The sequence below is a fragment of the Sapajus apella genome, unplaced genomic scaffold (genome assembly GCF_009761245.1).
Source record: "Sapajus apella isolate SASKATOON/1434 unplaced genomic scaffold, GSC_monkey_1.0 scaffold15, whole genome shotgun sequence".
Classification (NCBI taxonomy): Eukaryota; Metazoa; Chordata; class Mammalia; order Primates; family Cebidae; genus Sapajus; species Sapajus apella.
Window position 1 is genome coordinate 5,047,222 of NW_022436955.1, and position 72,089 is coordinate 5,119,310.

Consider the following 72,089-nt stretch of genomic DNA (forward strand, 5'->3'; position numbering starts at 1 on the left):
TGTATCTGAACTTCCTACAGTTATGGCAAAATCAGGTACCCTATCTTCTGAATAGTTCTCCATAGTGCTTGATGAGAAGTATTCTAACCCAATCCTTGCACCCTAGGAGATGTGATGATTCATTCTGTAACCACTTTCCTGATGGGTATATGCTCATGAATATCACAATAATTTCCATTGTCCCACTATCTCATAGCCCTCATGTTTATTTAACAACATGTCCAACAACATTGGATGAAACTGAGTTGCTTTACTTTCCTTTGAACCCAAAGTGGACTTTGCTTTTTGCCAATCATAAGAACTCAGAACTGGGGAGGGAGGTACATGAAAAAAAATCAGAAAAATTAAATACTGTTTAGGCCAAAAGGATAGATGTTTGCTAAAGCTGAGTTATGAAGGTTTAACACAATGTAAAAGGATTTTCCTGAAAAAGAGTGGCACATGTACAAATTCTGAGTTGTAAAAGAGCAATAAATACAAACTACAAATAGCTCAGCTGGTAGGAACAAAAAGCACATATTTGGGAACATCAGAGAAGAAGGTTATGGAGGACTAACAGGTCTCATGTCCCATAGGAAGACCGTCTTTTGTGACCTTTTCCTCTTGAAGAATATGCACTAATGGTTTCAAGTAATATGCACTAGTTACCTATTGATGCATAGTAAGTTACTTGAAACTCAGTGACTTAAAATAGCAAAAATGTATTAGAATATTCGTGGTTCATGTGTCTGAACATTGCCCAACTGTTATAGGAGTTCTCTATAAAAGCTCTCCCAAGGCTGTAATCGAAATGTCAACCAAGCTTCATTTTTTTGAATTCAAAGTCCTCTTTGAAGCTCAATTGGTTGTTGGTAGTGTTCTGTCTCTTTCATCACATTTGCAGAACCGAAGTCACCATTCTCTTACTGTCGGTTGGATTACTCTCATTTCGTAGAAACTTTTGCAGTTCCCTGCCACCTGGCCTTGCCACATACCTCTTAAAACATATTTGCTGACGTAGGAAACCATCTCTTAAGGCTTTTACTTAAGTCAGGCCCACCTAGAATTACCTAGCATTTGATTAACCCAAAATAAACTGACTTTCAGCCTTAATTACACTTGCAAAATCCCTCCACCTTTGCTATATTCTATTGGTTTGAAGCAAGTCTGTTCCAGCCACACTCAAGGGGAGAAGATAACACAAGTGTGTGACTCACTGGTGTCATCTCAATTCTAGTGTCCACTACACAGCGCAATATGACATTGCAATGTGGTGCTTTCCAACCAGTAATCCATTGATTGACACTTCCTATTAAGTATTTCTTTTCCTTTAAAAAAAAGAAAAAGAGAAAGAAAATAGCAGGTTTTTATGAACGTTAATGCTCTTTTTAGCCATCATCTCTCTTCCGAGACAGTCTCATTAATTTCAAAACCTGCCAAAATAGATATATATTATGTAATCTCATTCCACCTGAAAGTGAGCTAAAAGAGTCATTTAAAACTAGGTCCCCAACTGAAAATAGATACTCCTTTTCAGAAAATTATTGCCACACTCTCTGACCTCTCTCAAAATATCCCATTTTAAATAATTTTGTTTTGTTTTTTAAAAATGATATTTCTTCTGATTCAATAAAAATTGTTTTGTAAAAAATGCAGATATTTTGCTCAAGCAATCTCAATCAGCAGGTGATTTGCTGAATATTTTATCATAAATTATAGTAATCACTATCTCAAACAACCAAGTGAAATTTGTGGTAATTGTTACATCCCAAAGGATTACAATTTAGAGAACTTGACATATTCCCCACTTTTCGTTCTACACTTGCACTAACTCAATGCAATTAAGGGTATGGGTCAAACGAATGAAAACTACTAATGAGGCAAAAGAGGAAAGTCTTGTCCTATTTTGTGGGCTGTGTTGATTGTACTCCCTAGATAATTGCAGTTTCTTAAAGCTTCCCTTAAATGTTCTTATTAAAATCTTCATAGAAGTCTATTATTATCTCTGTCTCCTGTAGTTTTTCTTTCTTTTTCTTTTTCAAACTGAAGTTCTGGGTTACTAGGAGATTTTGAATGTGAAAATCATGGGTCCTCAATTTATTTTAAAAAGCTAAAGATATTTCAAAGATATGGTAAGGTATCAAAATTATGGATTTTGTACTACAAAAAGCCTTATGTTTAATTCTCAAGTCTGCCTTTGGTACTTTCATGATCTTGGTAAAGTAACAAAATCTCTTCAAAGCAAACTTCTTCCTGCCACTCAGCCTCAAAATCTTTTCTCAAGCAATACTTCTTGAGGGCACATGCAGACGGATGTGAAGTGGGAGTGTTTGGCAACAACTCTCCAGTAAATTCCAAAGGAGATTTTCTAGAGCGGATTTATGTCACTGCTGCAAGTGTATTGCGTATCACCAAATCTCAATTCAGTGAAAGGCATTCAGCAGAGGGTATACAGTTTCTGGTGAACTAGTGTATGTAAAATTAAAGACATATCAGCTAGCACCCATGTTCTCAAACTTCAGGGCATATCAGAGTTACCCAAAGTGCTTCTTGCACTGATAGATCCCCAGGCCAAAGTCGTAGTGATTTGATTCAGTATTTTGGGGGTATGACCTAGAAATCTGCAGCTTGAATAACAACCTGAGTGATTCTGATGCAGGTGGTCCAAGTAATAATCACTGCTTTAAGAATGTGTGTGTGTGCATGTGTGTGTGTGTGTGTGTGTGTTTTCTACATAAAATACTAGACATATTAGATAATCTGGACCCCCAAAAAATCAAACTTCAATTTGAAATCCCTATGAAATAGTTCATTATCCCGAAAGGATGCATTAAACTGCAGTATATTAAAGGACCTAACGTGTTCTTCACTAAAGAAATAATTTATCTCTATTTAACTTAATGTTGCATAGACGTATTTGCCTACAAAGCCAGTTAGCAAACAACTATGAATGCCTGTTGCAGACACAGCTGGTACCCTCCCTGGCTGTCTGTGGGGCAGGTGTTTCCAACCCCTAGCTTCTCAGTGTATTGACTACAAAGATTCACACTTGTAGAAGGCTCCTCTCAGAAATGTCTAGGAGATTACAGACAGTAGTGGGTTGGATTCAGCTCACACCAGCTCAGGACAGCCAAAAGTGCTCTTCCCAACCCGGCATCCACTGATGTCAAATTCTGATGACTTGACATTAATCACACAGGAGTATTTGTACCACGGAAATTGGCAAACTCTGCAAGTCAGGATTGTTTGTTGTTGTTAGCTGATTGATAATTATTTGCCAATGACTGACTGGTACAGGGGGTGTAAAAGCCCAACTTTCTAATGTAAATTTGGGGACACTTTGTGGTGCCCTTCACACTCCAGTGATTCCTTTGAGATCAGTCTGAGAGCCTAGATGTCAGCAAAAACCAAGTCTTTCCTTTGCTTTGCCACCTGGCCTCTACTGTTTCCCAGAATTGTTCTGAGATCATTATCCCAGGAAATCACTTGCTTGAAAATCCCAAACTCAGAATATTCTTGTAGGGAGCCTGACAAGATACAATCTCCTATTGGACTCAGTACTCCACAAAGCACACTTAAGGAAAGCTAAAACAGAAGAATCGAATTTCTATATCGATGACACCCAATCCTCCATGAATATTACTTATTTCAATTGCACCTTTGCTGATCTGAATAAGAGTTGAGTAGCATATGTGTCTCATTTACCTGTGGATATCTTCAGTTTAGAAACTTGGCCTCATTCACTCTTTTTATATCATTTAAGGCCCTCATGAGCATTGTGAATGACTAAAATGTTTTCTCAAACTGTTTTGCCAATGTTTGGCGTGGGCACACACACAGGCAGCATAGTGTATTGTTACAGAGCACAGGTTCTCGCCATAAAGCCTGGGCTCAGATTTTGTTTTACCATTTAATTGATGAAGGGCAAATAAGTTAGCCTATTTGCAAAATAGATATAACACGCTTATATCAAATGCCTGTTTTGAGGATTATTTTTTCTTTTCAAACTGGAGTAAATATTTTCAGCTCAAATATTTGTTATGAGTCCTTAGTGTGATAAATGGTATTTAGCTTGATAACTGGTGCCAGTTTCCCTAATATTTACACGGCATTACTATCTACTATTACAACGTGCTTGGCGTGTTATAGGCACTTAATAATGTTTCTTTAATACAAATATTCTTACATATTTAAATAATAAACTAATTTTTATATATTTTAGAGAGATAATAACTTACCTGGAGTTAAATTATTTCCCTCTTCTAAATAATCTGAAAGCTACCTCAAATTGTCTGTGGAAAAATGCAAAACACTTAATAACAATAAACTGACATCCACAGGTAATTAATATTTTTGGTGATTTGGATGGCCTAAGACATAGTAGAAAGGGATACGAGAAAATCCAAACACAGAAACCGATACCAAAGGACAATGTTGTCATTTCCATGAGAAAGTATAAGGGAAAAACGATGATGTTCTTCCAGTGCTTACTATATCTAAAAGGGAATAGAGAAACTTTTGCATTTTTGGTTTGTGCCAAGATATACCTTGGGAAATGTTGTGTGGGCAGTAAGAAATTGACACACACACACACACACACACACACACACACCCCTTTCTTATGTTCACAGATGGCGTGAAATGCTTGAAAGCAGGTTGATACATCAAGTCAGGTAGAGAGAGTGTATTTTTAAGATTGAGAGGAACAGCAATTTACCTGTCGGATAAAACAATGTCATCCTGAGAGATATTTAGCAAAACTACTTGAAAAGGAGGCAGAAGCTGCTTTCTGTTGCATTTAAACAGAGTTTTTACAGGTAATTGATGAGTGAGATGGAGAGAGAGAGAGAGAGAGAGAATATTACCCTGCTCAATGCTTTCAAGTTTCAAGTATATTGCCAATGAAAAGCGCCACAGTCTTGGTTCCTGGTGGCTGGTTTGTATATGAGTACAAATTGAACGACACTAAAAGGAAACCAGACCTCCCTCCTGTCTTCCACTACTCCAACATTCCTCCCATTCTTGGAACAAAAAATTATCCACTGTCTTTAACTGTCTCCTGTTCTAAGGAACTCTCTGTAAATGCAAGCACCCACTTTACTCTGTATGTCTGTGCTTTGCAGATCCAAGCTAGTGGCTGTGTAGTCATGGCTACAGGGCTTTTATACTGTAGTTAAGAGGAGACACTGTCATCTCCAGCTTCCTCTTGCAGCTGGACTTAGAAGATGCCTTGAGTTATGCATATATTTTTTCTCCTTTGCATAAGCAGTGCATTCAAAATCTAGCCAGCCCACTGAGAGTGTGCTAGGTGCAGATTTCCTGGGTCTTCACAGCACTTTCATGAAGGGACTTGTTCCACATCAGTTATTTGGATTGCCTCTCTTTCTCTCTCCCTCATTTCTCCCTCTTAACAAAGATTCTTTCTGCAGTAACTACTTCGTTGCATTACCATAGTGTAGGTAGTTTTCCCTTTGGCCTCTGAAGGTTTGCCGAAAATCACTGACAAAAGACAGATGAATGGGAGGAAAAAGCAGACAAATTTAATTGGTCGTAGTTTGACATGACTTGGGAGTCTTCAGAATGATGATCCAAGGATACAGGGAAAACTGTTGTTTTTTATGCTTGGTTCAACATAGTATGGACAATCATGTAGAAATACGATTGGACAAAAGGGCATGATCTAATGCTAATAGACTGAGTGGGAAAACCCAGAAAAGCCTGTCTGTTTTGATTCATATTGGCATCTCTGTGAAGCCTTCCTTCCTTCCTTCTGGGTATGGGGCAAGGCCCTCTCTGGATGGGGAGGTCTTATGATTTATACTCAAATAAAGTAGGTCAGAAAATTTCTTTATGGCCAGTTTTTATACAGAAAAGTGTAGGGGTGATTAGAGCAATACTTTTAGGTTTTATGACTTGCTTTGGGTAAAAGCGGTTGTAGTTTTTATGACCCGCTATGAGGAAGAGGGACTCTAGTTTATATGGCTGCCTTCTGGGGAGAACAAGGATCCACAGACAGGTGGACAGAAGAAGCACAGAGAGAAACTTTTGCTTCTGAGGCCTTTATTTTGGGGTATCATTTTCTGATCCCCAACAATAGTCAAATTAACTAAGACCCAAATTGTCTATGTCTTATTTAATCAGAAATAGGATAGAAATAGCAACCTTCTTTGAAAGGGAAAATGCCATTACAGGAATGTGAAAAATATATATCCATTAATGGTTTCTATTTTTGGTTTTCTTCAGCCTGCTCCCTCCACTAAGTCCCACACATTAATGAGGCACACAATTTGGGTGGAGAATGAGGTGAGGATTGAATCCCAGTATCTGGAGTGCCTACTTGGAGATTAAACTTGATCAGACTCGCTATTTGAACACTTACATAGTCAAAGAGCTTTCCGTATGTATTCATATTTAAGCATCAGTAGGGCATGTCATGTCTTAGACATGTCAAAACTGAGGCAAGGATTTAAGTAAACTATGTCATTTTGCTTCTAAAAATTAAACCTTGAGTTCCAACTCAGGATCTGTCTTTCCGTGTGAATGCCAGATATGCATTATTTTCTCAAACCCATGATTGCCAAGCTACCTAGTGAGTCTCCAAAGCCATCATTAGAAATGAATTCACATAAAGATGTTTACTGTCATTGAAGGACATCAGCACTTACTTCAACCAGGTAAGATCCATTGTTTGTTATAGTCAGCCCATGGACTTCAGGGGCTTTTTGTTTTTTTTTCCTCCAAAAGCAGTGTGCTTTTTTTGGTTGCCATCTTGTCAATTTATAACTTTCGTAGAGAAAAGAGTGGAAAGTAATGGAAAGGTAGCCAAATCAATTATGTCACCTAACCTGTGTATGGCTTTTTTCCCCAATTTATTTCTTAGAAAGTGATTTAGCACTCACTTCTTATTTTAAAATATGGAATGTTTAAGTAACTTGATTAAGATAATACAAATAAGCAGAAGGCGAGGGGCTTGATTCACGACCTCCTCCTAATTCTTTCTGAGGATATTTGCATTATTGAATGTTGCTCTCAATTATTCCGCAGTATTTTTGGGGGAAATATAGTACTAAGTGATCATGTCACCCTGATGGATTATATAGGTAGAGTTTATGCACACTTTGTAAGCCTAATATGGTAAAAAGTACTCTCTGTTGAAAAAGTAATTATTGAGTTACTAATTTAAAATTTTATGATCTGGTGCTAGAGCTATAATAACACTGAAATTTTCAGGCTAAAGAAAAATCATGTGGGAAATAATTGTGTCATTTTCAAGATAGTAAGATATTTCAAAAGCCTCAAGCCACATGTACTTTACTTTGATCACATAAATGTTGAAAAGTTTTATCCTGTTATGCACCAGCACGACCATTCTCTCTCAAACCTTATCTCTACCCCTCTTTTTATTTTAGAAACTGATTTTTAGGTCACATTTAACATTTCCATAAACAGGGCTCTTTGTCTTTGCTTCATGTGCCCTTCTGCCTAGGATGCTACCACTCAGCTCCTCCTTCATTCATTAAGCAGATGTGTTGGTTTTAACTAGTTTATTAACTTTATTAGATGAAGTGCAACTATAGCTCCACTCTAAAAGTATTTAACAACAATGGGATTTTTTTAATAAATAATAAGTCTGGAGGTAATCAAGATCCAGAGTTAATTAGAATAGGTTGATCCAATGTATATTCTCAAGGACTCAGATTTCTACCCCTTTCCACTATTCCTACAGATAATATACTAAAAATAGAAAAATATTTTCAGGGCCCCAAAATGGCAATCCTAGTTGCTACTGCCATGTGCCACAAAGAAGAAATTATTACTCTGTGGTTGTGACACTAAAGGAGTTAAAAAAAAAAAAACCTTTTACAAAAGTCCCTTAATAACTTATCAGTTGTATCTTGTTATCCAGAGTCATGTTACGTATCCAGACCTAAATCTATCATTGATAAAGGAAATGGCGGGACCCTGATTGGCTTAGGTAAAATCTAATTCACCACCTGGATCTGGGACTACAGCTAGATCTTGAACCAATCGTACTTCAAACAAGAAAGAAGGTGAGTTAGAATGGGGATTGTGGACAGTTATTTGGATAGGTAACCAAACTTCTTTGGCACTGAATTTTCCAAATTTAAATGAAGATGTTAAATTTTCTGTGAAGTCTTCTCTGGTCAGGCCAGAGAAGGTTGATAATTTCCCTTTCTGCACTATATCTGAATCTTGTACATACTTTACTATTTTAATTTTCCTATTGTACAAAATAAAATTAAATGAGAATCTCCCCTAGCACTATCAAACTCCTTATGCAAAAGAGAAGTGTTTTATTCATTTTCATAGCCATAGCGTCTAACAATGATTGGCTCATAATTGGTTCTCAATGAGTATTTATTAAGTATAATTGGAAAGTAAATTATATTCATAAATGTAATCATTTCCCAATTCATCATTTATGATAATATTTAAAAAGAATATTTTACTTTGCTTACAAGAAAGAGTCAGTGCTAGGCAAACATAAATGATAGTTAGGAAATTGTAGCCACATGGATAAACTACAAATTGAAAAGAGAAAAATAATTATAAATCAGAACCTAGAGTAGATATATGCATAGATATGCTAATACAAGTATAACAAAATATTAATAGAATTCAGGTGGTAGGTTCAAGTGTGTTCACTTTAAGTTTTCTTTGACATTTTTTCATAATAAAATCTTAGAAAATGAAATTACTGAAACTGTTTCTTGGTTATAATTATCTATTTCGGGAAAATGTAAAAATAAAACAATATAAAAAAATAAATGAAGTCAGCATGAGGAAATAATAGGATTTTATTCTTTCTTTTCCTTTGGATGATTATTACAATCTGCTTTGGACAAGGCAATTTTATATTGCAAAAATAGAGGCCACATTAAAGTGGTGTTGAAATAGAATCTGGAAATAATGTATATATAGATATATGTGTATATATATATATATATATGTATGTGTGTGTGTGTGTGTATACATATAAAACTAATATCTACTTTTATGTAGATACCAGTTTTAACATATAGATATAGATATAGATATATATTGGTTATATAGATACCAGTTTTAACATACATATATATGTTAAAACTGGTATCTACATAAAAGTCTCCATTTTAGAATGTATATTTGGCAACACATAATGATGTAATGCATTAATCATATAGAGAAACATTAAATTGCATTCATAAACCAAGACATAACATCTGAGTGTAATCATTTTATAATAAAATAAAAAGTCATGTGTATAAGAAAATATAGGAACAAAATGAGTATGGAATATGCTCATCATTTCCAATGTATTTTTTATTCCTAATTCAGGTTTTATTATATAAAACATTCAAAATATATTTATTTCATAATTATCATGTATTCCAGTCACTATGCCCTTCAAACTTTGAATTGTATCTAAAATTCTCCATCTGCTGGTAACCAAGGAAAGAATGAAATTATTCAATAAGGCTGAGCACTGTAAAGTCTCCTCTGTCTATTGTTATTATTTTTATATTTTCTAATATGAGACTGACACCCAGCTAGCATCAACTCTATTTAATTCTCTCCGGTCTATTTATTCACTGATGGCACGTATAACTTTGCACCTTAGAGCCAAGTATAGAATTTACTGACACCTGGAAAGCAGATGTGTCCAGCTAATGGAGTCTCCCTTCTGCTGACCGTGACCTCTCCCTTATGAAGGACACATTTCTGCAGCTGAGACTCACCTCAAAGGTGAAAGGAAGCCCCTTCTGTGAAGGAAATAAGATTAATAATGAGAAAGTGATCCCACCATAAAATTAGTGCCCCAATTAACAGACTAATCACAGTGTTGTAGGATTTGGCTTACTGGGAAAACTTAGTACAAGACTAAATTCACTCTGAATCAAAATTATCCCTAATACCAGAGAAAACACTTTTCATTTTGCTTCATAATTTAACTGTCTCTCATTTATTTGGATATGTATGTCTTACCATTAGTATGCTTGTAATCATAAATATGCACTTGTAACAACACACACACACGTTTCTATGAGGGGAGAGTGAGAAAGAGAGAATTTCTTACTGCTGTTAATAATGAGGATGATTACATTATTTTCCTGTTGCTGATGTGAAAATTACCACAAATTTTGAGTTCTAAAACAATGCACACGTAGTATTTTACAGTTCTGGAATTCAGAAGTATAAAATGGGCCTTGGGCTAAAATCAAGGCTATCCTTGATGTTAGCAGGGCACTGTCCCTTCTGGAGGCTCTGCGAAAAAAATCCTTTTACTTGTCTTTCTCATTTTTCAGAGGCTTCCCTCAACCCTTGGCTCATAGCCTCCTTCTATCTTCAAAGTCAACAGTGGTGCAGAGAGTTTGTCAACATTGTATCACTCAGACACTTACTTTTCTGCCTCTGAATTCCACATTTTAAAAAACATTTAAAGACCCAATTGTGATTACATTGGGCCTAACCCAGATGATCCAGGATAGGCTTTCTAATTTAAGGTCAGATGTTTAGTGTATTAGTCTGTTTTGCATTGCTATAAAGGAATATTGAGAGTAGGTAATTTATAAAGTAAACAGGTTTTCTTTTGGCTCACAATACTGCAGGCTATACAAGAAGCATAGTGCTGGCTAGCATCTGCTTCTAGTGAGGGCCTCCAGAAGCTTAAAATCATGGTGGAAGGTAAAGGGGGAATGGTCATGTCATATGGCGAAAGAGGGAGCAAAGAAAAGTGAGGATAATGTGCCAGGTTCCTTTAAGCAACCAGCTCTTTCATGAACTAATAGAATGAGAACTCGCTCATTACCATGTGGAGGTCACCAAGCCATTCATGTGGGAGCTGATCTGCCTCTATGAGCCAAACACTACCTCTAGGCCCTACATGCAACATTGTGGACCACATTTCATCATGAAATTTGCCAAGGACAAACATCTAACAAATATCAATTAGGAAACTCAATTTCCCTTTTCTATATAACATGACATATTCACAGGTTCCAGAGGTTAAGATGTGGACAAGAGAGAAAAGGAGGCCATTATTCTCCCTACTCCAATGATTGACATAGATTATTAGTCTCTATCTTATTCTTCTTTCTTTCTCTCCAAGGAATGTGATTTGCTAATTATTAACTATGTGACTATGTGTCAGGTAATTTACTGAATGCTGGACCTATAGTTACTTCTTTACCATATTTTCTTTCATAAGTAATTTACCCCTTCAACAAATAAGAAAACTGAGATCCAGAGGGCTAGAGTATTTCCAATGACAGAATGATGATTTTTATTTAAATCTCTTTAACTATAAAACCATCCCGTATGCTGGAATCATGACATCCTACCCCTACAAGGCTAAAGAAAAAAAAATGATTTCTCAAATCGTTTGAACTCTGAGATTTGAAAAGAATAAGAAAAACAATGCAAACACTTATGGACATCTTCAGCAATCATAGAGAAAATAAAATTTCTGGAAGATATTTGTATGAAAAAGCCTCTGGTTAGTAGACAGCCAAGTTGAAAATGCCTTTTGTCTCCTCTAATGCTGCTGTCAGGAATTTCAGCTATTGAACTAGAATCCCAATTATTAATTTATTCAATAGTATTTAGGAAGCTTAACTGTACATCAAACACAGCTCCAGTGTGTAGGAACAAAATGGTGGGCCAAAACTTTTCTGGTCTCTGCCTTTGTGGAGCCAATGATTAAACTGGGAAAACAAAAAGTTATTTAGATAGCTTCATATGTAGACATTAAGTTGCAACCCTGATAAATGACATCAAAGGGCTAGATATTAAAGTACAATAAATAGGGGATTGATCAAATTGTATGGGGGATGTCCACAGTATGAAGTGTAAGGCTAGGCAGGAGGTAATTGGGCTAGGACAGAAAGGTAGAGCTTTACACATGAGAGAACAGAGCAGACAGAAGGTCCTGGTTGTGAAAGGAATTTGATATTATCAATTTAGGAAACCAGTGTGGATGGAGGACATAAAAAAGTGGCAGGGAACAGGGGAACAAACACTATGTGAGATCATCTGGGAAAGGTAAACATGAGGTATGTCAGGCAGGCTACACCACTGTTCCCTCCTTAGAAAATACAATTTAGTACCAGGTAGGCAGGTTGGCACAAAGGTGTTTAAGGGTAGGAGGAGGGTCATGAGCATTTCACTGCAAGGTGATTTTAATTCCAGGACAGAGTGTTTGAGGAAAATCTATGCTGCTGTCTGTGCTAGGTGAGACCCAGACTTTCATTGGTAACCATCTGTTATACCAGATTCAGAGCAAGGCTCTTATCATTTTAGATCATTCGATTAAATGAAACCTGATAAACATGTGCTCCATCCCATGATGCTGAGCTCTGTGTTTGACGTGGTTGCCCTGCAGGGAGAGTGGGCCATCAGAAGAGGCCGTATTAATCACTTAGGTAATTTACAGCTGTTGTAACATAATGGAACCCCAGAGCCTTACAGAGTTAGCTTTCACCACATTTAAGGAGGGAAATGATGGTAATTAAAAATGGCATTTCTAATTAGGAAGAGGTTAATTAGTGAGAGGCTGGAAGAACTGAGGAGCCAAAGTCTCCCATTTCCCAATTCGTGGCTCCCTTGCAGCTGACTTTAGTGCTCACTACTTCTCTCTTTCCTACAGGGTAGCGATGGACTTGGAGGTACACATGCTTCTTCAATGTCTAGAGCTGCAATATAACATTCGATAAGGAGAGCATCTGACACCTCAAAATCTGTCACAGTACTTGATATAAAAAAGCATAAGAATATGAATGAACTCTTCGGTCAACTCTGGCTAAACAGATTTACAAGACCCAGGAAAGTAAGAAAAATAGGCTTTTGAGGATCCAAAATTGCTGATGCACTTTACTCCACTTCTCAGCCTCTCTCACAGACCATGCTCATTTTCTAGACAATCAAAACTGTTGTGATTGAGTAGCAGCATAAAAGTGACACCAGCTTAGCAAGGGAGATAAATGACTATCAGATACTCTGACAGTAGGGAGAAATGGGAGCGATAGACAAAAATAATTAAGAATAAACCCACAAAAATAAAAATAGAAACTAAAATTGAAAATTAAAACCAGAAAAGTAAAAATTAAAGTACAATGAAAACTAATTTCATGCCAATAAGGCAGGCAGTAGTTATGCATATACCTTTTGGCACGAATAATCTATGCCTAACTTTGTCTTTTCAGGACGATTCAAGATTATCATTACATTTATTTTCATCTACTTGATTATAGCTACTCGGCTTTCTTCCTCCTCTTCTCCCTCTTGTCCTCCTCCTTCTTCTTCTTCTTCCTCTTCCTCTTCCTCTTCCTCCTCCTCCTCCATCTCCCTCTCTTCTTTTTCTTTTAATTGAGATAGAGTCTTGCTGTCACCCAAGTTGGGGGGCAGTTGCACAATCTTGGTTTAGTGCAACCTCTGGCTCCCAGGTTCAAGAGATTTTCCTGCCTCAGCCACCCTGCTATTACAGGTGTGAGCCCTCACATACAGCTAATTTTTTGTATTTTTAGTAGAGATGGGGTTTCACCATGTTGGCCAGGGTGGTCTCAAACTCCTGACCTCAAATGGTCTGCCCACGTTGGCCTCCTGAAGTGCTGGAATTACAGGCATGAGCCACTGATCCCAGCCTCTTGGCTATCTTCTTAATCTTTGAAAGTTTAACACAACAAAAGACTATGCATTTTTGCGTGTGTGTTCCATGTGTTTGCAATGTGACATATCATTTCATGTTCTCTTATATATCAAAATTTGTCAATTCCCAAGCATCCCCCTTTCTTCTGGTAAGTAAATTTTAGGAGACATAAGTTGCTTTATACTATCTAAGGCATCTTTAATTATCCAAAAGATGTACTTTACAAATTTAAGAAATTATAATGTTACAGTTCAATGAATGTTTAAGTTACTTAGAAAGAGTTTGCTTATTTTTTAAACATTGAACAGAGCCCTGTAGAAGTAACTTGAGGGCCCATTAAGGAATTTTGGAGAGGAAAGAAATTCCTCATTTACTTGTGAACAAAAACAATTCTGACCATACCTGTTTATGTAATGACCCTGTATGTAATATCTAATTGAGAAAAAGAGTTCTGATAATTGTTTTGAAAAGGATTTGAACCATTGTTTAAGAGAAAGAAAATCTGTCATAAATTTTAAAACATGCTATGTGTCAGCTGCCTGATATCCACTTTCTTAGGTAACAATTATTACAACCCTTGCCAGGAATGACAACCTATTTTACAGATGAAGAAACTGAGGCCTAAAGATTAAATATCTTGTTGAGGCCGGGCATGGAGGCTCAGGTCTATAATCCCAGCTCTTTGGGAGGCCGAGGCGGGTGGATCATGAGGTCAAGAGATTGAGGCCATCCTGGTCTACATGGTGAAACCCCGTCTCTACTGAATATACAAAAAAATAATAAAATAAAATAACTGGGCGTGGTGGTGCACGCCTGTAGTCCCAGCTACTTGGGAGGCTGAGGCAGGAGAATTGCTTGAACCCAGGAGGCGGAGGTTGCGGTGAGCTGAGATCACGCCATTGCACTCCAGCCTGAGTTACAAGAGCGAAACTCCGTCTCAAAAAAAAATGTCTTGTTGAATGTTAGTCTACTCTATCAAGTGAAGCCACAATAGAGGATTCATGATTTACGTACTTTTGAGTCCCAAAGCATTCTTAAAGACTGTTTATAAATGCCTGCATGTATGTTTAATTAAGGGAAAACAAGGAGGAAGGAGTCAAGTGGATTCAATTTTCATGGAGTGACTCCATGCTATCAAAGAATCAGGTCTTTTTTTGACAGTAATAGTTCAAGCTTGGTGTGACTCATGCTTAGGCCATTGTCTAAAAATATCAAGAAAGTTGCATCACCTGCAAACACCACTTCCTCAAGCAAACATGTTCAAAACAGGAAAAAAGAGAAGAGGTGTTATAAGTGATAATTTTTCACATATGTGTTTTCCTTGCCAACATGAAAACTTTCTTTCAGAAATCCTCATAGAATATATTACCTTCATTATATGGACCCAAACTGTGTATTAGGCCACTCCTATCTGCAAGAAAGAATAGTAAAGGAGGCTAAGATTGCTATGTCATACTTATGTTCATTATATTTTATTCTTACTTTCATGGAATGTTTTTCAAATTAGTGCCTGATTCATATCAGATTACTTTGGCAAGAAATAAGGAGGAAAATGGTTATTGAGCAGGCAGCCAATAGCATCTGCCACAAGGACATGCTCTATATTAGATCTGTATTTTTCAAGGTTACTATGGAAGCAAAGTGGGTATGTCTGAGTTATCTAGTATCAGTTACCGTGCAAGATGCAGGCATTCACAAAACAATTAATGCAATTCTAATTTGCACTCTAATAAGGTGTCCTGTTGTTCTGGAAGAGTTAGCTGCAATAACATAAAACATTCCAACATAACGTTCTATCATATGATATAGGATAATGCCATGTGTTACAATAATGATTATTATAAAACTTATTAAACCATTTAATCATATAGACATATATATAGAGGGAGATGATACACTGATATATACTTTTCACCTTGCCCTCAGTAGTCCAATAAAGATCTCCATTTCTTATATAACCAGCTCTCATATAATTGAACTAAAGCTTGAAATAAAACTGATATATTCACTGCATCTAATAGACTCTTAAATTTTCTTAGATACAATAGAAGAGTTAGTTGTATCTGCTCTCCTAAATTAATGAATTTTCAGTATTCTACAAGAAGGCAGTGTAGAGTAGTTATGGGGAGCTTTGTACAGTCAGAATGCCAGGCCCCAATCCTGGAATACACAACCTAATGATTGTTCACATGGTCAAGATTTTGCACCTCTCTGAGCCTTAGTTTTTAGCTATGAATTGGAAGTAATAGTAATGATTCTTAGTCTCATTTTGGTGATTAAATGAGATATACCTATAATGCTTTTAGCAGAATGTCTTCAAGGAAAGTAGGAGCTCACCACATACAAGTTACATGTTCTAAAATATAAAATACTTGCAATTACAAGATGACTGTCAATTGATTTTGGGAAACAGGAGATAGTACAATAGAATGATTATGAGTTAAAATCTTGAGTTTTAGTAGCTATAAATTCCATAACCCTCTCTGTTACTGTAATTCAGTAGACTTCATTAATTTACCCAGATTTTCTAAGACTCGGTTTCCAAATGTGTGGGATGGGCAAAATGACCATACCTAGTTCATAAGATTATTGTAAGGATTAAATCAGTGATTTTATGCAGTTTACTTAATTAAAACTATGCCTAATGTAGAAAAAGCACTCAATAAGTATTTGCTGCTATTATTTACATTAACGAAAAATAGAGGTTATAAAGAACATCTTATTAGAGAAAGTAAAGAAAGTGTTCTTTCTTCTAGGCCAAGTGACAGTTTTCTAAGAACAACTCACAGAATTGGAATTTGGGAGGCAAAGTTATGGTATCTCACACATGTAAACAAGCAAAAAAAAACACAGAAATGAGAACCTAACACAAGAAGTAGTAGTAGAACAAAAAGGGGAGATTGAGAATAAACTCCACTACAGACCTTGTTTCACTGTAGTTGGGTTTTGCGTGAGCTAGATCCATCTCACCTTGAAATGAATCCAGCCCAAGAGTACTATACAAATAATCAAGGTGACTGAGCCTGGGAGTACATAAGTGGAATTAATAAGCAGCCATCTGGGGAACTGCAGTTGGGACCCAGCATATGGCCTAGGGAAATGCTAAGGAATCAAAAAATAATAATTCACCTTAGAAAGAATCAGTGTTTGAATGTTTGCCAAATTTAAAAGTTTTTAATGTAAATTGTAAATGCTCACATAAGAATAAGCTGGCCCCTTCCTCATCTCTCCATTCTAGCATAGAAACAATCAGCTGCCTAAAAATGAGGGTGGGAGAAGGGAATTAAAAATCAAAACAAGATAAAGTAACAGCTTTTAAAGAAAGAAAGAAAGAAAAAAGGAAATAAAAAATAGCCCCAAAACTGTGCTGTCTTAGCCTCCTCCACAGTGGTAGACTCTGCCTTTGGGGAAGAATTTGCAAAAATAGAAAAAATAAATTGGCAATATGAGTTTAAATAATACAATTTGGATTTATAAAAAATTAGCAAAAAATTTATAAAATATTAAACATGACAACATGGAGTAGATCCACAAAGTAGGTTAACACATCTGAGGGGCCTTGACCTGTGAGGTTGCAGCGTCTGAATTAATATTTTAGGTTTTGTGTTCACTTTCAGTGCTAAGGTACACAGCTGTTGCCTTGCAAATTCTTTGTTGAACCAATGACTTTCTGATTGTGAGAGACTCTGATACCAGTAAATTGAATATAAGGGCACAGAGGTTATGCTCCCTTGACTACTATATTCTCTCAGATATTCTGAATTATCCTCCAATTTGAAAACCAGTTCTAAAACTTAATAGGTAGTAGAACTATTTGCTTGATTTATCTTTTAAAAATTGCAGTGGCATTTTTACTCTTTTACAGAATCATTTTACTTTGCCCTTGGGTGCCAACACAATGTGTCCTCTAGATATATAAATTTGATGAACTGGTTGAATAGAACATTTCTTTTTCCATAAAATAATGACTTCTATATTAACCACTTAAGCCTCCAGGCAAGTAACAGATCTTCATTCTTTATAAATAATGTGAGACTTTTCTATGGCAGATAAATGTCAAGTATCAAACATCCATTGTCAACAAACCTCCCTGTAGTGAGGAAGTCACATGCCCAATGATAGCAATATTTTTACTTTTCTCTCTTTGGACTACTTTGAAACCAAGGAAATTTTGCTTTCCTCGGGAGAGAGACAAGTAAGAACATTTGCAAAAGTCATAAACTTTTTCTGAAGTTATTACAGCACAAACAGAATAAAAACTAAAAGAACACAAGTTTAGACATCAGTCACTTTTGAGTTTGAATACAACATTCAGCATTGAAAAGCTGTGTGACTACTGACAAGCAACTTACCTTCTCTGAGTTTGAAGTTGTCCACTGGATAGTCACACACACACACACACACACACACACACACCCCCAAAAAAAAAAAAACACAACCCTAGTGTTCCAAATTTTAGTCACTAGCAAAAGTTATGTTTATAACCAATTTGTGGGTTTCTCTTCATTTATATTTAACCTTCGTTATAACGAACAGAGACATTGATTCAAAGATTTTTTAAAAGGAAATAGACTTCAATTTAAAAATACTCTTTGAAAGATTTGGTTTCTTTTTGCTGTCTGTTTAGTTTCTCATTCTCACAATCCCTTTAATCTTAAAAAGTTTAAGAATTATTTACTAATCTAACATTTGGGAAGGAACATAGCATGGGTGAATGAATATGAGATTTGTGTTTGTATTCAGCTGTGTAAGCATGAGTTATTTTGAACTCATGGTTTCTTAATTAGCAATACTAAAATAAATATATCTCAGTACTTTTATAATGAATAAATAATATAATAAAAGCAAGGTAGCTGAAGTACAGCACAAACAAAATAATAATTTCCATTTATTAAATTCTAGGTAATATGCTACAAGTTGTGAGCATTATAAATGGCTATTAATTTTGGTACTCGACAAGAAGTTTAAAATAAAGTAAGAACACAATTGAGGTAGAGAGATACAGTGCAAAAAAGCTGAAACTTGGCTTTATTGTGACTGAGTAGTACCTATACTCTATATACGTTGTTCTTAAGATCAATGACTTTTCTATATTCCCATGTCCTCACATATCAAAGAGGAAAATAAAAGCATACAAGTTGCTAGATATATATATTGAATAGGATTCTATGAAAATGTTTACTAAATACATTTTAATATAATTATTGCTAATAATATGTATTGTTTTATATATTCATGTGGTAAAGTCACAACTCTTAATTTATCTAATAAGATGAACCCCCAATTTATTACCAAAAAATCTAGTTTCCTTCTTTTGAGACTCATCTCCTTCAAGCTGTCCCCAAACCCCTAAAAGTTGCCCTGTCCAAAATTGGAATCTGTTCTGTTTTAATAGCAGGTTATAGAGAAAACCCAATTCTGTTCAGTTAATTACTGTCAACATTGTTTGCTATTACACAGGGTCACAATTGACTGATGGTTCTGCACACTCTGATGGATGATCCTTGTCTATTTACTGGCCCAGATCCCTGTGCAGACCATGATGAATTCTCAGGAGACAACGATAGCATGCCCTCAGCACTAAGATGGCCCAAATGTGTCCCAAGTAACACGGCATGCCAAGGTTATAGCTCTTTGAAACTCCCCTCTTCCCCCCTTTTTTATCATATAAATAGTAATCTCTAAGAACGATGGTGTCAAAGTAAGAGCTACTATTGTATCTTCATATTTTCAGTGACTTTCTCCTTCCAAGGAATAATAGGGTCCCTCGAAATACAACAGAAAATACTGTACTCTTCTCTTAAGCAATGATCGCCTACGTTATTTAACTTTATCTAAATACAAAAATGAAAGAAAGAAAAGAAACAGGAAAAAGAAGGAATAACTATTCTAGATGATACAGTGACATATCCTCTCTATTGTTGTATAAATATTAAGCATCATTTTAAGCAGCCCACCAAAGTGCACCAGGCTTAAGCTTTACTTTGACAGGCACACTATGCAATGGGAGGGCACTTCAATGAGGTACAAGTCAAATTAAAACTGGGGTCTTCCCCCACCTCTCAGAGTAGAGCACAAGAGAAGCATGCACCCCTCATTTTTTAAAAGTAGTGGTGCACAGAAGTTAAGAATATGTGCATTATAGGCACTCTTGTGTTTGAACCTGTTCTAATAAATTAACTACTGGATGATCAAGATGGAGAAGGAGCAAAGGACTGAATATCATCTGAAGACCCAATTATACCATATCTTCAGTGAAAACTCAAGGGAAGATGTTTTAAACTGGGAAAGTCCATGATAGTATCTGTGCTTTAGAAAGCTCATTCTGGAAGTTGAATGGAAAACAGTAGTTCTGCTTAAAGGCTCTTTTTAGATCAGAAGCCAGAAAAGCATTTAATATAAAGATTTATAATTCCATACAGAAAATAGAGAAATTGAAAATAATTTGGAGAAAATGTGGACTATCTCTGATATGATTTGTCTGTGTCTCTACCCAAATCTCATCTTGAATTGTAGCTCGCACAATTCCCACATGTCATGGGAGGAATCTGGTGGGAGGTAATTGAAGCATGGAAGCGGATCTTTCCCATGGGTTCTCATGATAGTGAATAAGTCTCAGGAGATGTGATGGTTTTAAGAACAGGAGATTCCCTGCACAAGCTCTTCTTCTCTTGTCTGCTGCCATGCAAGATGTGTCTTTCACCTTCTGCCATGACTGTGAGGTCTCCCCAGCCACGTGGAACTGTAAGTCCATTAAACCTCTTTCTTTTGTAAATTACCCAGTCTTAGGTATGTCTTTATTGGCAGCATGAAAACAGACTAATACAGTAAATTGATACCAGTAGAGTGAGGCGATGCTGAAGATACCCGAAAATGTGGAAGCAACTTCGAAACTGGGTAATAGTCAGAGATTGGAACAGTTTGAAGGCTCAGAAGAAGACAGGTAAATATGGGAAAATTTGGAACTTCCTAGAGATTTGCTGAATGGCTTTACCCAAAAAGCTGATAATGATATGGACAATAAAGTCCAAGCTAAGGTGGTCTCCGATGGAAATGAGGAACTTGTTGGGAACTGGAGCAAATGTGACTATTGTTATGTTTTAGTAAAGAGGCTGGCAGCATTTTGTCCCTGCCCTAGAGATTTGTGGAACTTTGAACTTGGGAGAGATGATTTAAAGTATCTGTCAGAAGGCAAGGAGGAACAAGTCCCATCTTAAGTGAATGGCAGCAGGCAAAGGGAGGGTACCTGGTGGAAAAAATTTCATAAGCAGCAAAGCATTCAAGATATGATTTGGGTGCTGTTAACGGCATTCAGTTTTAAAAGGGAAAGTTTGGAAAATGTGCAACCTGATAGTTTTATAGAAAAGAAAAATCTCATTTTCTGAGGAGAAATTCCAGCAAGCTGGCTGCAGAAATTTGCATAAGTAACAAGGAGCCAAATGTTAATCACCAAGACAATGGGGAAAATGTCTCCAGGGCATGTCAAGAGAACTTTGTGGCAGACCCTCCCATCTCCCATCGTAGGTCCAGAAGTTTAGGGGGAATAAATGGTTTTGTGGCCCAGGCTCAAGGTCCCTCTGCTGTGTGGAGTCTAGGGACCTGGTGCTCAGTGTCCCCCCCACTCCAGCCATGACCAAAAGTAGCCAAGATAGAGTTTGGGCTGTTCTTCAGAGGGTGGAAACCCCAAGCCTTAGCAGATTCCACATGGTGTTGAGCCTGCATATGCGCAGGAGTCAAGAATTGAGGTTTGGGAACCTCCTTCTAGATTTCAGAGGTTGCATGGAAACGCCTCAATGCCCAGGCAAAAGTTTGCTGTGGGGACGCCAGGGGGACCCTCATAAAGAACCTCTGCTAGGGCAGTGCAGAAGAAAAATGTATGGTCAGAGCCCCCGCTCAGAGTCCCTACTGGAGCATCACCTAGTGGAGCTGTGAGAACACAGCCACAGTCCTCCAGACCTCAGAATGCTAGATCCACAAACAGCTTGCTCCGTGTCCCTGGAAAAGCCACAGGCACTCAATGTCAACCCGTGAAAGCAACCAAGAGGGGTGTATACCCTGCAAAGCCACTGGATAGCTGCCCAAGACCATGGGAGTCCACCTCTTGCAACAGCATGACGTGGATGTGAGACATGGAGTCAAAAGAGATCATTTTGAAGCTTTAAGATTTGACTGGCCTGCTGGATTTTGGACTTGCATAGGCCCTGTAGCCCTTTGTTTTGACCAATTTCTCCCATTTGGAATGGCTGTATTTTCCCAATACCTGTACCCCCAATATATCTAGGAAGTAACTGACTTGCTTTTGATTTTACAGACTCATAGGCAGAAGAGACTTCTGTAAAAGTTTCAGATGGGACTTGGACTGTGGACTTTTGAGTTAATGCTGAAATGAGTTAAGACTTCGGGAAATTGTTGGAAAGGCGTGCATGATTGGTTTTGAAATGTGAGGACATGAGATTTGGAGTGGCCAGGGGCAGAATGATATGGTTTGGCTATGTCCCCACCCAAATCTCATCTTGAACTGTAACTCCCACAATTCCCATGTGTCATGTGAGGAAGCCAGTGGTTGGTAATTGAATCATGGGGGCAGGCCTTCTCCGTGCTCTTCATGTGATAATGAATAAGTCTCTCAAGATGTGATGATTTTAAAAATGGAAGCTTCCCTGCACAAGTTCTTCTTTTGTCTGCTGCCATGGGAGATGTGCCTTTTACCTTTTGCCATGATTGTAAAGCTTCCCCAGACACATGGAACTGTAAGAACATTAAATATCTTTCTTGGCCGTGTGCAGTGGCTCATGCCTATAATCCCAGCACTTTGGGAGGCCAAGGTGGGTGGCTCACAAGTTCAGGAGATCAAAACCATCCTGGCTAACACAGTGAAACCTCGTCTCTACTAAAAATACAAAAATTTAGCTGGTGGTGGTAGCAGGTGCCTGTAGTCCCAGCTACTTGGGAGGCTGAGGCAGGAGAATCACTTGAACCCAGGAGGTGGAGGTTGCAGTGAGCCAAGATCACACTACTGCACTCCAGCTCAGACAACAGAGGAAGACTCTGTCTGGAAAAAAACAAAAACAAAAACAAAAACAAAACTCTCCCTTTTGTAAATTGCCCAATCTCAGGTATGTCTTTATCAGCAGTATAAAAATGAACTAATACAATCTCTGACATTAAAATATTATAATAAAACCATTTTGAAATATGCTAAAATCACTCTATAAGTACAATCAATGAAATATACAATTCTGTAGGTGTTTGCCATCCAGAATTTGAATCTGAAAATATGGCTATTATATGTAAAGTAGTGTAACATTGGCAGAGGCAGAGAGAAACAGACTCATGATCGCAGATTAAATAAAGTATGCAACACAGACAAAGCTATTTTAGTATTTTAAACCATTAAAGAGGAACCAATTTAATAAACTGCTTAGTGAAATTGGCCAACTATTTTAAAGAAGTATAATAGTAGATTATTATTTCATACAATATATGTAAGAGTATCAATATGGGGTAAATATTTTAAAACTGAAGTGAGGCCTAACATTATTTGAAATGATGCATAAATATTTATGTGATCTTTGTACAAAAAACAGAATAGTTGATATACTTTGGCTCAGTCCCCACCCAAATCTGATCTTGAATTTTAGCCCCCACAATTCCCACATGTTATAGGAGGGTCCAGTTACCTCCTGGAACTGGATCATGGGAGTGGGTCTTTCATGTGCTATTCTCATGATAATGAATAAGTCTCATGAGATCTGATGGATTTATAAAGAGGAGTTCTTCTGCACAAGTCCTCTCTCTTTTGACTACCACCATGTAAGAAATCCCTTTGCTCTTCCTTCATCTTCTCCCATGATTGTGAATCCTCTCCAGCCATGTGGAACTATGAGTCCTTTAAATCTTTTTCTTTATAAATTACCTAGTGTCAGGTATGTCTTTATTAGCAGTGTGAGGATGAACTAATACAATATCAGAATCAGAAAGTAACTGGAAAAAGTTAAAGTTTAAAAATATTTATATAGTTATATTTGTGTGTAACTATATATAACATATAAAAATCAAACATATTAACACATTTCATGTGTATAAATCCTTTTTAAATCAGTGAAAACCAGATATACATCCCAATAGCAAAATAAACATAAAACAAATAATTCACAAATGAACAATGCAAACAGTTAATAAACATATAAAGCAAGCTAATTTTTTTTAGTATATCCAGCAATTTGGGGGTAAGAATGGGGATTATTACATTTCCCTTTAAAAAGTGTAAAATGAAATTTTTCATTGTAAGCATAGGTGCAGGAACAAAATGTTATAAAATTTTGTTAGGGACATAAATGGAATTCCTTCTCCAAAGGCAATTTGGTGTTACCTTTAAGATATATTTAGAAATATGTATTAATTTCTAAATTGGGAGAGCAGGAGAAAGAGAGAAAAAAAAAAGAGAGAGAGAGAAAGAGAAAATAATCCAGGCAGGTAATGAAACGTGGTTGAACTAAAATAATAAACTACGAAATTTAGCAGAGGAGACAGATGTGAGACCTAATTTTAATAACAGGTGTAAAAGTACATTGTTGGATGTTCGCGGGAGCCGTTGTTCAAATCTGCACCTGCCTGGAAGAAAGTTTTTCAATTTCCCAACCACCGAAAGCAAATCTAACTTTATCAGACTCATGAGGAATCTCAAGTTTACTACACATTTCATTAAAAAAAAAAAAAAAAGGCCGGGCGCGGTGGCTCAAGCCTGTAATCCCAGCATTTTGGGAGGCCAAGGCGGGTGGATTACGAGGTCAAGAGATCGAGACCATCCTGGTCAACATGGTGAAACCCCCTCTCTACTAAAAATACAAAAAATTAGCTGGGCATGGTGGTGCGTGCCTGTAATCCCAGCTACTCAGGAGGCTGAGGCAGGAGAATTGCCTGAACCCAGGAGGCGGAGGTTGCGGTGAGCCGAGATCGCGCCATTGCACTCCAGCCTGGGTAACATGAGTAAAACTCCGTCTCAAAAAAAAAAAGACAAGAAAGAAAGAGGGCTTTACAAAGCAATTACTTAAGAAAAGTCATCCAATTGAACAGTCCGATTCCCTTCTACTCCCTTCTACTTCCATTCCTAAAGTTTTAAAAAATTTTCCAGGATCAAAAATTTCATTTTACTTTCTCTTAAGTCCTTTGTCAATCCCAACATTACCTGTGGCAGTGTAGCAGTGATTCAGTATCTGTACGCAAACTGAAGCTTGAACCTCCTTAGAAAAGCATGTATTCCTAACGTTTTAACCTTAATGGCTTATCAAACGCTCCATTTAAAAAGGCAGGTCTTTCCATTGATAGAATATGGAGAGATTCTACTTCTAAAGGACATAACGTTTTCTAATTTACGAACTTATATTATTACTTTCAAATTTATTTTAAGAAAAAAACTCTGGATGTAGGTATTTCCCTATGAGAATCTACAAATGTTTTCTGGAATAGCATGAAATTGTATCCTAGAAAACCATAATAAGTTATAAAACATACAATTTATAGAAGCATGTGATAAAATTATATGCTGGCATTGCAAGTAATATTTTAGAAAATATTACATATATATATATATATACACAAAAAAGAAGAAAACTGCAAAAAATTATTGTTATTGCTCTTTATGTTATCTGTGACTGGATATTTGACATCAATTTTTTTTACTTTTGTATCAAAAAATTCAAGTGCATGACTTATGTCCTCAAATTCCAAACTGAAAAAAAAATCAATTGCATTTAAATTATTCTTGACTTGAAGAACACTGGGTTCCTATATGCAGCAGTATATATTATGACTACCTTGCTACTATCATTGGCAACTTTTCTTCTAGTAGCCAATTGTGAAATGCCTAGAGAGATCAATAATGCATTAACATTTTTGTCATTTAGATTTTTTTTTTTTCGGTATGAATTACACTGGTACTTTCTTTCCAATACCACTTAACCAGTTCTTATGTTTTTTTTTTCCTCCCTTTTTAGAAGAAAAAAAAATAACAAGTAACATACATGCAAACTACAATGTTCATTTCATGCTCTGATTTTGTAGAAACTTCGAAATATGGTTAAGCAGATATTTATGTTGCATTTAAATCAATCAAACTGTTAAGGTTATCCTCTCTGACTTAAAATGAAATCCTGATTAAAATAGGCTAATGCATTCAAGAGGATTGAAAACACATGTGAACTTATAGATTGCTATTGGTCCCTTTATGAATAGAATGAATGACACCAGAAAAGCAAAGTGAGTGGCAGTATTTAGGAGAGATTTCAGAGGCACTGGTTTCCAGTCCAGTGTTTTGTACAGCACAGTTCCTCAGATGTTCTCATGTTCCCCCCACACATTTGCTAAAGAAATAGGAGAAAAAAGCACATCAGAGGAGGCAGTCAACTTCAGGCCCATAGGCTATATTTTCACTGGTTAACTTGACATAGTTTACAGGCTCATTTCTCTCTGACCATCATACTCTCCTTATTAGCTTTTCTGTAAAAGTGCTTTTTAAGGTATTCAACAAAATTTGTGGAATATATACATACATGAGAACAGTAAAAATAAAAGACTAAATGAGATTTTACTTTAAAAATCAGTCATTTGGCCTACGGATAAAATATAAGAATTTAACTTAAAAGCTTCTAACTCCTTAATCCCAGGTATATATAAAACAGAAAAAAGTATTAAGTTTAGTAAATTTTAGTAGTCATGTTTTAAAAAAATATTTGTTAAACCATGGCCATTTTGTCTTTTAGATGAATGATAGAATTGTTTTGAAAAAATTCAGAAGTTAATTCACAATGTCCTTTTTTTGAAGGATTGTATTTGTTTTTTTAGATTAATCTAGAAAGAATTGGCATGTCTCACATAGCACACTGTCTCTCCAATTACTAAAATGACCTTTAATATTGCTCCATAGAGTATTGCTTTATTTTACAGAACCAGATCATTAATTTTAATTGCACATATTACTAAGATTTATACATTTTAAGCTTTTATAATTTATACATTAAAGTGAAATCTTATTATATAATCTAAATATTTATTTTTAATATTAAAATGTTATATTTTTAAACAAACTTTCTTATTAGTTTTAAAAGACTTTTGCCAGTAAATAGCTGTGTTTATTTGGTAAATAATCATATCATTAGCAAACCATGTAATTATTGTTTCTACCTTTCCAATATCTACCTTAATTCTTACCTAGTTTCTCATGCAACACGGAGTTAGTGAGCTCTACTCTTCCAAGGAAGTCACACTTTTTTAATATTTCTAAAACTACAATACTGAAAAAGAAGATATCTTTGTTTTTTGTATCCAAAGCCTTCTCAGTCAAGTGAATATTAATAGTGTTTTACTATATCACCTACAAGCTCATCCAGCTACTGAACACTTCACCCTAGTGTAAAACTTCTTCCACTGCTAAAGCAGAAAGTAAATAGTAATAGCTTCCAAGGAAAATAGTTGAGTGTCCAAAGTAATCTCCACTAAATCAAGAACACATGCAAATTTATCCATTCATTTGCTACACTATGTGAGACAGATACTGTGCCAACAGAATAGCAGCTATATATCACACAAAGACAAAAAAAATCTTACATAGCTTCAAGTTGTTCACACATGTTGAACAGTATCTTAGAACAATGATCTATAACAGGTTCTCAACATAGCTGCACAGAAGAATCATCCAAATATCTTTAAAATAATGCCTACTGATGCTTGGACTCTACCCCAAAAAAGCATGTTTTAAATGTTCTGACTTGTGGTTGGGATATCCTGAGATTCATTAACTTTTAAAAATGTTAATTAATAACCTTTATGTTTTGAACCATATTGGGCTCACGGAAAAATTGAGTGGAAAGTACAGACAGTTCCCACACCCCTCACAATCACCACCACCCACCACATCCAGATTAATTATATTGTTATGGGATTGTAGTCATGATTAAATTTGAGCTTCTTCACTTAAAACCGAACATCCCAGCAAGTTCTTTCCATAAGAAATGTAAACCTCTGGAAAAAAGGGCACAGTTATTGAATACCATCATCATGTCATTACACATGAAACATCTTAGAAAACTAAAGGAGGAATTAATGAGTCTCTAGAATAATTTTATTTCCTCTTTCCATAGCATACCAGGGAGAAAACATGTCAAGAGACTAGCAAGTGCTGAAAATTTAGAACATAAAAATAATGTTGCTAGTTGTGTTGCTCTTCACTTTTCTAATTTTAAGAATCCTCATGCTTTTGAAAATACATATGGCACTTGGCACTTGTTAAAGAAAGGCACTTAATGTTAAAATAGCCAATAGATGTAGTTTAGCATGAAAGAAAGGTTGTTTAATTTGCTGTTTTGTACTATTTAACCAGATTCTTAATTAATTTATTTTTTTAATCCCATATCCATTGTAGAAAGACAGTGCAAGTGGTAACTATTGTATATATACATTTTATGACCTATGTAAGGATAAAAAATCAAGAAAAGAGGTAGAAAATAAAAAGATTTGAAATCATCCCTCTTAATTTTATGGGCAAATAATTCTTATATCTTTACATTATGCCATGGCGATCTATTGACAGATTATTAAATTTAAGGTCAGAAGTAAGAGCTCCACTCGCATTCTACAATTGTGTCTATATTCATTTCCTCAGGTTGCCATAACAAACCACAACGTAGGGGGCTTGAAGCAAAAATGATGTGTTACCTCACAGATGAGGAGGCTAGAAGTCTGAAATCAAGGTTTTGGTAGGACCTTGATACCTCTGAAGACCGTAGGGGGACAGTTTGTTTTGTGTCTTTCTCTTAGTTTCCGGTGTTTGCTGGCAACACTTGGCTTGTAGATTCATCACTTTAACCTCTTCCTTCATTGCCATGTGTTGCTCTCTGTTTATGTCTGCCTCTGTATCTCCTCCCCTCTTCTAGTAAGGCCACAGGCCATATTGGATTAGGGGCTCATCAACCAGTATAAACTCATTTTAATTAATCACACCTGCACAACCCTATTATTTCAAAATAAGGTCATAGTCTGAGGTTCCAGGAAGGACACAAATTTTGGAGGGACATTGTTGTTATTATTATTATTATTTTGACATGGAGTCTTGCTCTGTCATCCATGCTGAAGTGCAGTGGCAGGATCTCAGCTCACTGCAGCCTCCTCCTCCCAGTTTCAAGGGACACTATTGAACCAAGTAGAGTGATTTGAGGCAAAACTCTTACAATTTCATGCATTGTTATAGAATGAATATTTGTGTCCCCAAAAATTTATATGTTGAAACCCTAACCACCAATGCATATTTGAAACTGGAGCCATCAAGAGGTAATTGGGGTTAGATAAATTCATGAGGGTAGCCTCCTCATGATGGAATTAGTGTCTTTACAAGAAGAGGAAGAGATACATCTCCCAACACACACATGCTGAGGAAAGAATACATGAGCACATAGTGAAAAGGCACCTGTCTGCAAACTGGGAAGAGTGCACTCACCAGAACCTGTCCCAGACTTCAATTATCCCAAAATCTGAGAAAATTAATTTCTGTTTTTGAGACACATGATCTATGATATCTGTTATGAAAGCCTGTGTTGACCAGGACAGATTTTGTTACTGAGAAGTGGAGTGCTGCTATAACAAATACCTAAACATGTAGAGCAGCTTTAGAACTAGATAATGAGTACAGGCTGGGAGAATTTTAAGGTGCATGCTGAAAATATGAATGTTATTGGCATTCCTCATGAGGTATCAAATAGAAAATGAGAAGCATGCTACTGGAAACTGGAGGAAAGTTTTTTCTTGTCATAAAGTGGAAAATAACTGTGTTCTAATGTTTTGGGGAAGTTACAACTAGTGTGCAACGAAATTAAATTGTTAGCTGAGGAGATTCCTAAGCAAAAACTTGCAAGTGTGCCTTGGTTCCTCCTGATTACTTATAGCAAAAATACGAAAAAAGAAAGAAATTGTTACAGAAAATGGATCCAAGTCCTAAAAATTCGAAAGTTTCTTGTGTCAGTTTGCTGAAAATGATGGTTTCCAGATTCATCCATGTCCCTGCGAAACATGAACTCATTCTTTTTAATGGATGCGTAGTATTCAATGGTGTATATGTACCACATTTTCTTTATCCAGCCTATCATTGATGAGCACTTGTGTTGGTTCCAAGTCTTTGCTATTGTAAACAATGCCACAATGAACATACGTGTGCATGTGACTTTATAATAGAACAATTTATAATCCTTTGGGTATATATGGGGGGATGGAGGCAGTAAACCACCATGGCATGTGTATACCTATGGAACAATCCTGCAAGATCTGCACATGTGTAGGGAATCCATGAGGCCCACATATTGGGTGCCAGAATTTAGGGATCCGTGAGCCCCATGTTGGGCACCAGAATATAGGGAGCCAGCCCACATCACTCATGGGAACCCCAAGTTCAGTGGCGACAAGAGAATGAGAAAAGGACAGATTAAGGGAGACACTGGGACCAGGGGGCCATTACTTTATTACTCTGGAGGAGGCAGTGAAGGACCTGAGCTCTGATCATCACACTATTTATTGATTACAATCACTTTGACCTATAGGGTAGGGGTGGAGTGACGGCGGAGTGAATCAGTGAGCTAGAAGTGAATCAGTGAGCCAGGACTGGTGTGTCATCCTAAGGATAGATAACAGTGGCAGTTTGGGATTTTCACAAAACAAGAACATGTGGTTATCTTCAGCTTATTTTCTATGTACAGCTGATGGGACGTGGGCCTTACAAGGAGCCTACAGTCTGGCTACATCAGAGTGCTACGAAGCGGTTTTACGTACTTGAGCACAATGTTTATGGTAACAGAGCCGAGGTCATCCTGCACCAGAACATGAGGCATGGAGAGGCCTTCCTCCTCAGTGGCCTCCTGCAGCCTTCCGCAGTTTGTTGTTCCTTGTTTGTATGTTACTCATAACCAATTTATGTAGGCACTCTGTAAGTCCTTTCTCCTTTGCTGTTTTTCCCAACACACATGTACTCCAGAACTTAATGTAAAATTAAAAAAAAAAAATTGACAGTTTCTCAGCCTGTTGATACTGGAAAACACCAGAAAGCGAATTTAGATGATAAAACCAAGGGTGTAGTAAATTATGACTTGAAAGAAAGCTTATGGAATTATATAAGCCAGATACTGCAAGATTGAAGTGAACAAGATGGAGACGACTTCACTACAGATCCACGGGTGGGGGACTACCACAGAGGGTCAGTGAGGCAGAGCCACCTAGAGCCTTGAAAGTGTGACTTTCATCAGACAGAGCCACAGGGGCAAGACATGGCCTAGAGCCACGTGGGTGATGCCATTGCCCCACTGAGCCTGGAGGACAGAATCAACCAAGAAGATTAATCTCAAACATTGCAATCTTTAGAATTCCACTTGCTTGATTTTGCAATGGCATGGGACTACTCTTTCCTTTTTTCCAATTTATTTCTTTTGGAATGAGAATGCCCATTCTATGTTTGCCTCTGCATTATATTTTGGAAGTACATAATTTGCCTGGTTTCACAAGTTCACAGATGGAGAGGAAGTTTGCCTCAGGAAGCATCATACCTTAGGTTTCATGAATTCTGACTCTGATGATATTTTGGATTTTGGAATTGAGAGTTGATGAACGAATGAGTTAAGTATTTTTGGGCTGTTGGGGTGGAATGACTATATTTTACATGCCCTAGGACATGAGTGTTGAGGGGTCAGGTGTAAAGCTGTGGACTGAAAGCTTGTGCTCCAAAATTTTACATGTTAAAGACCTAACCCCCAGTGTTATGGCATTTGGGGATGGGGCCTTTGGGAGGTAAGTAGATCTAGATGGTTCATGCCAGTGAGATTAGTACTTTTTTTTTTTTTTTTTTTTTTTTTTTCTGAGACGGAGTTTCGCTCTTGTTACCCAGGCTGGAGTGCAATGGCGTGATCTCAGCTCACCACAAACTCCGCCTCCTGGGTTCAAGCAATTCTCCTGCTTCAGCCTCCCAAGTAGCTGGGACTACAGGCACATGCCACCATGCCCAGCTAATTTTTGTATTTTTAGTAGAGATGGGTTTTCACCATGTTGACCAGGATGGTCTCGATCTTTGACCTTGTGATTCACCCGCCTCAGCTTCCCAAAGTGCTGGGATTATAGGTGTGAGCCAACGTGCCTGGCCTAGTACTTTTATAAGAAGAGGAAAAGAAAGATTTCTCTCTCTCTCTCTCTCTCTCTCTCTCGTGCACACACACACACATGCACACACTCACACACTGCAGAAAAGTCATGTAGACGCAACAATAAGACATTCATCTGCAAGTCAGAAGGAGGTCTCCCCAGAACCTGACCAAGCTGGTACCCTGATTTCAGAATTCCAGTCTTCAGAACTCTGAGAAAATAAATCTATATTGTTTAAGACACTGAATCTATGGTATTTTGTTATGACAGCCCAAGCTGATGAAGACATATCTTATTTATGTTTTGTATATGAGAAAGTAATCTTACTTACCTGAAGGGTTGTTTGATATCGCATGAAATAAACATGTTTATTAAGCTGAATCTGCAAAAATATTGAGGGATTCTTATGTAACTAGCTCTAGGGTGTGTTCTAAGCATCTAAAAGTAATTAAAAAAAGAGTCCTGCATTTGAAGTTTTTGAAGTTTAATGTGCATTACTTCCATAACCTTTAGTTTTTCTCATATTAAAAAATGACACTATGAATTGTCCCAAAGAGGACTAGTGAGCATTAAAGAGATGGTATGTTGCAGGCTACCTATCACATAGCAAGTGGTTCATTAATGCTAGTCTCCTCTCCCTCTCCTCTGTTAACTTTTCAATTAAAATGTCAATTTAATAAATGGAAATACACGATCTGATTTTCAAATAAAAGAAATCAATTAATAATATTAATTTAATATTAATGTGATATTTTTGCTTCATATGTAATTTGTGTTTATTAGTCTACATTCCATGTATACACTAACATGTATCATGTTTATGGTCTTAGTTCTTGAGTTTCAAAAAACAATGTCCAGTCTGATGAAGTTAAATATCATCCCATTGCCTAAAGTTTCAAGTTCAAAGTATTTATTCTGGCATTTAAGATACACTATAACCCCAAACTAAACTTTACACCTCATTTATAAAAATTTTTGACTTCAGAATGCCTGGAATTCCTATTATGCCTTCAGCGAATTCTATAACTCTCCTGAATCCATGCCCTCTTCTATGCCCTGCCCTTCACTTGAAATGCTTCCCACTGGTGACATTTTTAATCTGGAATTGAGGATTCAACACTGAGAAAGGCAACCTCTATTCCTTTCTGAGTTTACTGGGGAACTCAAATAATTAAATAAGAAACTTCAGTATAATGTCATAAAACCGGGGTAGGAGAAGTGAAATCCCTGAGACTCATGGAGAATCTAATGACGGCTTCATGGAAACTATTTGATCTCTAATCTTAGTAGTGGGGGATAGAGTGAAGAATGACAATTATCTGTGCAATGAGGAGCTGTTTTTTCTTTCTTTTACAACAAAGCCAGGGTCCTACTTATTGAGGCTACCACTAATTCACACTCTCCGAACCTCTGCTCTGTGTGATTTACACTTTGCTGAATTAATACTTGCTGAGTGGTGGTATAGAGTGAATGAAGGGCAGACTTATTCACAATCAAAAGGAAACAATCAACTCCATCTCCTTTTAGTCACTCACTTGATTATAATTCTCCAAAGGCTTAGGTGATAAAAAAACTCAATGTCAGCACATCGTCTCTACCACAAGCAAAAATGATGTTTTAAAAGTTTGAATAGTGTTTTTTGAATTGACTAAATATGTCAGTCTTCTCATTAAGGCAAGGCAGTTTAAAAAGTTGGAACCGTCAAACGCTGACAAACAATAATTTGAATTCTCTCTGTTCACTTTTCAATTAAAATTTCAATTTAATAAATGGAAACACATCATCTGATTTTCAAGTAAAAGAAATCAATAAATCTATTTGATACGGATTACCAGTGAGTCAACGGTGAGAAAATAGTTCGTGTAAATTGGCTAATATCTAAATAAGCCTCCAATAATATTTTTAATGGAAAGATGAACCTAAACAAACAACAACATAGATAAGAGATAAAATGTAATTTTACTCTTCTCAGAAAAAAGAGAAAATAATAAACCAAATTAAAAAAAAGGATATGATTGAGGGTTTGTGTTAGAATTAATAAAAGGAAAACACCAATATCCAAAGTTGTATATGCCATCACAAACTTCTTTATATCTGTGGTACTTAGATTTTATTTGCTCTCTATGCCTGCATTCTTCCTAAGATATTTTCCCTGAGTTCAGTTGTATTGGAAAGTAAGATTATATTGCTACTGAGTTCATTTTCCTAGCATATAATACCAAACTGGGTTGCAGTATCTGACAGATTTATGACTATTTGCTGAGACATATTTTATATAATGGCAGAATAGAAGGCATTTTTTTCAATCTGCTCTTTGTAGCAAACCTCCACAGAAAAAAAGCAGTTTTTAAGAAGGAAAGATTACAATTTTTTCAAAGTCTTTTTTGTCTGCAGCAAAGGATATTTCTGAATAATATGTTGTAAAATAACATATTACAGATGAAACACACAATTCATTGCTTATCCTATAGAGAAAGACGTCTTCCTGTCTCTGCTAAATATGTGAGTTCATGGGTATATAAAAATAGAACGCGCTTGGCAATGAAAGTTACAGGCTGATGGATGACACCCCATTGTCAAACAATTGATAGCTAGTAAGGAATTATAGTGACCTTGTAGTGCAGCACAAATAATTCAGTAGCCCCTGAAGTATCCTAAGCAGACTAGTTTCTCTCTTAGGGGTGCCTGGATCACTTAAGTAGAGGAAATGTATATCTTTAATTTCCTTTAGAAACACTGTAATTACCTCTAGGCAAGTAAGAGTGAGTAATTTCAAGGCAATTCTTTAGGGTACCTTTTAAAATATTCTTTCATCAGCAATAGTTAGATGTAGCCCAGATCACCCTAGGAAATTGATCAGAAAGACACAGAAATAGAAGTAAAAGTATTTAAATGTTATCTTCCTAATCAAAAAATAATGGTACTGAGGCATAATAGGTTACATCAGCTATGGTCTCAGCCAGACTTGAGAACCAATTGCTAACTGAAGGAGTTTAGGCATACTTCAGTTTTCTCATTGATAAGGGAATAAAAGGCATCTTTCAAAGATTTATTGCAAGGAATGGACATAATAATGTGTATGTAGGATCAGGTTCACATACCCTCCCACATATGAGTTAAGATAACTTATCTCAGCACTAACATGTACTCAGGATGTAGAACCACGGAATCTGGACAAAACAAAGTGTAGGAACCTCATGGGAAAGAGCCATTTTGAACCGTTAAAAGATACATGACTTTGTTATTTGTTGGTACCCTTAAGATTTTTTACATAAAATGAAAGAAGTATTTTTAACTCTTTTGGCTGTTTTGGATGAAGACTCTCCTTTGGTAAATGTGGAATTTGGAGATGGATTTAATGCATATATGTGACTATTTTTTAGGAGAAGAAAGTAAGGTAGGAAGAAAAAGATGTGAGTCGTCAGCTTCCAGATGGGATTGGAAACCATATGCATCCTTAAAATCATTCTGAGTGAGAGAAGAGATGCTATGAGAGGTAAGCTGAGTCAGAGGTCATTAAAGGGAATGAACTATGCCTGAAAGCAGATGATTTTGTACATGAAGACGCCAGGTTCTCACTGGTGCTCAGCAGCCCTTTCTCTGTTCCTTTTTAGGAAGAAGCCACTGACAGACATGTGGATATTATCACCTGGATACCCAGGGAGGACAAGGTGAGAGGCATCAGGGTGTCCATTCATACTAACAGGCAAAGCAAACCACTGGTAGGGACTGAGTAGGGCACCCACAATGGAACAGATTATTAGAAAATATTCCCATCTTCACCAGGTGTAGTTTGTGCCTAAAAATCAGCTATTCCAGAAAGGCACTGAGAATTTTATTTTTTGAGTGTTCACTTGGACATTGGATTGTGAGATTTACATTCTCAAGAAGTTCACCTTCTAGAAGTTCTCAACACAATAGACTGTGTAACTGGAAAGAACTGATAACAACAATTCAGAGAGGAAAAGTGGAGACCAGGTTGGAGCTCAATGTTGAGAACTTTGGGACCTTCAGGCCAGTTTGGACCACATGACTTATGACATGGAGATGGAAGAAAACTATTTTAGTCCTAGACATTCATTATATTTAATGGAAGACATTTACTAAGCATGTAAAATGTGGTCAGAACTCTGCCAGCTCTGAAAACACAGAATCTGATAAAATTTTTTAAAAGTTAAAGGAATATGAAACAACAACAAAATCCTTAAAGAGTATGTAAAATAATCTCAGGGGATTCCTACAAACACAACCATTTTTATCTTTTTAAAGACTGTTACACAATCTCTGTGAATGTACCTGAGCAACAGTCCGCTCTCCAAGACCTATGAGATTTCTATCATTCTCTGATGCCCCCTCATGTAGCAAATGGTATGTACAATGTATACTTTAAATAAAACTAAACAAAGATCAAGGCATACTCTGGCAACAACATTAGTACAAACAAAATTGAAAGGCAAAAGACATTTTGCCATAAAGATGTTCGCTGAAAAAAAATAAATCCCATTGACATCTCAAAAGTACTCTTCAGGGAAAATAGTTTACACGCTGCTTTTTTTTCTAAGTAGTTTGCCATCTCTTTCATAGATAAAATGATACTTTATTTTTCTTTTTTCTCAGGTAAAATTTTTTCAAGAATTCTGCCAAATCCTTTGCATCTGCAAGCACAATGATTGTTCAGTTGATGACTGCACATTTCTTTTAATTTCATTGTAATCAGAAATACATATTTTACTGAAAAAGCAGTAATTAGGAGCACAAACACATCTGCTAATTAATATAAAGATTATAATAATAGCACTTATTGAGCACTCAGATAGTCCTGGACCTTTATTCTGTGTTGTTTGTGTAGAATGTCCTTGGTTGGTTGTTTTAGGGTTGGACTGAAATTTAATTGCCATCTCCATTTTCCAGAGAAGGTAAAGACTCAGAATGAATAGATGACTTTCCCATAAATCTTAACCTGGCAAATGCGAAGTCTTGGACTTTCTTTAGTGTCAAATCTCTTTTTCATTATACTCTAGAAAATCCCACTTAAAAATAAATTGACTTAGTTAATTTTATAATTTTTATCAGATAATTTTTCTTGATACTATACATCTTTTTTGGCTATTTTGTAAGGTTAATATTGACTGGAATGCCTTTTTCATGAAAATATATTTCAAATATTTCCATTTTGTTGTGCCAAATATGATTTTCAGAGACTGTGGTTTACAAAGAATCAGTTAGTGTCCCAGGGGTTTGGGAAACAACATTCCTGAACCATTATTATCTCATCTATAAAAAGGAGGTAAGACTAGGGTCCATTTTTATGGCTGTACCTGGGATTAAGTGAACTGACAAATGTAAAGACCTTAGAACAGTACCAGGGATACAATATATGCCCAAAATGTTGGGTTTGTTATTTTTTCATGCAACAAGAGATAAAAGGAGTAGATAAGTAACCTAATTAATATCAATCGATTAATTGGCTGTATGGGCACATATTATTTAATGAGTGTTTACTGCAAATTATCCTATCTCATACTCACAGCAACCAAATTGGGTAGAAATGTAATCCCATTTGATAAGAAGTTGAGGATTCATTTAGGTTAAGCCCAAATCCCATGACTAGTGTCTGCCAGAGCTGGCATATGAATTTCAGTTCTGCAAACATGTCAATTAGTATACCTTTTGTGTCAGATAATAAAGCATCCAAATCAATGGGCTTAAACCATCAGGAAATGTATCAGTACACATCACCAGAATTCTGAAGGTAGGCCAGTTTCCACTTCTCCCAAAATCTGGGTGTTCAGGCTTTCAATCCTAGGCATACTCCCATCTGACACCCAAATTGTCATCAGATACTAGAAATTCCTTAGGTTACTGCCAATGTATATGCTGACTCCATTTATTCATTTATTCATTTATCGACATATTTCTCATCTTGCCTGTCTTTTTGGTATCAGTATCATGTTCCATCAGAAAGTTGTGTGACTCCAGAAGTTCAAGGTTTCATCTGGATATGACAATATGCAAAGGGAGAAAACATGCTTCTTCCAGCCTTTCAAGCAATAGTTCACCAAAATTCAATTTATGGATCACTTGTCAGTCCCGGAACAATGATTTTATCCAGGAAAAGGGAATTTGCTGATTAATTAAGGACTTAATAATGTGCATATCCACACACACACACTGAAACAAGTAGATGAAAATAATAAGATATCAAAATGTTAATTTTCTGAGAAAATATATTTTATTTCCTTCTAAAATGGGTTTTAAACAGTAAGCAACCAAACTAGCTTATTCAATGCTTATCCTCTTATCCTGTGAGTCCTTGGGCCAGACTCTTGCATTATAAAAGTAAAATAGGGAGACAGGTCATTCACAGGACAACACAATTTTTTTAGCTATCAGGACTTTGTCCTTATAGCTTACCTATTATATGACTTAACTGAAATGGCTTAACATGTGCGAGCCTCTGTTGCTTCATCCATAAAATAGGTTTCTGTCAGGATTGATTCAGACAATACATCTGCTTGACAAATTTGCATTGTTGTTACAGAGCAGAAGTAAAACTCAGGTAGAGAGAAGGCTGTGGAATCTGTTGGACTGGGATCACATCTAGGCTTGCACATATTCCTAAGTTTCTGTGCAGTGTAAAAACAATAATAAAAAATACAAATGAAAAATACACAAACAAAAGCAACATCACATTTGTTGTGAAGATACAATAAGATAGATAATACACAAGAAGTATGTAGTCTATCGTCTTTCTCAGAGTAAGCAGTCCATGGATATTTTTGTTATTAATATTAATACAGAAGTGCAATTTCTTTCATCAAAGAGTTTACTGTCCAGTAGGAAAAAGAAATAGAAGAGTAACAAATATAATATATAACAAGGATTTTACAGGCATGAAATGGCATAATTTTGCAAGTCCACAGAAGTAACATTGTCTCCTTCGGGGGTCAAACACTTCACAGAATAGGTGAAAATAAGTTGATAGAGGATTTATGCAAGGTCTTTCTTCATGCAGAAACATGCAGGAAGTCCTGGGGGTGTGGAAAACAATATGCATAAGTTAGGCAACTCATATCACGGATGAGAACACCGGCTTTCACAGCAAGTCTGCACCATCTTATCCAAAGCAAAGATGTTCTGGTGCAGACCGAGCTGAGAAAGAAAAAGTGACAGAGAAAACAGATTTCCTCCTTATATCTGTCAGGGAACTTGGAGTAGATTAAATCCTTGTAGGAAGGCAATAGAGAGGCTCAGCAGCTACTTTGACAGAGCTGAAACAGAGCCAGCAGCCCATTACTTTAATACTCAGGGAAACCAGTCTGATCGGCATCAAAGCCATTCGGGAGAGGTGTGTAGATTGATGACATGGTCCCAGGTGACATCTTAGAGCAACAGCAGGCTTTCAGTCCTGGGCACACTTTCAACTGACACCCAAATTATCTTCAGATACTACAATTTCCTTAGGTTCATGCCAGTATATATAGTGACAAGAGGTAGGTAAACAGTAGGCACTCAACCCTACTTGTTCATTAACTTATTTTGTAGACATAACACAAAATTTGTTGCTAATTTATGTTGGGATTTCAGGACTGGAATATTATGTGCTTAATGTAGTGCAATATTTCCTAGGCAAATTTATGAGCTGGCTCCAAATTACCTGGCTTCCAATCTACCCTTTCATTTCCACTCATCTCAGGAGTAATAGAATAGACAAACATGCAGGAAATTTGATCTAAAAGGACAAAAATCTTAGGGCCAAGGAAGTGAGATGGAATTTGAGTAATGGTAAAAATGGGCAACATCCATATATATATATGAAGCATTAGCAAGAAAGCTGATGTTGTGCTATGAAATTTCAAAATGAAACTATCACAATCACCAAAAGGTTGCCATTAGCAGACAGAAGAGGCCTTGGCTGAAATGGGAGATTGCCCATCCCATCCCATTCATATTCCAGGAAAACAGAAGTCCACTCAAAATAGGTAAAGATTTATTGGAAGAATATAATTTTTCAAAATACAAAAGTGCCAGTGACATTCCCTGTTTAAATTACTAGTGACTGCAATGGCCCTCAGGATGAAAATCTATATTCTTTAGCAAGACATATAAATATTTTCAACGTGTTCTTCTCATCTGTTTTCTTAGGGGCACTCTCCTCACTCCTCAGTGCACACACACACTGTATCCTCTGCTCCAGTCATGCTGAAGTATTTACAGTACTCAGAAGAATCGTGTGGTTTTATGCTTCCCTAACCTTGAACATGCTACTGCACCTGCAATATCGTTTCTCTTCCTCACCTGCCTATTCTTTGTCTAGATCTCTCGGAATCGTTCTAAATTCTTTCTCACATCAGCTTTGAATATTTTTCCTGTTTGGAAAAGTTTGCTGAGATACTTATTTTTTGTTTGCTTTTACTCACTGATAGACTGATTTACTAATTCCCTGCTCCATTGGTCAACAAGTAATTGCCAGTCACGGTCCTACATCCAGGTAAGAAAGTGTTTACTAAGTCACATATTGTCTTGCAGTCTGGTATTTTCCGATTTACTCCCTATCACACTTATCAATTAGCATCTTAATTGGCTGCTGGCACTGGGGGAAAAAACAATTAGTGAAGAATCCTAGAGGATAGGGGCCCTGTATTGTTCATTTTGGTACACACAAAGCTGTATGCCTGATTTATAGAACTGGAATCCATAACAGTGTGTTAAGGGAATCGTGTGTGAATTGATAAATAAAAACAGGCTGTATTAGCTTCCCAGGGCTGTCATATAAAAGACCCTCAAACTGGGTGGCTTAAAACCTTTCTGGTTGAAAGAGAAATATATTGTCTCATAGTTTTGGAAGGTTTAAATCCAAAATTAAGGGGTTAAGAAGGTCTTGCTGTCTCTGAATGCTTTAGGAAAAAATCTCTTATCTATGTCTTTCTCTTAATTTCTATTGTTTGCTGGCAACACTTCACAGTCCTTGACTTGTAGTTACCTCCAACATTTACATGGCATTTTCTCCTGTGTGTCTGTCTCTGGGTCTCTTCTTTTTTTCTAGGTAAACCAGCCATAATGGCATAAGGGCCCATCCCACTCCAGTGTGGCCTCATCTTAACTAATCATATCCGTAATAAAATTATTTCCAAATAAGGTCAAACTCTGAAATTCCAAGGAAGACAGGGAGTTAGGGATGTTACTCAATGCAGTATAAAGGTCATTGTCAAAAGATACTCGGTAAGGATGGGGAAATAAAAAGCTTGTGTTCTTTATGTTGTGCTGAATTATTTTCAGAAACATAAATATATAACAAAGTAAGTAATCTAACTTTAAAATTATCGTAATATATATGGAGTTATTAAAACTGGTAGCCCTTATCCTGCATTTACGATAATGTGTAACTGGGAAAGAAAAATGGATCTTGATGAAGTGGTTTAGAAAGAAAGAAGTAAGGGAAGTTCACATATCTCACATATCCTATATCAACAATTGTGTATAAAAGTTCTTCTCCAAGATACTTTAACAAAGGCTACATACTTTATGTGTTTATACATACGCAATATGTATGCATAGGCCTGTGTGTATGCATGAACATAAATATATTCTCATAAAGAGGAAATCAGTTGTAATTAGTAGAAAGAAACGTATGCTTCTGTTAAGGTCACACAAATGTGAATTATAATTCCTCTCCAAAAATATAGCAATATTCCAAGAGAACTATTGCAGCCCAGTAGTAACTTAGGTAATAGGGCAGTCTGATTCAATATACTGAATTCAAGGATTTTCAAGGTACAGTTTGAAATCAATATACATTAGATACTTTTCTCGGGCGCTAAGGTTTTCCAGCAATATTCTAATTCGTAGCAGCTCATGATGAAGCATATGAAAGGGCACCCTTAAGCTGTGCTCAGAGCTAAATTATATTGCTTGTTTTTATTAGAATCAAATACCTAAATATAACCCAAATAGAGATGATATTGTTTATTTTAAAGATGAATAAGAAACAGGCATCATTTAGAAATGTTTTCTAAAGTCAATTCGAGTTTAATAATTTTTGCCTTGCATTCAACTGGTTTAATACACACACACAAAAAAATCTTCACTTTTGATTTTATCTGACAAAAATAGCAAAGAAAGTTTTCTATACACACTACAAAGGCCAGATACTGTATTTAATACAAGAAAAAAATTAGTCTGAAGCAATTGTCATTAACAAATTTGTATTTTTTTTCAATTATTGACCTCATGATTTTTATCTGTAATGTCAATTGTTCTTTCATATAAAAGATTCTCAAATCTTTTATATGAAATCAGTAAAATCCCTGAAGTATAAGGCAGAAGAATTCACTGCAACTTTTCTGAGTAATTGATATTATAACCTCACTATTCTGAATTTCTTTATTGCAGTGATTTTCTGCTCATTCAAGCACATGCTGTGCTTTAAAAATATATATGTATATTGCGGGCCAGGCGCAGTGACTCATGCCTGTAATCCCAACACTTCGGGAGGCCAAGGCGAGTGGCTAATGAGGTCGAGAGATCCAGACCATTTTGGTCAACATGGTGAAACCCCGTCTCTACTAGAAATACAAAAATTAGCTGGGCATGGTGGCATGCACCTGTAGTCCCAGTTACTCGGGAGGCTGAGGCAGGAGAATTGCTTGAACCCAAGAGGCGGAGGTTGCGGTGAGCCGAGATCGTGCCATTACACTCCAGCCTGGGTAACAAGAGCGAAACTCTGTCTCAAAAAAAAAAAAATATATATATATATATATCGCTTGGGAATAATGAGAAAACTTTGCTCCTACCAGCTGGACTGAAAATTTTAAAAACACAGATACAAGAGTATATTACTCAGTTCATAAAAACCTCTCTAATGAGACAGATGAAAATATGAATTGCTTCTAATGAGCTCAGAATTGCATATACTTCCCTTGGTTTAATTTTCTAAGTTGTTCATAGATATTTGTTGTTGTGCTTATTATAAAACAAGAAGTGGCCACTAGGCTGTGATAAACCAATTTGTGAGATTAAAGTGCTGAACTTGAACAGTTTCATTAAATTCTAAGTCATGAGTTGAAATCAGAATTTTAAAAGCCTCTTTTTCTTATTTACACAAGACCCACGGCCTTTATGAAGGTAGCAAGTAGTGCCAATTAATGCTGACTCTGTTGATGAAGTCTAAAAGAGCTCCTTAAAAATGCCGTCTTTTTACCCTGTCTCCCCTTCATCTTTACACACATCCTTGCCCCTAAAAATGCAAAGCTTGAACTTTAATGACATTAAATCTCAACACCGCATAATACTCCAAGCCTATTTCCTGACTGGTACTCATTTACACATGTTTAAAAATAAGTTCTTATATGCCTTATTTAATATGTTACACCTGGGAACCACAGAAAACCAGTTTATCAGTTGAAGGGGAGTTGATCATTACAATGTGCTATTTCTTATGTAAAGATGAACAGAATTACAGTAACTATTATTTGTATGCAAACAACAGCATCTAGTTAATTAGTGATGCTACTTAGAAATTATGAGTTTCTCTAAAAACTGCAGGGTGTAATAAAATTGAATAAAAGATAGCTTTCAGTAAGGAAATTCAAGGAAAATGAGCACAGCCTTTCTTTATCCTGATAAAGCCAAATTAAAATATCTAATCTGAATGTAAGAATATATCATTTAGTTTATGTTAAATGTAATATAAATTTCAGTACATATTGAAACACATGAATATATTTACATTTCTATCAAGCACCATCAAAATATCTTAGCATTCTTAATTTTATCTATTACCATACTTATCTAGGTGGCCACCAGAATGTTAAGAGAATAATTATTCATGTGACTTGAATATTGAACTGTCGTGACATACTATTTATCATTACTCCTATAGGCCTGTCTTATAATTATTATTTTCACATATATAATTATGTATATGTTCATGTACACATTATATCTATATGTATATGTGTATGTGTAATTTATGTGTATCAGGGACAGCCTCTCCATAGGAAAAAAGGAATATTGATTTTGGGCATTTCTTTATTATTTTGAAGTCTGTTCACTTTCCATAATCATTTTTCAGACAAAAAAACCTTGAAAGTATTACATGCCAATAGTTTGTGACACAATTGTCAATATCTACAGGATGAGGGTTTTTCTGTGTTTATTGTTCTTTCACCCCAATGCTAACATATATTTGGTGTGTAACCCTGGATCATGTATCTTAATTTCTATATGGTTCCATTTTCTCACCTTCAAAATGAGATTCCTACAGCACAAAAGTGAAGTGAGGATATAAACAGAAAGGGAAAGCAGAGTAATTAGTTCAGTGCCTAACAAGTTATAGGCATAGGATAAATGGTAGTCATCATCTGTTTCCTTCCTTAACCATGATGACATCTGCAAACCACAGGCTTCTGCTTCACATTGTTGACAAAAGTAATTTGTCCTTCAGCTGTGAGCACAGTTAAAAAGCCTCAAGTGTGTTCGAATGTATTACACACTGCTAATTTTTTACAAAAATTTCAAGTAAAAATTATCCTTAGGAATCTGAGCAACCCAATGAAAGACTCATGGTGGTGTTATACTTATGTTATTTTGTATTTCAAAGGCATGTAGTGATATTTGGGTTCCCAAGTACCCTTTAAATATATACCACAATGTGTATTTTTGGAAAATGGTTCCAGAGGAGACACAAAGGATTGAGAATGGCAAATGCACTCTCCCGGCAGGGGGCACAACATTACGCCCAGTGCAAAATATCTGTGTGCCCTCCCTCCAGCTTCTGCCAGTGCTGCTGAGTCAAAGGCCCTTCACGTAATTTCGACACTTGAGGAATTACATTCACACGTGGAGACCCACTAATAAGCAGGATAAAACACCAGAAAATGTATTTCCAAAGTCGACTCTGCAACACTCCATCAGGTTATGTTATAATAAGCTCCTGCTATCAAAACTTCTGCAATGGGAAAACACTTTTCAGAGGTAAAACTTGGACAGCCTAGCGTGGCTCTTATGTGTGTGTATATAGTGTGTGTGAAAAAAAAAATATATATATACACATATAGATACATATATATGAAGACTAGGCAACTTAAGAGAAGAAAAATAAAACACATAGATATTGTGCCTGAAATTATACTAACTGGAAACTAATGTGAAAACAGTTCGTTTTTTTCCCCAATGAACATATAGAAAGCACATAGTCATTTTAGCTAGGAAATAATGACCCTTACAACATTAACCTATATACATAAATCCGTGGAGCAAAATAAAGGTTTCATTAATGCAAAGGAAAGGGCTGGAGGAGAGAAGCAGAAATAGGCCATAGGTTTGTACACTTCTTCAATTGGCTTTTACATAGTTTGTTGTAATCTAAGAAACTGCTCCTCTTTCCAGAAGAAAATTTCTGTATTTAACTTTCTTTAGTTTTTTTTTTTTTTTTTTTCTTCTTGTAATAATATCTTATTTGGGATTTCAATTAACCAATAGATGTCTGCCTCTTGCCCTAAACACTACATAAGCATGGCCTTTAACATTTTTGTAATTGAAGGCTGTTAGGAGAACAATTAGCATTTAAAGCTAGAATGACCTTAGCTCTGTGCATCACTGTGATTAGTTTGGACTCTAATATCAGGTATATCACCAAGCTGCCTTAGATACCAAGATAAAAAGCTTCTAGCTGTAGCCCAAAGGACATTGGGTAATAGTGTGATACTTGGGCAGTGAAACATAAAGGACAAACTAGTGTGATTATGTTTGATTTGTGTTGACTGAGAAACTGGGAAAGGTCCCGCAGACCTGAGAGTCCCAGCAAATGAGGATAGAATTGGCCTGTCGGGTTTTTCTCCTTTGTAACTGCTGTGCTATTTAAAAACCTAATTTCAGCACAGCCTATCTCCCCAGTGAGATTCTCTTAAATTTTATCAGTTACAGGGCTCATTTATTAGCAATGGCAACAAAATAGAATGCAAGGAAATAAATATTTGCTTGTGTTATTAAATAGGCTATTGTTGGTTTTAATTTAAAACATATATCATAAGGTTCCTAAGTTTTGCCAGACCCTCTGCTTGTCACTGGGAATACAAAGATGAAAAATACCTTCTGACTTGTGTGTGTGGACTACACTGAACCAGAATACACCATAACCAGTCCATGTGTTTGAACCTACATGATACATTCACCTATGCATAATAGTACATATTTCATGCTTTTGCAGGATTTCAAATCATATATTAAATCATTCATAAAATCTCACATCTCACATTCAGGGAAGTAAAACTGCTCTGTGTGATATAGTAATAGTGGCTACATATCTTATAAACTTGTCCAAACCCACAGAATGTACTTCAGGAGTGAATCTTACTGTGAACTGGGGGCTTTGGGTGATAATATGTGCCCGTGTAGCCTCATCAATTGAAACAAATGTACCACTCTTGTGGGGGTGTTGATGATGAGGGAGGCGGTACATGTGGGGGAGAAGTGGCACACGGGGCATCTCTGTGCCTTTGTCCCACGCTGTGAACCTAAAATTTCTCTAGGGAGTAAAATTTATTTTTAAAAAGTTATATAAATGCTATAATCTGTACATTTCTAAGTCTGCTAGCATTATGCTTTGAGAGTTAACCATTTCAATACATGTCTCATTCATATTAATGCCTATCTACTGTTTGCTTCTTTATAAGTATTTATTTTTTTCTTATTGTTACTCATAATGTGGGGGTGAACAATTTGTGCATATCTTCCTGGACACAATTCAGAGAGTGCCTTTAGAAGTAAAATTCTTGAGTTATAACTAAATATGTCTTCAGCTTTACTAGATATGACTCAATTGTTCTCAAAATTGATTATACAATTTTTCACTCACACGAATAGTGTATAAGCACTTTACTTGCCCAAACATCGATGTTAAGATTCTTAACTTTTGCCAATATCAGGGTGTGAATGATGTCCCTGCTTTAATTTATATTTACCTGAATAGAGTGGCACGTCTTTTCATATATTAATTGGCTATCCTGTTTCTATTTCTTTGACTTGCCTTTCAACACTTTTGCCCATTTTTCCTACTGAGTTTTTCTTTTATTGTTGTTATTCATGTGGTTTCTATTTAAATCTTTTAAAATTCTGGATATCAAGTTTTTTACTTGAATTTTTTGGGTTGTAGATATTTTCTCCCAGGCTATAGTTTTGCAATCTTTCCACTTGTGGTTTATTGTGTTAGTCATATTATTTTGTTTTTAATAATTTAAATTTAATATTTTCCTTTTATTCTCTTATCTCAGTGTCTAGACTATGTGACATAATGTTAAACAAAATTTGTAAGATGGAATTCTGTGTTTCTGAAATAATGAAAATGCTGCTGTACTATTCAGTATCTAGCTTTCTATAGGTTACTGTATACCCTTTATTAGGTGACATAAGCTTGTTTGTATTTTTTGTTTGTTAAGTATTTATGATAAAACTATTAAAATATCACACCTTGTTATTTTTATTCTCTGTAATTCTATCAAGTTTTGCTATGATGTAATTGTAATGTACATTTATATTACAGACAGCTATATCTTCTAGGTTCCTTTTTATTAGTGTCTGCTGTCTATTTTCTTGTTAAAGTTTTTTCTTACATTTTATTTTATATATTAATGAAATATATGTCTATGGTAACTCGTTGGGTTATATTATCAAACTATATCTTTTATTTCCATTTACATTCAAATATTTTATATAGTTTTATCATTTTGTTTTATCTTTTTTATAATTGTCACAGGATGATGTATTTTGTATTTTGGTGAATTTTTAATAATTATATATTTTGTGCTTGATATACACTATTGAAATTTCTCTACTATCATGCCGTCTTCTGTTAGATCTGTATTGTATTCAGTGTTGTATCTCTTTTTCTTTCTGTGCTATTACTACTGAAGTTGAAAACTATAGATTTTGTGGTGGCAATGCGTTATTAACTATTATTAACGCTATTATTGTTACTTAAATATATGTATTTAAGTAACATATGTATTCTCAAAATATTAAAGGGTCAATAAACAATCCCTGTTTTTCTCCTCCCTTTTTGGGTCTGAAAACAACTGAAATATAAATACTGGAGTCAAAATATGTAGATATAAATAGTGAATGTATCATTGATAAAACCAAATAGTGAATGTATCATTGATAAAACCATATAGTGAATGTATCATTGATAAAACCATGTGAGCAATGTGACTTAGCTGTATGGCCATATGGGTTGCAAATATATCATCTTTCAATTAGTCATACCTCTCTGCTCAGTCATTAGCATAGAGAGACAACTTCAGGACTCCCTCCATAAGGACCATGAGAACAGGACAATTGTTAATTAAAGTTGTCAACACAGTCTATCAATTTCCTTGCAGCTATTGTTTTTTCTTGAATCTCACACTGGCCATTTGGATTCATTTCTTCCTGTCCTTTTGTATTCTGAGAGCCTAATGTCAGCATTCATTTTTATCCTTAATTTCTGAAATCCTTCAGCTCTTATTACTTCAAAATTTTTTTTCTCCTGCACTGTCTCTATTCTTCCTTCTACATTTGCCATTAAATTATATATTTAATCTCCCAAACTATTATCTATCTCTTCTTTGGTTTCTTATATTTTTGCTCTTTCTTTATTTAACTGTGCTGTATTCTAAGTTTTGTACCAAATAATTTAAATTTAGTAATTTTATTTTTTGTTATTACACTAGAATTTATATAGCATACTTAGTGTTTTTTATCTTACAACAATGATTTATTTTTATTTCTATGATGAGTATTTTAAAATGTTTAATATTTTTATGCTCACATTTTCTTGTTTTATGCTATCAGGTTTTATTTTATAATTTTATTCTATTTTTTAAATGGAAGTATTTCATGAATCATTTTGATCATTATAAATACTCATATTTTAAAATATTGATAAGTGGTTTCATCTAAGTTTAACTTTAAGTGGTTTCATCTAAGTTTAACTTTATCTGGAATATATTCATGTTCAGATTGCTGATTTCATTGACTGTCTCAATGTACACACTTTTTTACTCTTTGAAATCCTCCATTTGTTGACTCACTCACTGTGAGAAGAATGTTGTTGTTTTCTTTCTTCTTTACCTCTTCTTTCTTCTCAACTCCTACATGTCCATCATGTTTTAGTGTCTCTACCAAGCTATCATGGCTCCAATAAAATATTATATTTTTATAGTGGGATTTTATGACTTCCTGTAATAATTAAGGACAACCCAAATTCATCTCTTAGTCAAAGATAGTCACAGAGCTTTAGGTTTTCCCTTTGACTCATAACAACTCTGTCAAACTACATGACAAACTTACATGTCAAAAGTAGCTTCTGCTACATTATATTTTCTTATATCAGTGAGCCTGATTTTTAAACCCTGATTAATGAGTAATTTTAATTCTCTTTTCCCCAAGAGAAATTCAATTCCCAGATGTCACTGCCTTCTGAATCCAGTGCCTAGAGATCCACAGCTTCAGTCCTATTCACTGTTTCCCATTTTTGGGTGTTTCTGCACACACATGTGAGGACGTGTGCAAATACACACACACACACACACACACACACACACACACATCTTTTAGGTTGCTTTCATGATAAATCAAATATTTGTGCTTTTTTAGTCAATTTTAAGTTGTTATTAGTGGGTATTTGGAGCACAAAGGATTTTTCCAAGCATGAATTCTTTGAAATTGGTTCAAAACACTTAGAAACTTGTTTTTGTTTTAACCTCAGCAGCATGGTACAATGAATTAAGGATCTAAATTTTCATCTTTCTTATATCTTTACACTAACAACAAAATACATTTGATGTGAAAAATCTAGGCTTTCTGATTGTTCATTAAATGTAATTGAGAAACTGCCTCTAATACCCAATAAAAGTGAATCAGAGGCTTAGCCTATTTAAGTGCAACCTATATGTTTTGATTAAAATACAGAAATGAGAAATGTTACTCCATCACTTATTACTTGGACAATCTACTAATCTTTGTAGTCTTGGACAATCTATTAATTACTGTATTACTTAATCAATCTTTTAATCTTTCTAATCCTTGTTATTTATTAAGCAAATGTAAACAATGATGGCTACCTCATGGAAATATTATGAAAATCAAATAAGTTTATATATCTGGAAGTGTTTTATAAATAGTAGAACACATAGGAGAAAGTATAATATCCAACATGAATATAGTTATTGATGTGAATATTATTGTCATTAGCTTTATTAACAATAGCTTAATACAGTAAACTGTTAATAAAATCTGATTTCTTGCTCTTTTTTTTTTCCTTCAAAACACATAGGTAGATAAAAACAATTTTAAACAAAAAAAAATGAAGCATTTTGTGAAAACAGACTCTTTCCCATAAATTTCAAATGCAACTACAGATAAGCCATATTAGCAGGAAATGCTTTTTTCACACATTTAAGTAACATTAATTTTGTCTGCTTGTGAATAACACTGAACCACCATGTAAGTCCTAAGAGTTGCTATATGAAAATGCACTGATAAAGACTGTCTTTGACCTTAAAGTAGGTAGATTTTGGTGATCTCCACAAACATTAAGCCCAGAAAGAAAGATCAGTCATATGTCAAAGGAGCTCATGGAGCAAAACAAAACAAAACAAAAGTTATAACATTATATAATAAATACTATTAAAAGGCCAGCAGAAAATGCTAAGAGAGCACAAACTAGTGGCATTGAACTTAGTTGGTGAGGCACAAACAGCAAGGCTATTTCTTTTGTTCTTCTTATTGCAGGTCTCATTGATGTACTTAAAAATGGGTTTATGCTAGGTAATAGCATTGCAAAATTAAAATAAATCAACAGATAAAATAAGTCCCCATCAGCAGGTCCTGACTGCAGGTCCTATTTTATGACAAGGGCTCTGTAACACAAGCTTTGCCAACTTGTTTTTTTTGGGTTTTTTTTTTTTTGTTTGTTTGTTTGTTTCTAATTTTCTTCCTTATTTGGAGTTAAGTTCTTGGTGGATACTGTTACTGAGGAACTAAGAGCTAACTATGTTTGGTTTTTCTGAACGCTGCTAATCTGCAGAGTTTAGGTAGGCAAAAAATAAATGGGGCGGGTAAGTGGTCTCATCTGATTTCTTGGGCTAAATAAATAATTTATGTGTAAAACCACTGACCTATGATGATAAGGAAATGTTGGTTGCTGAATAGGAAAAGAGATAATTTCCAAGGTGTGATATGCCATGAATTTAATGATGAATGACATTGATTTTGGTTTCTCAAATTAAAGTATGCATACACATCTCTTTAAGGAAAATAGACAATTTCAGTGAGACATGGTTATTTCAATTTTATGGTTTTCTGAATCACCCAATAATTTATCCTAACCTAAGGGAAAGTTCTGCTAATGATCGGATCAATGATTTTCATATGAAGGAACCATGGGGCCAAGAAGTAAAATACTTAGCAAGCAAAAAAATAAGGTTTTTTATTTACTTCCATGAAAATTTTATGAATTGGCAAATATTAGTTAGATTTCTTTTCTTGCCCAAATTTATGCAGAGCAAACTCATAATTACAGCCAGCTATAAACTTAATGAACATTCTGCAAAATTCAAAATTAACAATGAGCCCAACTTGGAAATAATTCAACAGAAATTCAAACTGAAGAAGTCAGCATAAATGGGTATATTTCTTGACTGGTTTATTCTGGGGTTATTTTGGAGCATTACGTGGTTTAACTTGTTTTATTGAAATCTATTTTCAGCTGCTACTGACAAAAGATTGGAAAATATTACTTTAGGTCTTTTCCAAAAATGTTATCAATGTTTCCAGCCACACATAATTTAACTATATTTTGAAGTCTGGGACTGGATATAGTAGGGTTTGGGGGGCATTTGGGGATAATATACAAATATTTAATATGCTTTAATTTTAATAATAAAATTAATATATTGAAACAAATACTTTTGAAACAACAAAAAGAAAAGATTGTCTTCATAGGTTTCATGAGAGTTGTTGGTGATATTTGTGATTATTTTTAAGATTGGAAGGAGTAACATTATAAAATTAAGTGATAATGGCAACCACATTCAGGCCTATCGAATTTTCTACTAACAACAAACTTTATTGTTATCTAGTATAGCCATTTACCTAAGGTATATTATTTTCTCCCTTATTAAAATAAACAAACTGATGTCCTGGAAGGGTTAAGAAACCTGTCCAAAGCCACAGAGCAAGTAATGAAGACATAATCAGAACAGAATCTGATTTGGAATCAATGCATACATTTGCTTCAGTATAAAACAGGGGTATTCTGTACCACCTCTATAAGAATCTTTCAGTGCATAGCTTTTTAAGAGAAAAAAATGCTTTGCTTTGGAATTAAAAGAGAGATATAATGAATAAAATGGACATCGTCAAAGATTTTACATATATGTAGGGAAGTATAATTGATGAAAATAAAAGAAAGACTATGAATTTTTGGACTTTAGTGACTTCCTGGGCATTTTCAATATTAAATCTTTCCACTCATTTCCTCCACACGTCTAGTACTATCTGAAATTTAAAAGAACACATATTGAGATAATTTAAATAGAAAGTTATTTTTTAATGAAAGTTCTTGGAGAAACTATGAGTTCAATCTTTTTTATAACTTTAGAAGGCAGTGAAGCTTACAAATGTAAGTGATTTCTAAACTGTACGTTTGGTCGAAAGGCAGTTTCAGGAGAGAGAGCAAGGCAGCCAATAGAAATGAACATCCCTTTTCCCTGGGAGCTTCATCCTTAAAGCTGCATGTCTGTGAATGATGAGCTCAACATCAATGGCTAGCAAGCTAGAGATTTCTGTAGCTGCACTCTTGCTTCTTCTTGCAAAGTCAGATCATATGACTAGCAAGACTCTCGTATCTTTTGCAACACTTGGTAAATTCAGAAAGATATCAAGAAAAAGAAATTTTTTGGAAATGCAGAAATACCGTAATTTCTTATGAATAAAATTATTTGGTAGAGAGAGTAGAAAGAATATTGGAGTTAAACAATCCATTGATTTTTGCCTCTACCAGGCACTGACTGTACAGCATAGGCATTGACATGCATTCCAGGGAGAAATGTGGTATAACAAATGCTGTTGGTACTTCACTTATTTCCTTGGCAAACAGCATCTTACTGTGATCGCCTGCTGTTTTCTGCCTGAAGACCTTCATTGGAAGCATCCTAAAGTGCTAAGGATTTAATGGCTCAGGAGCTCTTTCCAACCAATAACAAATGAGAGTTGGTTCATAACCACCAAGCTTCTGGCTTCTAGGTTTTATGTAAGATTCCAAGGTTCTCAGCAAGAGTTTGTGGGTCTCATAGGATAAGAACCACTTGCCTATAACAAAAATCTGTTTATTAACACACCTTATTTGTGATTTCTTTATCTGTCTCGTGTTCCTGACCCCTTGTTATGATTTCTGGAATTAGCATCAGAATACCCTACATAAACAGAAATCCTTTTCTCAGGCTTTGTTTCAGGTCAAAAACAACCTAAGACACTTACTTATTTCATTTCTAAAAATTTTCCTCATGAGACTCTTAGTTTTAACTCCAGCATGTAAGAGGTTTGAAATTTGTTACTCCAAACCTTATACTAAGAGAAAAAAAATGGAACAAATTGTTTTTTAACTACTTTTCTTAGGTGTGTTGGATAATAGAAATCACATGGCAAACTGCTACCCTAACACCTGGAGAGACAGGGACAGTCATTAGAATCTGGTTAACTGGAGCAGAAGATTTTGGAGCCATAACTGGTAAGAACATTAAACTGTCAATTTTGAGAAATGGCTAGAAACTGAGTAAGGACTATCAGGAAAGTGAGAAGCTCCTAGGAGCTGATTTCCTAGGAAGGCCCCCACATATTCGTGAGTCTTACCACCAGGGACCTCAATAGGTGGTGACATTGAAGAACTAAGAAAAAGCCCATCCTGGAAGGATGGAGAAGAGAAATCTAAATAAAATATGGCCAATCGTTCTCCATGACCCAAGCCTACACTCTATGGAAACTCCATGGGAAAGAATTCACCACAATCTTATTCCATCTAGGAGAAAGCCATTTATCTAACTCCAGTTAACTCTAGACTTCCTGTCTAACCCAAGGGCAGAAGCTGCAAAACACTTGTAAAGGTTACAATCCAGATATACAAGCTCACTAAAAGACACATAGAATGTTTCACCACCTCCGTGCCTTACCACCACACCAATGAGGTTCCAATGCATTACAGCTGAAGGAGTTTTAAGACACAGACTCTCCCTGAAGATGAACAATGTGGAAAGCCAAAATTTAAGAATAGAGACAAAAACAAAGCTATCAAAAGAAATTTAGGATTCTGGGACATACAGATACAGAAATATCAATCATTACTTTAAATGTAAATGTCTTAAATGCATGTTTTACAAAACAGAGATTATCAGACTGGATAAAAATTTATAAATAAATAAATATGACCCAACTGTACAAGAGAAAAAGTGAAATCCAACTTTATATAAAGACCCAGATAGGTTAGAAGCAAAATAATGGAGAAAAAATACCATGCTAACATGAATCAAAAGAAAGCTCAAATGGCTTTTTTAATTTCAGACAAAGCAGGCTTTGGAACAAAGAAGATTATAAGGAATAAATGAGGGCATACATAATGATAAAGGGATCAGCTCTCAGAGAGGATGAAATAATCCTAGATGTGTATGCACCTAACAATGCAATGTAAAAAATAATAGAAACATAGCTGGACAATCTACAAATATTTGAGGATTAAATATATACTTCTATGTAACACATGGGTGAAGAAGGTATCTCAAGTGACTTTAAAACATATTTTGAATTTGGTGAAAATTAAAATACAACTTAACACAATTTGTGCAATGTAATGAAAAGTGTTTAGAGGAAAGTGTACAGCATAAATGCATGTACAGTAGTAGGAAAAAAGAGAGAAAGAACCAAAACCAATTATCTAAGCCTCAACTTCAGGAAACTAGAAAAATAAGAGACATTTAAGCCTTAAGCAAGCATAAGGAAGGAAGTTTCTTAAAAATTAAATCAGAAATTAATGTAATAGAGAATAGAAAAACATTAGGGAAAAAGTGAATTCAAAAGATTATTCTTTGTAAAGATTAACAAAATTGACAAGCCTTTAGCTAAATTGACAGAAAAAAATGAGAAACAAAACTCAAATTGCTAGAATGAGAAATTAGATGATGTTATTATTGTTCTTACACAAATGAAAAGGATTACAAAGGAATATGCTACTAAATGAGACAACTAACATAAATTTGACAAATCTCTATGAAGACAGAAACTACTGAAACTGACTCAAGAAGAAATAGATAACCTCCTCTACAAAAGAACTCCAAGTAATTCATGTCAGTACCGCCAACAAGAAGGTGAAGCATGACTCTGATCTTTTAGTGTGCGCTACTCATCATTACTTTCTTTCAAAGAATACAACATCAAAGGTTGGGAATAGAGTTATCATTACATTCAGAAAACCTGACAAATGTTATCTCAATCGGACGATCAAGGTCAAAATCAACAATGATTAGTCATATTGACTGTATAAGATGTGGTGAAAATATAATTTCTGTGGTCTTCCTCCCCAGATCAATTACTCCAGTCTAATCATGAGAAAACCATCAGGAAATTCTCAGTGCAGGAGGATTCTACAAAATACCTAAGCAGTATTACTCAAAATTTCCAAGGTCATGAAAAACAAGGAAAGTTTGAAAAACCATAGCACTCAAACAAGCCTACGATGATATGGCAACTAAATGTACCATACTATTTTAAGGTGTTTTTCATAGGGTAAAATGGCTGTGGATTATATCAGGCTCCCTCCACTGTTTTCACAATGTCACCATAAATCCAAACTGACTTAAAATTTAAAAGCGTATTTCCAGAATATTCTAATCCTACATTTGCAGACATGTTCACATATTATCACTTTAATTCTTATAAGCCTCAAATAGTGTCCTCAAATTAAGTCCCTTATTTTCTTCACTGCTTCTTCACTCCCGTCCTCCTTTCTTCCTTCATTTGGGACTAGAATTCATATTTCCAGAACAGTCTGTGGCCAGTTAGAGTTTGACATTGGAGAAATCACATAATATTTATTTTTCACTTGAAAACAACTTGGTTTAGTTGATGTGAAAAGTTCTATCCATTGTTGTTAGGAACACCATTTAATATGGCTACATAAAGCTAGATATAGACAGAAAACTAGATAATCCAGGCCAGGTTAGTTGATTTCTTTAGTTTCATATATTTCTCTCTAAAAAGTTGATTTTTGTATTTTTTTCAATGAGAATGAATTATTTACTTTTAAATGAACTTCAGATACTGGTTCTTTTATTAAGATGTAAGATAAAGTAATTCTACACATAGAGGCAAAGGACTAAATGAGAATTCATATCAATTAAATACCTCAGATTTGTCAAGGGACATTTCAGGGCAGTAGTTATAATTATTTAATCTGTAATCACACTGTACTTTGTCTTTTCTGGGAGAGATGTACTAGAGTTTATTCAAAGTAGACATAGGCTCAGTTGAGCCTCTTGGGCAGATGGCAGCACCATTCCTCTGTGAGGACTTGAAGGGAAAAGGACCTTGCAGAGGCATTTAAGGCTCCTACCAAAGTGATCTTTGATTCCCCATGAGTATTTTCTCTCTCTGCTACTCTCTTCTGTTTAAAATGTACTTCTTCTTCAAAGGAATCCATCATAGAAATTATCTGTGCGCATAAATTATCTGTGAACAGTTGTTCACCCTAGCGCAAGGTATAACTAATGCGTAGAAAATGACTAATGCGTAGTAGCCCACATGGAAGAAAGAATGGAACCAAGGAAAGGAAAGCAAAGTTTAACTGCTCAATAGCTAAGAACTCTACGTTATGCAGTCTCACGTTTCCTGGCAGAAAACTGCAGCCAGAATGCATGTGGGTTATTTCACAATGCTATTTGGAAAGTCTGTTGTAAAGAAGGATTTGAAACTTCTAGGAAAACAATAGATGCAACACAATGGGCCATGCTCTTTTTGTTACCCCAGTCATCAGTAACTAAATAAATAAGCTGGCAATATTAAAATACAGACTATTTATGAATAAGATAGAAGTTACTTATGCAGATTGTTTTCATTGATGAGAATTAATAAAGTCAACTGTAACTTAGCATCATTTTCTAATATAAGCTATATTTGTAAATGTATTATAATGTTAGTAAATTTCAGGGAATATATTCTAGTTACATAATTAGTTTTGGATTGGTTAAGTCCTTTAAAGCTAAATGTAATATCATTGAATAGTACCAGAAAAAAAAGCAATCATCAGGCACAATAAAATTCTTAAAATTTTACCGTCCTAAGGAAAATTTCTTTTAAAAAGGATCACAGAAAATTTTAACTTTTTAGCTTTTCTGATTAAACAACATTATGTATATGCATTTGTTGTTTATGAAGCACATATACTATTACCGACATTGCTGCTTGAGTTTAGGAAACTGATGAAAATTAAGCTCATAAAAATTTAATGCTGTGAAACCCAAGTATGGAATATAGTTAGGGTGTAGCTTTTCAGAGAAACCACATTAAGGCTTGAGAAAGAAATTACATTTGATTTGACCAACTAATTTTTGAATATGAACAGTTTCCTTTGAGCAAACGTGTAGCTTTTCTGCTCTCAGAGATTCAGTGAAATAATTCTGTTTTTGAAATATCAGGACAGGCTTCACGTCACCAGGAAGGATGAGGTGAAAGATTTTGAGAGGATTGGGATAACCAAGCAGTTTCCTCCACAGCAGTGCCATTGTGTAACCTCATTTGAATGTTCAATGTAGAGTCATGCAGATCCTGTAGAAAACTGACAGGGTTTTGGGAATAGAATCTTTTGTGATGAAGCAGGCCTGGACAGTTTACTTTTTTTAAAAGTGCTTTTATTTTTTTTCCACATAAAATGCAAAATGCATGAGAAATAAAATGTTGCTGTGCTTACTATTTTTCTAGTAAAATATGAATGGATAACTTGGTAACTCTACAACCAAGAGGGCACAGAGGAATTACGCAAAAAAATTATTTAGGCAATTATTATGCATTATTATATGGAAGCTCCATTCTATTTTATATTGTTTTAAAATGGTAAAATTGGTAGGTAAATGATAAAATGACAATAATAATTTAGAAATACTATGAGATTTTGAAGAACAAGATATTACGCTAAGGAAAGAAGAAAAAAGAAATATCCCACAAAGACAAAATATGCCCCTTTGTCACTTACGAAGACAATTTTGATATTTAGAACTGTTTAAATACATTCCTTTCTCATGAAAGTGAAAGAGATCTAACTTACTCAGTTTATACTATGGGCATGACAATATGCTAAACTTATACATGAGTTTATAAAAAATTCACAAGAGCACTTACATAAAAATATTAATATTCACATTTCTAACATTAGAAAAGTATCCGAAAATGTTCTTTCAGTTTCCCAAAAGTTGCACACAAAGTGAATGGAAGAGATAGCATTTAAAGTAAAATTTATTTTTTTCAAGGCAGGTCTTTGAACACGTGTATTTGACTTTACTAGGTCAATCAAGGCAATGTACAATTAGGAACTAAGAAAAAACTATCCTTCCTCTGGACAGAAAGTAAGATTTGTTGACATTCCAAGTTCCCTTAATATTGACTCTACTAGATTCTATGTCCATAACATTGAATGAATGGATTTTAATATAAAATAGAACCTACTCTAGTGCTATTTCAAATTGTTTCCTTTCCAAGTTGTGTTCTCCAGAAACTCTGAACTTTCAGAGAGCTGGTCAACCTCTTACTTAGATTTATATTCACAAGGTCTAATACAATACCAAGCACACAGTAGATGGCCAAGACATACATTTTAGAGAGTCTCAATTAAAAAAAAAAAATAGAAATGTGTAAAATAGCACTGGCTTGAAAAGGCAACTCAGAACATCTTGCTGTTTTCTTTCTCTGTTTACACTTCTCTTCCTCATTTTGTTCACCCAACCTATTCTCATTTACAGTTCACAACTTCTAATTATCCCTTATTTGGTGAAGAATTCTCTGAGCAATCCTAGCTTTCTGTACTACTTCCACGTAACTTGCATGCAGTACAACTATCCCATGTGCCACACTGTATTTTAGATGTGAGGAGGATTACCCTGATGTTGAGAGCCTGGACTCTGAAGTCACACATGCTTGCATTTGGATCCAGGCCATTATTTCTTAGCCCAGTGACCTAGGGTAAATTGTTTTACTACTTTGAGCCTTGGTCTCCTCATCCATCATTATTTTTTTATATGGTTACTAGAAGGGTTAAACAACCTAGAATCTGCTGATTAGCAGCTGGAAGTATTAGGGATATTGGTGGCAGTCAGTTTAATATCTTAACTCAAAGTCAAATCTGTAATATATGTAAAATACATTTTATTCCTGGTGCCCAGTACCATATTAATTGGTAGTAAAATGGTCCTCTAGAAACTTCTGTGGACTGTGGAGAGAAACAATATGTGTGATGATGAAACATGTCATTGTTTACAACAAACCAGATTTCCATTATTTTTGTAAGAAGTCGCCTTAGTGGCCACAATCTTCACTGAGTTTAAACTGCAATCAAAATAGCACCTTTCCTGACTACCTGTGTGCTGTAAATATCCTTTAGAAAACCTTTGCTGGCACACAAGCACATTTTATAAACTATAATGGCATGTCATTATAATCTTAGAAAGTAGAAGAACCAGTGTGGTTAGATTCCCAAGAGGAAAGGGTGTGGAATGCTTGCAATTTAGCTGGACTTGAATTAGAATTCAACTCAGGCACCATTTAGCTAGGTGGTCTTAGACACATTCATTATCTTAGGTGTTTGAAACTCAGTTTGCTAACCCATAACATAAACAGCCATAACTTATCTGCTCTAAGGTGTAGTAGTGAGCATTAAATCTACCTCTCCGGTTCAAAGAACACAGCACAGAACACAGCTCATAGGTGGTGTCTTTCCTGTGAGTTTCATTATTTCCATCACACAGCCTTCACTTAATAGATGCACAAAATATTTTACGTTGTATGATTCTTTTTTCTAATTGACATCATCATTCCATTTCTCCCATAACCAAGTGGTTTTCTATCTCAGACACTTATTATGCCTTCCTTGACGCAATACCTAATAAGAAATTTCATGTTCTCCTCTGCTGTGTCCCTTGACTTTGGACTGTCATGTTTATTCTTTTCCCTGCAAAATGATTCTCACAGGTAAGAAGGTTTTGCTCTTTAAGTGAACCTCTCTGATTAGCTTTTCCCCACTGCCAATTCTCTTTCCTTTGATATGTCTTTCTTTTCTTTTTTTTTTTTTCCATTTATTTATTTTATTGCATTTTAAGTTTTGGGGTACATGTGAAGAACATGCAAAATTGTTGCATAGGAACACACGTGGCAGTGTGATTTGCTGCCTTCCTCCCCATCACCTACATCTGGCATTTCTCCCCTTGCTATCTCTCCCCAGCTTCCCACCCCCCACCGTCCCTCCCCTATTTCCCCCCAAACTGACCCCAGTGTGTAGTGCTCCCCTCCCTGTGTCCATGTGTTCTCATTGTTCAACACCCGCCTATGAGTGAGAACATGCGGTGTTTGATCTTCTGCTCTTCTGTCAGTTTGTTGAGAATGATGGTTTCCAGGTTCATCCATGTCCCTACAAAGGACACAAACTCATCGTTTTTTATGGCTGCATAATATTCCATGGTGTATATGTGCCACATTTTCCCTATCCAGTCTATCGTCGATGGGCATTTGGGTTGGTTCCAGGTCTTTGCTATTGTAAACAGTGCTGCAATGAACATTCGTGTGCATGTGTCCTTATAGTAGAACGATTTGTAATCCTTTGGATATATGAGATGTGTTAACTCATCCATATGTACAGAGGGAGGCCGAGAAGTAAGAGGACTAATATCATTAAAGGGTATACTTTAGTTAAAATGGCGTATGTAATCTGTAAAACACTAATTATACTTCTCAACGACTGAACTCCCAGTCAGAGCACAGGGAGCTGTGGCTTAGAGAAGTAGTGAAGTCATGCTGCCAAGGTACCACAGTCAGTGAGAAGTAGAGCTGGGATTTGAACCACATCTGTTACTCCAGAGCCAATGACTTTTTCCACTTAGACATGCTGCCTTTTGCCCTAAATCTCTCTGTAGTGGAGCCACCAGTCAAGCTCCCATTCAGAGCAATGCAGCTGCGGCAGTGAAGGGAAAGGGAAGGAAGAAAAGCCAAGCAGCTCAGCTTGAGGAAGGATAATAACCTGACTTAGATTTAAATAATGATAACCCCTCAGGGACAGGTTCTAGCCTGGAGAGTGATTATGCAAATGAACCCTGTGTGTATTTCTGAAAGTAACATTTTGAATGGAAACCAAACACATTCACTGACTTCAGTATTGATGACTATTTTAAGCTGGCTTCGCAGAAAAAGCATTCCATGGCTTTTCTGCCCTGTTTCAAAAACACACAGCCAGGGGGAAAGGGCAAGTGAGCTAGCATTTAATGAGTCCTCTAATGTGCCAAACACTGCCTTAGGCACTTTACAGATGCTATTTTATTTAATCCTAACAAATGGCCTGAGCAGTAGGTTTTGCTACCCTCATTTTTTTATTTTTTATTTTTTTTGAGAAGAAGTTGCGCTCTTGTTACCCAGGCTGGAGTGCAATGGTGCGATCCCGGCTCACCGCAACTTCCCCGCACTGGGTTCAGGCAATTCTCCTGCCTCAGCCTCCTGAGTAGCTGGGATTACAGGCACGCGCCACCATGCCCATGCTAGCCTCGTTTTTTAAAAAGAAAATCTAGACAAAATAAAATCATAAGGGCAACTGATAGAGTGCCTAATAGGTAGCAATTTCATGATAACAATATTTAACATTTATAATGACAGGGTAATATAAATCAACGTCATCTTAATACTCAAACTTAGTGAAAGATAGTCAAAGCAAGAAAAATTGTGTAATTACTTCACTTAGAAATACAGACACAAAATTTCTTTTGAAGGATCAAACCAAATCTATTGATTATTGATTTAAAAATTCCAATATATTACAATTAGTGTTAATTCCCTAAAATTGACATTATTTAATTCAGTTAGAATACTAGTGTGATTCACCATACTGACCTATTAATGGACAAATGTTATCAATAGCTTTAAAATGAATATTTGATTAATTTCAATATGCAGTTATGATTTTAGGGATAGAAAAGCACATCTTTAACCTAATAAATCTATAGAATTCTTGTCAAATGATTAAAAATATTTTCTTTAATATTTGTAACAAAGAAAGGATGCCACTTCACTGCTTCTATACAATGGTGTACTGGAAGTCATAGGCATCAATTTAAAATAAAACAAAGGAACATAATTTAAGATTTGGAAAGAAGAAATAAAACTTAGATACACACACACACACACACACACACACACGCACACACACGCACAGCTTTTTATAGCCCATTTGGTTCTCTCTATCCTAAAAATTATTTATCATTTGATGAGACTCTTAAAAAGAAATAATTTACTATGTTTTTATTACTATAAAGAGGTATTTGTAGCAATCTGGTCCTAAATTATTGACCTCTACAGTAGTATAGAGGTAGTTGTAGCAATCTGATCCTAAATTACTGACCTAGTTCAGAAACATTGCTCTATTGTTGAGCTAGTTCAGAAAGATTGCTGGATATATCAACATAAAACAATCACTTAAATCCTTTATTTAGTAACAAAAATATAATTTCAAAAGATATTATTTGAAGTGTCAACAAAAGAAATATCAGTGTAAGGAATCAAACTACAAGAGATAGATATTAAGTACAATATTATAACCTTTCTAATCAAAGTCATAAAGGACAGAAAAATAAATGAAAAAATATACCATGTTTATGGACGGAAAGACTTTGTGTCATAAATGTGGTGATACTCCCCAAACTATTCTAGATATTTGATTGTAATGACAATCAGTACTTTAAAACAGGTCTTTATGTAGAAATTCACAGATGGTTTCAGATGACAAGCAACAGCATAAACTAAAAATAAAATTCTAAGCCCTCCCAACCAACTGAATGGACCCCTCTTCTTTGGCCAAAGGCATTCTAAAATAAACCTGAATAAACTAGTTCAGGACATTATAGGAAAGAATGTTCAGACATACCTCATTAAACCCTACTCCTTTTGGAATTCAGGCACAGCTGACCTGCATTTATTTTGAAAAATAGAACTCAAGACTGATAGAACACACTCTTTAAATCTGATAAGAAACATTTACAATGTAGTCTCTCTGAAGCCTGCCACCTGGAGGCTTTACCTGCATAATGAGAACCTTGGTTTCACAACTCCATATCTTAACCCAGACACTCCCTTCTATTGATTACAACTCTTTAGATAAACTCTTTTAACCAATTACCAGAAATGCTTTGAATTCACACATAATCTGGAAACCCCTGACAATCCCCACTCTGAATTGTCCCACCTTTCTGTATTGAAACCAATGTACATCTTAAAGATATTGATTGATATCTTATGTCTCTCTAAAATACATAAAACCAATCTGTAGACTGACCACCTTGGGCACATGTTCCCAAGATTTCATGGAACTATGTCACAGATGATTATGACTCATACTTGGCTTAGAATAAATCTATTTATACATTTTACGTATGACCTTTTTCATTGACAATAGCCAAGACACTTTAAAATAATAAAAGGAAAGATTACCTTAACAGGTATCAACAATTTTGGTAAGCTAGCTTATCAGAATATAGGGATTTTGGCACAATAGTTGGGAAAAAATAATAAAAGATCCAGATACCAATCCAGATTCAGATCCAATACATTTGGAGTTTCATTCAAACTGAAATTAAGTTTGGGGTTGATTTATGGGACATCTCTGTACTGAGGATCTCTGGATCTCAACATAAATTCCTGCCAGTAGAAGCACATTTCATGGTGCTGATATAAAGAAGAAATTTAGGCAGCTAGTGAGGTTTTCCTTTTAATGAAAAGCAGCCCCCAAATCATTTTCTTTTCTAAAAAAAGCATCGTGTAAAATCAAGCTGCAGACATAGATACCAAGCTGGAAGCTAGCACAGGTGAATGCCAGCAGCTGTCCTGGTAGGAAAAGGCTACCTGGGGGCTAGATATGTCCAACATGGCGGCTCCATCTTCCCCTTTCCTTGTCAACCATGTATATAGTAAGGAGCAGGCAACATGGCACAGGCCAAGTAGAGACCTCATTTGCATATTTAAGATTAGGGTGAGGCTTGCAACTTTCTGGAGTGCTATGTAAACATCACACCTGGTCCAAGGAATCTTTGGGCCCTATGTAAATCAGACGCTGCATCCTAAAGCCAGTCTATAAAACCCTGTGTGTTCTGCTATGGACCAGAAGTCCCACCAGGGACCCCCTCTCTCTCACAGGAGAGAGAGCTGCTCTCCTTTCTCTTTTGCCTATTAAACCTCCACTCCTAAACCCACTTCTTATGTCTGCATTCTTGATTTTCTTTGTGTGAGATGACAGACCTTAGGTATTTACACCAGACAACAATGCCTCTTCAGTCCCAATGACATCAAATTGACTCCAGCTTATTCTGCAACCTGTAAATAAGATTCCTCATTAATCCTGCCCACTTCAGGTTTTGAAAAGAGGGATACTCCTATTTCAGCATAGAGGTCTTTGAAAACAGTGAATTATCCTAGACTCCTATTAATTTTTCCAAATAAAACTGAAATCTTTAACAACTGATTTTTTTTTTTTCTGAAAAGGTCTACTTTTTTCTAGTTTTTTTTGGGGGGGGGTTTAAATATTTCATAAGACCCATGAGTTGAGAGATATATACATATAAAACATGTCCTTGTGATGGTCTCAATTCCTTGAATACTATCCTCTTTCCCAGACCTGGATTTCTCCTAGCTAGCTTGATATGGTATAATCATAAATGATTGGAAAGTATTAGTGAAGGAAAACAGCCTGAACTGCACTGCTGTTAGTTCATTAGCCTCATGTTACTTCAGTCACACTCAGGCCTTAAAAGTGCATTAGAAGACAAGGTCTTCATTCTTTTACACTTCAAACTTAAAATAAATTGACATATATTCTGCTAATTTTACACTCCTTTTTTTTTCTAATAAAAAAAAAACCATGCCTCCTATTTCTTTAATTTGTCTTTGTTATAATAATGTGTATACTGTCATAAAAATTTCCAGTGCAGGTTGAAGTATTCTCAATGCTTTCTAAGACTAAAGCAAATGTCTATACTCTATAGAGAAAGAAAAAAAACTTTTTCCCTACCCATATTGTTTATTGGCTGAAGCCCTGTAAAGGAGACTGACAAATGACAGATTAACAAGAGAAAAGCAAGCAGAAGCTCATGCATGCAGGCATGGTACACACATGGAAGCACTCAGTGATGAGTACAACTCACAGGGGTGGCTCAAATTTGGGTCCATAGAACATCTTAACCAAAGAGCAATGATTTTGTAGAGAAGTCAACAGAGAAACTGACACAGGATTCTCCTGCCACTTTGCCAGCTGGGAATCTCCACGGCTGGCAGTGCCTCTCCCTGGGCTTCCCTCCCGCCCATGGGGCTTGCTCCGCCCACTGGGCTTGACAGGCTGTGCTCTGCTTTTGCTGAGGCCTGGATTCCACGCCCGCTGTGGCTCTGTGCTCAGCTTGCAGCTACTCCGGCCTCCTGCCACGACCGGCTTCTGCGTTGGATGTCAGCATTGGACAAGGGGAATGTGGAGGTACCTGAAAGCTTGGAGATGCCAGCAACTGTGGAGCCCCAAGGGGTATTATAGCTTTTGCTTGGGGAGTCCCAGGGCCTGAGGCCCCAGGAAGAGTTACAGCTGTCGTTTGTTCCTGCCACCTGCAGCTTGGGCGGATGGGGGTGTGGCACAGCTCCTTTGGTCCTGCGCTGGCAGCTAAGCATATGAGGGTGTGTGACGCCCAACGACTTTTCCACTCCTGTAGTTCAGCGAGCAGGAGCAGGTTACAGCTCTTCTCACAGCAGCTGTTTGGCAGGTTCTGGATTCTTGTCCCATGACCAAGAGAAATAAGGAGAGTGAGCAAAGCAGAGAAGACTTTTATTGAGCGACAGAAAAGCTCTCAACAGTGAGAGGGTACCCAAAGTGGGTGGGTAGCGCCCTCTGGGAGTCTGAGAGGGGGTCGGAAAGCAGGTAGTCATCTGTGAGGCTGAGCAGCAGGTGGTGAGGGGTGCGGGGGTGGGGTGTTTATGGGCTCAGAATGGGAGACTGCATGCTGATTGGTCCACGAGTGGGCCTTGAAAAAACACCATTCAATTGGCTAAAAGGCATGGAGAAAGTTTTCACTCCGGTAGTGAACTCCACCCAGAACTGGCAGCTGGTTTTCGGGCGTCAGGCTGCCTTTGATTTGAAGGTTGAGTTTCACTGAGGACCCGTTTCTGTATTCCTAGGAATTTGTCTGTCTCCTGCCACTATCAAAGGGAAAAAGGCTGAGCTTCTAGGAGCAGTAAGTTGTGGGATGGCAAATGTTTGAGCGAACTAACGGTAGATAAGAACTAATTAGTTACATTTGCTTTTGGAGACTCTTTGGATGCCATCCCATCACTTGTGACAAAGTCATTATTCCCTTCCTGGTATGGGAAATAGGGGGGTCACTTTCACAAAGGGAAGAAATGTTCTGCTTTCAGGCAGATAAGTGGAGAACAGGGAGCCCAACCCATGTCTGCTTTGTCTTAATGGACTCCATACAAAAATTAGCCAGGCGTGTGGTCCCAGCTACTCAGGAAGCTGAGGCAGGAGAATTGCTTGAACATGGGAAGTGCAAGTTGCAGTGAGCCGAGATCGAGCTACTGCACTCCAGCCTGGCGCCTGGCGACACAGCGAGACTCTGTTAAAAAAGGAAAAAAAAAAAAATCCTTACGGCGCAGTGATGCATTTTGAGGTCACATACTCTGAACGTCCTTAGAATCATTGCAAAAAACTTAGGAGATAATTGAAATAATTATCATTTTATAGATGAGATGTTAATCTCAAAATTATCTACCCAAGGTAAATAAACTGGTTAGTGGCACTGACTGGATTTAAAACTTAGGCTATCTGAATCTAGACAACTCTCAACCACTTTTCTAAGTGACTATGGGGTGTTTGCAGTTGCTTTGAGGGGATTCTGGTAATTAAAATATTTCACCATTCCGTTCAGAAACTAAATATTCACTTCAATTTGGTCACAGAAATTAACAAGTACATTAAACGTGTTTGCTCTGGGCTAGAATAACATCATCTCTGTGCAAAACAGTGATAAATTATGCTAATTGGAGATCACTGCCAAGTATACCTTTCTTTTGTTAATAAAACTATAGAGCACTTATCTTAAAAGATGAAATCCGTGATTTCCAACTTTGTATCATCAAGGACTCTTAAGCCTAATCACTGTATTTGTGGTGTATTTTTTCTTTCAAAGAATGCAAGTTACTTTCCTTGTCCAGTTAATGCAGATATTTCAGTATGTAAGAATAACACACGAAGCTGTCTTCTCTGAAATAGAATTTAACTCAGAATCCCAAGCTCACACAGACTAAAGGGTCCAGTCCTTTCCCTTTCAACTCAAGTTGCTTCTGGGCATTTTTTTACCCTCTGGCATTTCTTTCTCCAACTTAATTGACTACAACATTTTAACACCCTCAGGTCTGTCTTAACACCATTGTTCTTTAATTATCTCATGTTCACTGAGTTTCCAGTTTCCAACCATATTGGTTCAGATGCTTTCAGATTGATCCCCATGTTGTACTATCTGCGAGTCTGATTACTACACAGTTTATTCAGATCTATCAGTTAATTAATAAAGGAAGAAAAGAAAACAAACAGGCCTATGTGGGTCCTTCCTCCCACATCCCCAACTCCCTGCCAGTTCCCTTCAGGCCCAGACACAGTCATTTATCACCAGCTCATGTTTATGTCCCAGGAGCCGACCTTGCCATGTGGACAGGGCTGACATCCAAGTGTTCCTCTATTTGTCATATGTAAGATCATAGGAAGAGCCATATTGGGCACTTCAGTTAATCCAGCAATAACAATCCCTCACAGTTTTATGGTGTTGAAACTCAACTGTCATTTTGCCTCACATGTGAGTTCCAAATATTCCAGAACCTACAATAGTCACCAAACTATAAGGTTTCTGAGGCTAGAAAGTGTGGATATTTGTGAAGCTCAGGTGAATTTCCAGTGACCAGTTTAGGACCTGAAACATAGATTTATTTAACATCTAGTTTTTCATTAGGTTGGTGCAAAAGTACAGTAATTGTAATCTTTGCCATAATTACCTTTGCACCAACCTCATCAATTCATGCTACCAAAAAGGTCCATGCCCTTCAATGGCTAAAAGTCTGGTGGTAAAATTGACCTTTTAAAGCTAAATATTTTATGACAACAAATATTTGCTTAATAAGCAATTAGTTTTATAGTCATCAGAAGGTAAAGCATTTCTTAGTTTTCCCAGCTGTAAAATGGTTAAAAGTTGCTTGTTTTTGATCACCCAATAGTATACATGTGCCTATTTAAACACAGGGATATCTTTGAAGGAGCTGAAAGTCACCACTTCCATAAACCTTCCTGAACTCACCCTTCTCTAATAGTTCTGACAGTTTTTTGGTCCATCATCATAATATCTTGTGTATATTTCTACTTACACACGTAGAAAATGCACACACATACACACATGAAGTAGAGTGTAATGTTTCTTCAGTCAGCTTGTGAATGTGAGCAGAGTCAGCCTGTTATTTCTTGATATAATTTCCCTCCATGCCTGACACAGCACCTTGAATTGGGTTATCCACCAAATAAATCAATTAAGTTGTTTAGGATTAGAGCCAAACTTCAGTCTCTTTGTTCAAGGCTCTCTCCACCATGTCATAATTGTTATCTTATTTCCATTTTATTAGACTACAGCCCATGTTTACTTATGTTCTTTCATGTTTCTTGGATCCATTTCTATTTCATCATTATATAGTTATAAATTAAATTGTGAAGCATGTTTATTTTAAACTATATTATAAATTTATTCTGAGGTTAATTCGTACGTGTTTGCTAAGCACTGTGTATTTCTGATGCTTTCATGCTACTCGATTAAAGACACTTTTGTGGTGAGAACATTCATGTTTATTAAGTTCCTGTCTTGGGCTTTGTCCTAGAAACACCCAGTGCTTCCTAGAAATATTCAGTGTTCCTCTGTCTTGTAGTCTGTCCCTAGGTCACAATTTGAAAAAGAAAATAGAGCTAAAAATAGTAGGCTTTCCAAATTTGTTTTTAAATTATTGACAAGACATAATATCATGTGACATAGGTCACATACAAATAATATTATGTAACATATTAGAACATATTAGAATGGGATAGTTTCACAAAATGATTTAGGATTTCATGACACATCAAGTAGAGATAAGTTTTATCTGCCACAGGTATATTCTATTATGGAGTGATTACATTAGTCAACACAGGACATTTCTTCCCCCAATTATCAGCTGTCTGAATTTCAATAGTTTTCTTTATAGGTTAGCTCAGTTGATTAGAATTTCATGCTAAGGAATCCATGATTATTACACATTAAAATCAAAGTTAGATGACTGTATACCTGGGCAAAGATCATAATATGTATTCTGTAATCCACAATCCTTGAGATTATGCATGTATAATACTTTCCAAATGGTTCTAATAGTAAGCATACCCGAGACATGCCTAATCAACACCAATGTCCTTCAGCCATAAATGAGAGTCTTGGGATTAAAAGGGCCAGGGTGGGTCATTCAGGGACTTACTCTGAGAGTCAGAGCTGAATATAGATCAGTGATTCTTGATGCTGAACCACACGGTAAACAAAAACAAAACAAAACAAAAATAGTCCAAGGCCAAGGTGATTCCAATTATCAGTGAGGATTGAGACCCAATGAATGAGACCTAAATCTAATTCCCATTCTAGTGCTTTCTGCACAATAATATATCTCTTTTATCCTCAGCTCCTTGTTTTTGGAATTTTTGGTCACCAAACTCTACAGATAAAAAAATAGATAACATCTATATGTTTTACATATCCAGAAGAAGAGGATTCCTCCCATGTTAGTTTGTGAGATGACGTTGATAAGACAGAAATTGAAAATCAAGTAACATTGATAGAAACAGCAAGAAAGCCACTTTCCTTTTTAATTTTTTATTATTTTTTTCTGATGGTGTCAAAGATAAAGTCAGAAAAAGTCCATCTGAAGTTACTGTGGTATTACCTTATTTACCAGTGTCTTTTTATATGAAAGAGAATGAGGAGGCATTGGCAGAGAGGCAAGTGTGTGTGAGTTTGTGTGCCATGCATTGTATTTATTTCCATAGTTACCTTTACTTAGAGAAAGTAACATGATAATAATGTAAAATTTTCTTTTAAAATTAGTTATCAGCAGTCTACTTTGAGAAATGTGTTTTAATGCCATTCATTATGTGAAATGGCATTAAAACATATTAAAATGTGTTTTAAAGCCATTCAAATTAATATAATTTTTAAAGTAGTGCCTTATCAGCATTCAAGAAATCATTGCAGGAATAATAATGACTGTTACTGAACATACTTGTCCATGCAATCAAAGCCTTTGACACTTCATTCAAGAACTGTCTTGTCTGTTACATCAAGGATCATGTCAAATATTCTTAAAGGGAATCTTCTGTTCCAGTAATTTTTGTGATAATCCCACCATATGTTACTATTTTGGAAAACTTGGTAGAGAGATGAAAATATCAAAGCAGGCATATGTTTTTATGAAAGTTTCAGAAAAGTGTGTTTATTTTGACTTATGTCTAAATTAGATTCCTAACAGCTGAATGAATTGTAAATTAGTTGTTTTTGTTGCAGAAGATGGACATTCCATAAAACATGATATCAATCACCTTAGAAGTGCTTTATTTCAATCTGCGATGTGATGGCCGGCATGATCACTCTTACAGCTGAAAGGAATGAACAGCAATAAGTGTTCAAATACTCAGGATGTACACAGAAGTAGTCAGGTCATGCATGTCCTTTCACTCTTCAGAGTTTTTGTACCACCACTCTCTCTGAACAGAAATCTTTCTCTTCTTCCTGTCTCCTTTTTTTCCTAACTTGCTTCCTGAAAAGCTCCTAGGTAATTTTGATCATCAGGCAGGTGGGAACGACTGATCTAATTCAAACTTCTTCATCTATAAAAAATAAATTAGCACCCACACAGAGCCTTCCTGATGCCACTATGTCAGATCTTTAGAGCACCCTGAATTCTTTTACTTTCAGAGGATTGACAAAAATCACAACAAATCGCAAAGTGGCACACGCTGCGAACCTATTAAAGTATTCACGATTACTCTTTTCGTTTAACTTTAAGTTCCTTGAGCATGAGACCATGTCTGTCTCAAGCATCCCTTTAACCCATTGCTTTCCTAGAATTGGGTGTGGTTCATGGCAGATATATAATATGTCAGTGGTCCCCAACATTTCTGGAGCCAAGGACTGATTTTGTGGAAGAAAATTTTTTGATGGAAGTTGTGAGAGGGGGGATAGTTTCAGGATAAAACTGTTAAACCTTAGATAATCAGGCAGACACTAAATTCTTATAAGGAGCACACCATCTAGATCACTTGCCTCTGCAGTTCGCATTAGGGTTTGCACTCCTAGGAGAATCCAATGCCACCTTTGATCTGACAGGAGGTGGAGCTCAGGCTGCAATGCCACTCACCTCTTGCTGTGCCAGCCTGGTTCTGAACAGTCCACGAACCACTACTGGTCTGCCACCTGGGGCTTGGGGACCCCTGCAATATGTGTCTTTTAATAAGTCTGCAAAAGCCTTTCTAATTCTATAGAAACCATGACCATAAACACACAATATTATATTAGAAAGTGCTTTGGACTGTCCAGAATGTTAGAAAAAGGTAAGGGAGGGGTGAAGCTTTAACATCATTGCCAATATCACTTTCTTCTCACTGATTTAGTCAGGAATGGAAATTACCTGACTCTTGAGTTTCCTGCACTGGAAGATTTAAAGCACTACTTCTGAACAACATAGAAAATGGACTAGCTACTTAAGTACCAAGAATCTAGCATAGAATATGGGTTATTATCTTAAATTTTGAACTAATCCAGAAACTGCAGTATGTTAGTGTCTGAGGAAGTAGAAAGAGACAGCATAGTTTTTTTTTTATGTTGGAATGGTTGCTAGATTTAGCAGATGAAAATTCAAGGCAACTAGCTGAATTTGAATTTCAGATAAA